We start from the raw sequence: 72089 nt of genomic DNA, 5'->3' as shown, positions 1-72089 counted from the left end.
TCGTCGAGCTAGCCTCTTAGATCGTAGCGAGGTTAGGGCGTGGATCAGTAGGGGGAGATCTTCGTGCGCACCCCAGTGTTCGAACCTTAAGGGTTTTGCCGGAACCCAAGATCCGACAGTAGCCCCTCACCCCTTGGTCTCGTCCTGGAGATCCGGACTATCGGATTGTGGGTTCTGGCAAAACCCTTGAGGTTCGAACACTGGGGTGCGCACGAAGATCTCTTCCCCTCTAGTTCATGTTGGGGAACGTAGTAATTTCAAAAAAAATCCTACACACACGCAAGATCATGGTGATGCATAGCAACGAGAGGGGAGAGTGTTGTCCACGTACCCTCGTAGACCAAAAGCGGAAGCGTTAACACAACGCGGTTGATGTAGTCGTACGTCTTTATGATCCGACCGATCAAGTACCGAACGCACGGCACCTCCGAGTTCAGCACACGTTCAGCTCGATGACATCCCTCGAACTCTGATCCAGCTGAGTGTTGAGGGAGAGTTTTGTCAGCACGACGGCGTGGTGACGATGATGATGTTCAACCGACGCAGGGCTTCGCCTAAGCACCGCTACGATATTATCGAGGTGTAATATGGTGGAGGGGGGCACCGCACACGCCTAAAAGATCGTAGATCAATTGTGTGTTTAGAGGTGCCCCCCTGCCCCCGTATATAAAGGAGCAAGGGGGAGGCCGCCGGCCTAGGAGGAGAGGTGCGCCAGGAGGAGTCCTACTCCTACCGGGAGTAGGACTCCCCACTTTTCCATGTTGGACTAGGAGTGGAAGGGGGAAGAGGTGGAGGGGAGGAAGGAAGGGGGGGCGCCGCCCACCTCTCCTTGTCCTATTCGGACTGGGGGGGAAGGGGCACGCGGCCCTGCCCTAGCCACCTCTCCTCTCTTCCACCTAGGCCCACTAAGGCCCATTAAGTTACCGGGGGGTTCCGGTAACCTCCTGGTACTCCGGAAAAATTCCGATTTCACCCGGAACACTTCCGATGTCCAAACATAGGCTTCCAATATATCAATCTTTATGTCTCGACCATTTCGAGACTCCTCGTCATGTTCGTGATCACATCCGGGACTCCGAACAACCTTCGGTACATCAAAACATATAAACTCATAATATAACTGTCATCGTAACGTTAAGCATGCGGACCCTACGGGTTCGAGAACTATGTAGACATGACCGAGACACCTCTCCGGTCAATAACCAATAGCGGAACCTGGATGCTCATATTGGTTCCCACATATTCTACGAAGATCTTTATCGGTCAGACCGCATAACAACATACGTTGTTCCCTTTGTCATCGGTATGTTACTTGCCCGAGATTCGATCGTCGGTATCTTGATACCTAATTCAATCTCGTTACCGGCAAGTCTCTTTACTCTTTCCGTAATACATCATCCCGCAACTAACTCATTAGTCACAATGCTTGCAAGGGTTATAGTGATGTGTATTACTGAGTGGGCCTAGAGATACCTCTCCGACAATCGGAGTGACAAATCCTAATCTCGAAATACGCCAACCCAACAAGTACCTTTGGAGACACCTGTAGAGCACCTTTATAATCACCCAGTTACGTTGTGACGTTTGGTAGCACACAAAGTGTTCCTCCGGTAAACGGGAGTTGCATAATCTCATAGTCATAGGAACATATATAAGTCATGAAGAAAGCAATAGCAACATACTAAACGATCGAGTGCTAAGCTAACGGAATGGGTCAAGTCAATCACATCATTCTCCCAATGATGTGATCCCGTTAATCAAATGATAACTCATGTCTATGGCTAGGAAACATAACCATCTTTCATCAACGAGCTAGTCAAGTAGAGGCATACTAGTGACACTATGTTTGTCTATGTATTCACACATGTATTATGTTTCCGGTTAATACAATTCTAGCATGAATAATAAACATTTATCATGATATAAGGAAATAAATAATAACTTTATTATTGCCTCTAGGGCATATTTCCTTCAGTTCACACACTTGTCGCGATCTCAAAGCTCAGCACGTCGAACTCGGAGGACAAGGGACACAGGGTTTATACTGTTTCGGGCCACCGATGTGGTGTAATACCCTACTCTAGTGTGGTGTGGTGGATTGCCTCTTGGGCTGAGGATGAACAAGTACAAGGGAAGAACAGCCTCCTGAGGAGAAGTGTCCTTGAGCTCGGTAAGCTTGGGTGGTTGAGGATGATCTGAATGGCCCTAGATCAGTTGCCTCCTACTATGGTGGCTAGTCCCATTTATAGAGGCCCTGGCCCTCTTCCCAAATGAAGGCGGGAAGGGATCCAACAACGGCCAAATTTGAAGTGAGACAACTAGTACAAGTTATCCTGACTAAAGGTGGTCTTCGCCTGCCAAAGTCCCTGGTGGTGACGCCGTCCTGGGCTCCACGGTGACCTCCGTCCTGCCGTCCTGCTGGTCTTGGTCTTGTTGCACCGATATGGAAACCTTTGCGAGATGCCTCGGAACTCCTTGCCTGCGCTTGCCTCTTTAGCACCAATGAGGAAACGAGTATGCTGCACACTCTGGCGCCCGCCTGGCACCCGCCTGGCCTTGGTCGTCATGGCTTGCGTCACAGGAACCTCGCGAGGTGCCCCTCGCCTTGATCTCTCTGCCCCTCGCGAGGAGACCTAGTGTGGTCGCCCCCGAGGAGGTCTTGCATCGTCCGTCTCGCAAGGCTTGGCCCCTCGCAATGGTCTTGAATGCTCGCTGATGAAGATGGGCCGTACAGGGCCGCTGGTGGAGCTGTTGGGGAACGTAGCAGAAATTCAAAATTTTCTACGCATCACCAAGATCAATCTATGGAGTAATCTAGCAACGAGGGGAAGGGGAGTGCATCTACATACCCTTGTAGATCACGATGCGGAAGCGTTGCAAGAATGTGGATGAAGGAGTCGTACTCGTAGCGATTCAGATCGCGGTTGATTCCGATCTAAGCGCCGAACCAAGGCGCCTCCGCGTTCAACACACATGCAGCCCGGTGACGTCTCCCACGCCTTGATCCAGCAAGGAGATAGGGAGAGGTTGGGGAAGACTCCATCCAGCAGCAGCACGACGGCGTGGTGGTGATGGAGGAGCGTGGCAATCCTTCAGGGCTTTGCCAAGCACCGCGGGAGAGGAGGAGGAAGAGGGATAGGGCTGCGCCAAGAGAGAGAGGTTCTCGTGTGTATGGCAGCCCCAAAACCTCAAGTATATATAGGGGAGGGGGAGGGCCTGCGCCCCCATCTAGGGTTTCCCCCACAAAGGGTGCGGCCAGCCCTAGATGGGACTTGGGGGGCAGCCAAAGGGGGGGAGAGAGGGGGCGCCCCACTAGATGGGCCTTAGGCCCATCTGAGCCTAGGGTTTCCCCCTTCCCCCCCTTCCTATGCCCTGGGCCCCTTGTGGGGGGCGCACCAGCCCACCTGGGGCTGGTCCCCTCCCACACTTGGCCCACGCAGCCCTTTGGGGCTGGTGGCCCCACTTGGTGGACCCCCAGGACCCTCCCGGTGGTCCCGGTACGTTACCGATAGCACCCGAAACTTTTCCGGTGACCAAAACAGGACTTCCATATATAAATCTTTACCTCTGGACCATTCCGGAACTCCTCGTGATGTCCGGGATCTCATCCGGGACTCCGAACAACATTCGGTAACCACGTATATCTATTCCCTATAACCCTAGCGTCATCGAACCATAAGTGTGTAGACCCTACGGGTACGGGAACCATGCAGACATGACCGAGACGTTCTCCGGCCAATAACCAACAGTGGGATCTGGATACCCATCTTGGCTCCCACATGTTCCACGATGATCTCATCGGATGAACCACGATGTCGGGGATTCAATCAATCCCGTATACAATTCCCTTTGTCTATCGGTATGTTACTTGCCCGAGATTCGATCGTCGGTATCCCGATACCTTGTTCAATCTCGTTACCGGCAAGTCTCTTTACTCGTTCCGTAACTCACATCATCCCGTGATCAACTCCTTGGTCACATTGTGCACATTATGATGATGTCCTACCGAGTGGGCCCAGAGATACCTCTCCATTTACAAGGAGTGACAAATCCCAGTCTCGATTCGTGCCAACCCAACAGACACTTTCGGAGATACCTGTAGTGCACCTTTATAGCCACCCAGTTAGGTTGTGACGTTTGGTACACCCGAAGCATTCCTACGGTATCCGGGAGTTGCACAATCTCATGGTCTAAGGAAATGATACTTGACATTAGAAAAGCTCTGAGAAAACGAACTACACGATCTTGTGCTAGGCTTAGGATTGGGTCTTGTCCATCACATCATTCTCCTAATGATGTGATCCCGTTATCAACGACATCCAATGTCCATGGTCAGGAAACCGTAACCATCTATTGATCAACGAGCTAGTCAACTAGAGGCTTACTAGGGACATGGTGTTGTCTATGTATCCACACATGTATCTGAGATTCCTATCAATACAATTCTAGCATGGATAATAAACGATTATCATGAACAAGGAAATATAATAATAACCAATTTATTATTGCCTCTAGGGCATATTTTCAACAGTCTCCCACTTGCACTAGAGTCAATAATCTAGTTCACATCACCATGTGATTAACACTCACAGGTCACATCACGATGTGACCAACATCCAAAGAGTTTACTAGAGTCAACAATCTAGTTCACATCACTATGTGATTAACACTCAATGAGTTCTGATTTGATCGTGTTATGCTTGTGAGAGAGGTTATTAGTCAACGGGTCTGAACCTTTCAGATCCGTGTGGGCTTTACGAATATCTATGTCATCTTGTGGATGCTACCACGCGCTACTTGGAGCCATTTCAAATAACTGCTCTACTATACGAATCCGGTTTACAACTCAGAGTCATCCGGATTAGTGTCAAAGTTCGCATCGACGTAACCCTTTACGAGGAACTCCTTTTCACCTCCATAATCAAGAAAATTCCTTAGTCCACTAGATACTAAGGATAAGTTCGACCGCTGTCATGTGATCCATTCCCGGATCACTATTGTACCCCTTGACCAACTCATGGCAAGGCACACTTCATGTGCGGTACACAGCAAAGCATACTGTAGAGCCTACGTCTAAAGCATAGGGGACGACCTTCGTCCTTTCTCTCTCTTCTGCTGTGGTCAGGTCTTGAGTCTTACTCAATACTCACACCTTGTAACACAGCCAAGAACTCCTTCTTTGCTGATCTATTTTGAACTCTTTCAAAATTATGTCAAGGTGTGCGTTCTTTGAAAGTATCATCAGGCGTCTTGATCTATCTCTATAGATCTTGATGCCCAATATGTAAGCAGCTTTATCCAGGTCTTCCTTTGAAAAACTCCTTTCAAACAACCCTTTATGCTTTCCAGAATTTTTTTTACATCATTTCAGATCAACAATATGTCATTCACATATACTTATCAGAAATGTTGTAGTGCTCCCACTCACTTCTTTGGAAATACAAGTTTCTCATAAACTTTGTATAAACCCAAAATCTTTGATCATCTCATCAAAGCGTACATTCCAACTCCGAGATGCTTACTCCAGTCCTTAGAAGGATTGCTGGAGCTTTGCACACTTGTTAGCATCTTTCAGGATTGACAAAAACCTTCTGGTTGTATCACATACAACCTTTCCTTAAGAAAATCTTCGAGGAAAGAATGTTTTGACATCCTATCTGCAAGACTGCTAATACAATTCCAACAGACTCTTAGCATCGCTACGAGTGAGAAAGTCTCATCGTAGTCAACTCCTTGAACTTGTCGGAAAACATCTTAACGACAAGCTGAGCTTTCTTAATGGTGACACTTACCATTATTGTCTGTCTTCCTTTTAAAATCCATCTGCACCCAACAGCCTTACGACCATCAAGTACATGGATCCTCTCTCGGATTTTATGGCCTCAAGCCATTCGTCGGAATATGGGCCCACCATCGCTTCTCCATAGCTCGTAGGTTCATTGTTGTCTAGCAACATGACTTCCAAGACAGGATCACGTACCACTCTGAAGTAGTATGCATCCTCGTCGTCCTACGAGGTTTGGTAGTGACTTGATCCGAAGTTTCATGATCACTATCATGAGCTTCCACTTCAATTGGTGTAGGTGCCACAGGAACAACTTGCTGTGCCCTACTACACACTAGTTGAAGTGACGGTTCAATAACCTTATCAAGTCTCCACCATCCTCCCACTCAATTCTTTCGAGAGAAACTTTTCCTCGAGAAAGGAACGTTTCTAGAAACAATCACTTTGCTTCTGGATCTGAAATAGGAGGTATACCCAACTGTTTTGGGTATGAAGATGCATTTATCCGCTTTGGGTTCGAGCTTATCAGCTTGAAACTTTTTCACATAAGCATCGCAGCCCCAAACTTTTAAGAAACGACAACTTAGGTTTCTCTAAACGGTGTCGTCTCAACGGAATTGCGTGGTGCCCTATTTAAAGTGAATGCGGTTGTCTCTAATGCCTAACCCATAAACGATAGTGGTAATTCGATAAGAGACATCATGGTATGCACCACATCCAATAGGGTGTAGTTATGATGTTCGGACACACCATCACACTATGGTGTTCCAGGTGGTATTAATTGTGAAACACTTTCCACAATGTCTTAATTGTGTGCCAAACTCGTAACTCAGATATCTCTATGATCATATCATAGACATTTTATCCTCTTGTCACGACGATCTTCAACTTCACTCTGAAATTACTTGAACCTTTCAATAATTCAGACTTGTGTTTCATTAAGTAAATACACTCAGCATCTACTCAAATCGTCTGTGAAGTAAGAACATAATGATATCCACTGCATGCCTCAGCACTCATTGGACTGCACACATCAAATGTATTACTTCCAACAAGTTGCTCTCTTGTTCCATCTTACTGAAAACGAGGCCTTTCAGTCATCTTGCCCATGTGGTATGATTTGCATGTCTCAAGTGATTCAAAATCAAGTGAGTCCAAACGATCCATCTTCATGGAGTTTCTTCATGCATATATACCAATAGACATGGTTCGCATGTCTCAATCTTTTAAAAAATGAGTGAGTCCAAAGATCCATCTACATGGAGCTTCTTCATGTGTTTTATACCAATATGACTCAAGTGGCAGTGCCACAAGCATGTGGTACTATCATTACTATCTTATATCTTTTGGCATGAACATGTGTATCACTACGATCGAGATTCATTTTAGGTGCAAGACCATTGAAGGTATTATTCAAATAAACAGAGTAACCATTATTCTCCTTAAATGAATAACCGTATTGCGATAAACATAATCCAATCATGTTTATGCTCAACACCAAATAACAATTATTTAGGTTTAACACCAATCTTGATGGTAGAGAGAGCATGCGATGCTTGATCACATCAACCTTGGAAACACTTCCAACACATATCGTCATCTCTCCTTTAGCTAGTCTCTGTATATTCCGCAGCTTTTATTTCGAGTTACTAACACTTAGCAACCAAACCGGTATCTAATACCCTGGTGCTGCTAGGAGTACTAGTAAAGTACACATTCATATAATGTATATCCAATATACTTCTGTCGACCGTGCCTGCCTTCTCATCTACCAAGTATCTAGGGTAGTTCTGCTTCAGTGACCGTTCCCCTCATTACAGAAGCACTTAGTCTCGGGTTTGGGTTCAACCTTGGCTTTCTTCACTAGATCTGCAACTGATTTGCTGTTTCATGAAGTATCCCTTCTTGCCCGTGCCCTTCTTGAAACTAGTGGTTTTACTAACCATCAACAATTGATGCTCCTGCTTGATTTCTACTTTCGCGGTGTCAAACGTCGCGAGTTGCTCAAGGATCATCTATCCCTGATATGTTATTGTTCATCACGAAGCTCTAATAGCTTGGTGGGAGTGACTATGGAGAACCATCACTATCTCATCTGGAAGATTAATTCCCACTCGATTCAAGCGATTGTGGTACTCAGACAATCTGAGCACATGCTCACCGATTGAGCTTTTCTCCCTTAGTCTGCAGGCATAAGAAACTTGTCAAAGGTCTCATACCTCTTGACGTGGGCACTAGTCTGAAATTCCAATTTCAGTCTTCGGAACATCTCATATGTTCTGTGACGTTTCAAAAACGTCTTTGGCGCCACAATTCTAAACCGTTAGCATTACGCACTGAACTATCACGTAGTCATCAAAACGTGTATGTCAGATGTTTCGCAACATCTACAGACGACGCTGAGGTTCAGCACACCGAGCGGTGCATTAAGGACATAAGCCTTCTATGCAGCAATGACGACAATCCTTAGTTTACGGACCCAGTCCGCATAATTGCTACTATCAACTTTCAACTAAATTTTCTCTAGGAACATATCTTAAATAGTAGAACTAAAGCGCAAGCTATGACATAATTTGCAAAGACCTTTTGACTATGTTCATGATAATGAATTTCATCTGATTAATGAACTCCCACTCAGATAGACATCCCTCTAGTCATCTAAGTGATACATGATCCGAGTCAAACTAGGCCGTGTCCGATCATCACGTGAGACGGACTAGTCATCATCGGTGAACATCTCCATGTTGATCGTATCTACTATACGACTCATGTTCGACCTTTCGGTCTCTTGTGTTCCGAGGCCATGTCTGTACATGCTAGGCTCGTCAAGTCAACCTAAGTGTTTCGCATGTGTTCCGAGGCCATGTCTGTACATGCTAGGTTCGTCAACACCCGCTGTATTCGAACGTTAGAATCTATCACACCCGATCATCACGTGGTGCTTCGAAACAACGAACCTTCGCAACGGTGCACAGTTAGGGGGAACACGTCTCTTGAAGTTTTAGTGTGGGATCATCTTATTTATGCTACCGTTGTTCTAAGCAAATAAGATGTAAACATGACAAACATCACATGCAAATCATAAAGTGACGTGATATGGCCAATATCATCTTGCGCCTTTGATCTCCATCTTTGAGGCGCGGCATGATCACCTTCGTCACCGGCATGACACCATGATCTCCATCATCATGATCTCCATCATTGTGTCTTCATGAAGTTGTCTCGCCAACTATTTCTTCTACTACTATGGCTAACGGTTAGCAATAAAGTAAAGTAATTACATGGCGTTTTCATTGACACGCAGGTCATATAATAAATTAAGACAACTCCTATGGCTCCTGCCGGTTGTCATACTCATCGACATGCAAGTCGTGATTCCTATTACAAGAACATGATCAATCTCATACATCACATCCTTTTAGCCATATCACATCACATAGCATACCCTGCAAAAACAAGTTAGACGTCCTCTAATTGTTGTTGCATGTTTTACGTGGCTGCTATGGGATTCTAGCAAGAACGTTTCTTACCTACGCAAAAGCCACAACGTGATATGCCAATTTCTATTTACCCTTCATAAGGACCCTTTTCATCGAATCTGATCCGACTAAAGTGGGAGAGACAGACACCCGCTAGCCACCTTATGCAACTAGTGCATGTCAGTCGGTGGAACCTGTCTCACGTAAGTGTACGTGTAAGGTCGGTCCGGGCCGCTTCATCCCAAGATGCCGCCGAATCAAGATAAGACTAGTAACGGCAAGTAAATTGACAAAATTGACGCCCACAACTACTTTGTGTTCTACTCGTGCATAGAAACTACGCATAGACCTTGCTCATGATGCCACTGTTGGGGAACGTAGCAAAAATTCAAAATTTTCTACGCATCACCAAGATCAATCTATGGAGTAATCTAGCAACGAGGGGAAGGGGAGTACATCTACATACCCTTGTAGATCGCGATGCGGAAGCGTTGCAAGAATGCGGATGAAGGAGTCGTACTCGTAACGATTCAGATCGCGGTTGATTCCGATCTAAGCGCCGAACCACGGCGCCTCCGCGTTCAACACACGTGCAGCCCGGTGACGTCTCCCACGCCTTGATCCAGCAAGGAGATAGGGAGAGGTTGGGGAAGACTCCATCCAGCAGCAGCACGACGGCGTGGTGGTGATGGAGGAGCGTGGCAATCCTGCAGGGCTTCGCCTAGCACCGCGGGAGAGGAGGAGGAAGAGGGATAGGGCTGCGCCAAGAGAGAGAGGTTCTCGTGTGTATGGCAGCCCCAAAACCTCAAGTATATATAGGGGAGGGGGAGGGGCTGCGCCCCCATCTAGGGTTTCCCCCACAAGGGGTGCGGCCAGCCCTAGATGGGACTTGGGGGCGGCCAAAGGGGGGGAGAGAGGGGGCGCCCCACTAGATGGGCCTTAGGCCCATCTAAGCCTAGGGTTTCCCCCTTCCCCCCCCTTCCTATGCCCTGGGCCCTGTGTGGGGGGCGCACCAGCCCACCTGGGGCTGGTCCCCTCCCACACTTGGCCCACGCAGCCCTTTGGGGCCGGTGGCCCCACTTGGTGGACCCCCAGGACCCTCCCGGTGGTCCCGGTACGTTACCGATAGCACCCGAAACTTTTCCGGTGACCAAAACAGGACTTCCCATATATAAATCTTTACCTCCGGACCATTCCGGAACTCCTCGTGATGTCCGGGATCTCATCCGGGACTCAGAACAACATTCGGTAACCATGTATATCTATTCCCTATAACCCTAGCGTCATCGAACCTTAAGTGTGTAGACCCTACGGATTCGGGAACCATGCAGACATGACCGAGACGTTCTCCGGCCAATAACCAACAGCGGGATCTGGATACCCATGTTGGCTCCCACATGTTCCACGATGATCTCATCGGATGAACCACGATGTTGGGGATTCAATCAATCCCGTATACAATTCCCTTTGTCTATCGGTATGTTACTTGCCCGAGATTCGATCGTCGGTATCCCGATACCTTGTTCAATCTCGTTACCGGCAAGTCTCTTTACTCGTTCCGTAACTCACATCATCCCGTGATCAACTCCTTGGTCACATTGTGCACATTATGATGATGTCCTACCGAGTGGGCCCAGAGATACCTCTCCGTTTACAAGGAGTGACAAATCCCAGTCTCGATTCGTGCCAACCCAACAGACACTTTCGGAGATACCTGTAGTGCACCTTTATAGCCACCCAGTTACGTTGTGACGTTTGGTACACCCAAAGCATTCCTACGGTATCCGGGAGTTGCACAATCTCATGGTCTAAGGAAATGATACTTGACATTAGAAAAGCTCTGAGCAAACGAACTACACGATCTTGTGCTAGGCTTAGGATTGGGTCTTGTCCATCACATCATTCTCCTAATGATGTGATCCCGTTATCAACGACATCCAATGTCCATGGTCAGGAAACCGTAACCATCTATTGATCAATGAGCTAGTCAACTAGAGGCTTACTAGGGACATGGTGTTGTCTATGTATCCACACATGTATCTGAGTTTCCTATCAATACAATTCTAGCATGGATAATAAACGATTATCATGAACAAGGAAATATAATAATAACCAATTTATTATTGCCTCTAGGGCATATTTCCAACAGGAGCCACGCCGTGGGCTGCAGGCAGGCAAGTCTGGGGACCCCCGTTCCCAGGACGCCAACAGTAGCCTCCGGTCCCAAGGCACGCTCGAACTTAGCTTCGGGGCGAAGCCAAGGGGCAAGTGCGGAGCGCCGCGGGACGCAATAGCCTCCGGCCTCGGTTGATGCATGGTGATTGATGGGACATGGGCGTCTCCGCTTCCCCATGCTGCCTCAGCATCTGCCCATTTGACAAAAGGCTCGCGCGGGCTGTGTTCTCCTTCATTGATTTCCTCCATCTTGCTCCAGATCCCCTTTCTCGCTCCTTGCCTCCAGAGACTCCACATCTGCCCAAATCTTCCTCCAAGCCTGCCAGCAATGGCGCCCAAGAAAGCTCGGGCCGTTTCCTCATCCTCTTGGTACGAGTCGGCGCTTGATGCGCCGAACGTTTCGGAGAAGAACCTTGCCGCCGTGCTCCGGGTTGGAGGAGGATTTGGGCAGTCGCGGCGCTTGAGGAGGTCGTGGGCGGAATCGGCCCCTTGGTGGAGGGAGAAGCTCGCACACTTTCCTCGGCCGCGCTGACGCGCGTCTTCAGCCACCTCCATCTTCACGACACCGTCGCCAATCTTGACGAGCTGCTGGACCCTGTGGATGACAAGCGCTACGCAGCTGCCGCCAAAGCCGTGAAGGGCCAGGTGGAGGCTTTGCTGAAGAAGTTCCGCGCCTTCGACCATGCGCCCTCGGCAGGTGGCGCTGCTGAACCTGCAACTCCAGTGGGTGGCACAGGTGAGGGCAACATCACCGTCGAAGAGGAACCTCTTGCAAGTAGCGATGGTGTCCAGGGATGATGGGATGACTTGCTGGCGACTCCTTTCCCTGCTTGGCTCCTGCAATACATACCATGCCTCGTGGAGCCGTTAAACTCGTGTTTGATATTTGAAGAACAATGTGTCTTGTAATATTTGCTTAAGATTTTGCGATTTCCTTCCTGTTTGCTGGATGTTCTACGTCGGAAGAGCCCGACCCCGCGCATACCTCAGCCGCCGTTGGGTCGTCCGGATCACCTGGACGAGACCAATGGGTGAGGGGCTACGTGGCCAGTTAGGCTCCTAAGTCGCGATGCTCACGAGTCCCCCTTGACGCGCAAACAGCTTACAAAAAGGAGATGCAGGAGTAGGCCAAGTGTTCTGCGTCGGCAGGGCCCGACCCCGTTGTAGGATCAAAAGTATGTCTAGAGGGGGGGTGATTAGACTACTTGACCAAATAAAAATCTATCCTTTTCCCAATTTTAAGTCTTGGCCGATTCTAGCAACTTTGCACAAGTCAAGCAATCAACCTACACATGCAATTCTAAGAGTGTAGCAGTGGAATGTAAAACAATTGCACATGAAGGTAAAGGGAGGAGTTTGAGGGAGCAAACACAACGTAGACACGAAGATTTTTTATCTGTGGTTCCGATAGGTGGTGCTATCGTACATCCACGTTGATGGTTACTTCAACCCACGAAGGGTAACAGTTGTGCGAGTCCACGGAGGGCTCCACCCACGAAGGGTCCACGAAGAAGCAACCTTGTCTATCCCACCATGGTCGTCGCCCACGAAGGACTTCCCTCACTAGGGTAGATCTTCACGAAGTAGGCGATTTCCTTGCCCGTACAAACTCCTTGCTTCAACTCCACAATCTTAACGGAGGCTCCCAAGTGACACCTAACCAATCTAGGAGACACCACTCTCCAAAAGGTAGTAGATGGTGTGTTGATGATGAACTCCTTACTCTTGTGCTTCAAGATGATAGAATCCCCAACACTCAAATCTCTCTCATAGGATTGGATTTGGTGGAAAGATGATTTGAGTGAAAAGCAACTTGGGGAAGGCTAGAGATCAAGATTTATGTGGTTGGAATGGAATATCTTGAACACAACACAAGTGTATGTGGTTGTCACATCCCTAGTTCTGGTTTGCTCTAGGCTAGCTAGTCATGTTGCATCATGTTTAAATTTCTCAGAAACTTGAAATGGGGGATGATAAACCCTAGCAGCAAATGAAATTCAACTAGGTTCAAACTTAAATCTTTGCAATGATCCCAAAATGCCCATTAGAAATGTTCATCATTTCTGAATTGGTACAGCACCTCTCACAAAAATGATGCACATATTTCTAGGCCATTCTGGATTTTTGAATTAAATCTTATTGTATTTGACTTTGGGCATTTAAGTACTATAAATAATTTAAATGCTCAAATAATGTTAGAACTATTTTTGGGCCACTGAAATAATTCAGCAAGTGTCCATGAATATTTTCAGGATTTTAGGAAATGCCATGGTATTTTTCCTAAGCTCAAACTATAGCAAAAAACTAGAAAACAGAAGCAAATAAAAGAAGAGAGAGAGAGAGACCCACCTGACTTACCTGGCAGCCCACCTGGCCCAGCTCCTCCAGCTGGCCCAGCCCGCTGGCCTGAAGCGGCTGTCTTCAACCTCTGCCAGTAGGCAGAGGCGTGTCGACCGCGCGCGCGCCCGAGCTCCACCTCCTGCTTGCCACCGAGGCACCCCCGACGCGTCTGGAGACGCCCCGCAGCCCCTTCGCTCCTCTCCCTCACTCTCTGCTCTCTCCCTCGCCCTCTAGTCCCTTCCCCGAGCGTGACCGAACGCAGCCGTCGCCGCCGACGAGCTCCACCGTGGCCACAACCGTCCCCGCGCCTCTCCGTGCTATCCCCGTCGTCCGCCTCGACGCCGTGAAGTTTCCCCCTCAACAAGCGCAAGCCCGGACGCCCTCAAGCGCCGAGCACGCCGTCTTCTTCAACCTCGGTCCGCCGAGATCGACACCGCCGTTCCGCCTGCACCGGACCTCCCCCGAGCCTGCTGAGCACTCTAACGGCCTCGCTGTGAGCACCTCGTCGTTCCCCTCTCCTCTCTTCCTCGTTTGCGTGCCATAGCCGCACTAACCACTGGACCCGAGAGCTCATCACCGCCGTAGTTCCTCACCGCCGTGGCCAGGGCCACCTCAGCTCGCGCCTGAGTGCGTCACCGTGTTCGCTGCACTCCCGGGAGCATGGAGCACCCTTCGGTTTCTCCTCTAGTGCACCGTAGCATCGACCCCTTCCACGTCCAAACTCCGGCCACCGCGGATGCGCTCGCCGTTGTCGATTCCGGCGACCACGCGGTCTCCCGTGCGGCTAGCTAGATGCGGGCGAGCTCGGGCTACCTTTTGGTGGCCTTCGCGCGTCCAGACGCCGCCTGTAGCGCAGCCCCGGCGAGCTTCCGCCATAGCTTTGGTCGCCGCCGGTGGAACTCCGGCGAGGACCGACGTGGCGCAGTCATCAGCGCTAATCCCCGCCAGCTCAGCCGCCCTTTAGCCACTGACAATGGGCCCCGCAGCAGGTCAAAGTGCTAGTCAACGCGGGTTAGCACCGGTGTCACTGACGTGTGGACCCCACACGTCAGGTTTGACCCTGGTCAGCGCTGCTGACCTGCTGACACAGGCATGACGCAGTGCTGACGCAATTAATCCTTTTCTGGATTTAAAATAATACAAGAAATTCCAGAAAATACTACAACTTCAAAAATTCATACAAATTCAACCATAACTCCAAATGAAAAGATTTATATATGAAAAATGATCAGAAAAATCCAATCTATCCATCTGTACTGGTTTCATGCATGTTAGAGCAACATAACCACGCTGTTTAGATGAAACAAGATAATGCACTTCTATGACTCTATAAAATGGGTTTGTATTTGAATCTTTGGTTCAAATGGACTCATCTCAATCTGTTCTAGCTTGCATTAGCCCAAAACACATTCATATTGCCATGTCATGATCATGCATCATATTGTGCATTGCATTGATTGTATTTGTTCTCTGTTGCCGGTATTTGTCCCCTCTCGGTAGACAATGTTCCGGCGTTGTGATCGTTGACACCAATGAAGACTCAATGCTATCTTCAGAAGTGCCAGGCAAGCAAAACCCCCCCTGTTCATTCTGATACAATCCCACTCTCTCGCTCCTGCTCTCTTTTACTGCATTAGGACAACAGCGTTTCAACTGTTACATGCTGCGGTAGTTGAACCCCTTTCCTCTGCATGACCTGTCATTGCCACAGTAAATAGATGATACCCACTAGCATGAGTAGGAGTTGTCTGAGCCCTGATGTGCCTACTCATTCATGCTTGTTTGTCATGCCTGCTATTGCTTAGATCTGTGTCAGGTCTGATTCATCGGGGATGAATTGAAGGTGGTGAACATGTCCTACTGTGTGAGAGCTAAGGGTGTGAACACGATTTGGTAAAGGTAGCGGTGAGAGGCCATGTAGGAGTACATGGTGGGTTGTCTCATTGAAACCGTCCTCAGGAACTGAGTTCTGTGTTTGTGATCCATGAACAGTTACTACCACACATTGGGCTCCGGGCGCTCCAAGCTCTCTCGACTTATTAATCAACCTGATCTCTGTCCAGGAGTTGCAACTAGTTTCTGGTGTTTGTAGGTAGTGTTAGTAGTCTACCAAGTGGCACCCGGTACAGGTGGGCTTGGGACAGACTAGGCACCGTGGCACGGTGTACCAAGCGTAGATCCATATGTCGAGGTGGGCTTGGGAACCCTGCACACATCGTTTGGGGCCGTGAGTGACACCCCGGCGGGATCTCCTTGCGGATGGAACCCGAATAGGCGATAAACCTGGACGAGAGACTTGTGTGGTTAGTCAGGTCGTGGCCGAGGTACACGATGTGTACATGGTGGTAAGTGGCGAGAGCGTGTGTGAAGAAGTACACCCCTGCAGGGTTAATATGATCTATTCGAATAGCCGTGTCCGCGGTAAAGGACTTCTGGGTTGCCTATAACAGTTCATAGACAAGTGAAAGTGGATACTCTAAAATGCGCAAGATAAGCGTGAGTGCTATGGATGGCGTTCTCGTAGGGAGACGGGAGTGGATCCATAGTGGTGTATTGATATGGTGAATATGTGGACTCGTGTGCGCCACCTCAAAAGAGTTATTTGCAGTCGTAGTTCAGGATAGCCACCGAGTCAAAGCTGGCTTGCAGCAGTTAAACTCCACCACCCCCTTTGTTGATACCGATGCATCTGTAGATAGTTCTGATGTAAGTCTTGCTGGGTACATTTGTACTCACGTTTGCTTATTTTATGTATTGCAGAGAGACGTCAGTCTCGCTAGTAGTTCCGTGTGGACTTCGACGTTTAGCTTGTTACCTCAGCTACGATCTTGTGCCCTCGGCAGGGTCTTGTAGATAGTCAGGCTTTGCAGCCTTTTTCTTTTGTAGATGTCTGTACTCAGACATGTTGAGCTTCCGCATGTGCTTTGACTTGTATGCTCTGAATGTTGGGTCATGAGACCCTTGTTTGTAATATCTCGCTCTTCGGAGCCTAATGAATAAATACTCTGAGTCGTAGAGTCTTGTTGTGATGCCATGTTGTATTTGCACATATCGAGCATATTGTGTGTATGATTGAAATGCTTGGTATGTGTGGGATCCGACAACCTAGTTGTTTATCCTTGGTAGCCTCTCTTATGGGGAAATGTAGTCTTGTGCTTCCATGAGCCATAGTAGTCCGCTACAGCCTGGTTCATCGGAGTCCTGCTAGCCCAGCACTACTGCTCCGGAACACTTGACTGGCCGGCATGTGATTCACTTCGTTCCTGTGTCTGTCCCTTCGGGGAAATGTCACGCGGTGACATCCGGAGTCCTGCCTAGCCTGCTACAGCCCGGGTTCCCGGAGTCCTGTTAGCCCAGTGCTACAGCCCGGATTCACACGCTGCTGACCGACATGCTCGATGTTGATTCATTTATGCCTGTCCCCATAAGTTAGTGCCACTTTGGGTTCACGACTAGTCATGTGGGCCCGGGTTCTCTGTCATATGGATGCTAGCGACACTGTCATATACGTGAGCCAAAAGGCGCAAACGGTCCCGGGCCATGGTAAGGCGACACCCGTGGGAATACCGTGCGTGAGGCCGCAAAGTGATATGAGGTGTTACCGGCTAGATCGATGTGACTTGGAATCGGGGTCTTGACAGCTTTGGTATCAGTGCCTGACTGCCTGTAGGATTACCAAGCCAAACTGGTCGAAGTTGAGTCTAGAAATGCTTTAGTTATATAAGGGAATTGATTGTGGAAGGGAACGTAAGGCTCTTTTACTCCTTTACCTTATGCCCTCTAATCTGAGTCATTCTCTTCTCACTCTACGGGGATTAAGAACTAGGCTTCTCATCTTTCTACCAGGATCACGTGTTACTAATCTGTAGACTCGTAGGATTGTTGGTCTGAAGCCTCAGTTCAGTTTCTACTACTTCCATGTGTTGACAGTTGATCTCGGAACCTTGATATTGTGATTCCGAATGGTTATGCCACCATTTTTGCAGGATGTCTCAAATCCTTTGAGCAATTACAGCCGTTATGTTGTCCGAGTCATCCCAGGCTTCCAAATAATCTAATGCATTTGCAAATCCCTTCTTTCCGTTCTCGATGTTCCTTTGGGCCAGATTAACCACACTAATCGTTGAGTTGAGGTACTCTGTTACCTCGACATATATGTTGGAGCTATTATTATGACCCTAGGTGTCATAGAGGACCACCCAGTAATCTAGCAATGCTTTGTAACACAAGTGTGATGATTCTGGCCATTATTCTCAAAAGCATCCCGTGATGCCATTTAGCTGGTAGGCATTCTATTTCTGGGTTCTTGAACCCGAGATTCACTCTAATCATTCATGTTGGTAGTGTTTGCTAGTTCCTTTAGGATATTAGTAACCTTTGCGATAGTCCTCGAGGTCCGTGGTATTTCATTCTTCCAATACCATGAACCATCATGGCAGAAGTTTTTTTTGAACCAAAAGATCACAACCAGGGCGCTCTTGAGGAGTACTCCATTCATATTGTGACTCTGCCAGTCCTTCCTCCTCTGCATGGATTATCTGGAAGAAATATGTGGAACTTGTTGACATACTAAATCTATGCATTCGCAACTCAGAAAACCATATGTCCCTTTGAGTTGTCTCTCTTTAGTTATTTTCTGGCCCTCGTCTATCAATTGATAGTCAGGAGTAATTGTGCATTGGTGTTATCGATGCCTATTATTCTTGTGGTCCGTCAAGCCATTCTATTCCGGAATACTAGGAGAAACAAACTCCGGTACCTCATCCATATCTAGGATTGGATCAAAGCAATTGTATTCCGCAGACCAAAATGCCAATCCAGCTTTTGCTCTGCTCTACCTTGGAGCGTTACCATCTTTATGTCAAGAGTGTCATGAGAATTGCACCACCTCTTAGGAATTCTTGACGCAGTGATACTTCTCGCCATCATTATTCATTCCTCGGTCCCGTGTTGTCACAACCGGAATACCGACAAGTGAACCGTGATGTGTGAAATCAATACTCTGAGCAACTCGTTGCTTGGTAGTTAATGGCAATACTCTCATTCTAAGCGTGCTGGTTATTGAATCATCATCCTAAGATTGATCGTGCTACCTAGTCCTTATTTTTGGTGCACTCTTCGATCAATGAGTTAGGATTTTGTCAAACCCTTACTCTCTTGATCACATCGTCTTGCCCTGAAAAGCAAGATTGATCTCGAGCTTAGCAACGTACCGGTGGTTCGTGATTTTCCGAATATCTTCTCGGAAGTGTTACTAGGTTATTCCCTGACTGTTATGTTGAGCTCGTGGTCATGTTGGTTTTCTTATAAACCACCCCTTCTCCAAGAATCTGTGTTGGATACCCCTGAGCTAGTTGGTTAAGCTGAACAACAACTTGGAGAGTTGGAAGATAAAAGCTTGCCTAACTTAGTTCATTCCAAAGGGATATCTTGTGTTTGTGTGTTTGTTGTAGAAAGATGATTTCTTCATCGATTGGTCCTTGTGATCAGTTGTTGAACCTATCGTCTTGCCCAAACCTTGATTTGGGTATGGGCTATTATCAAATCAAAATCAGAACCAACGATGTTCGTAATGTTGTCTTACTCGTGGTTGATTCCTCGAGCATACACCATTACATCTTTTGGTCTGACCAATGCTATCATCATGTTCACATGATGATGGAAGTCCAGTGATATGGAAATTCCGATGAGTTGCTGTTGAGCCCATCAGCAGCATTTTGTCTCCTCCATGATTCGTGTTGAACATCAAGCTAGTGTTGGAAACTTTTGTAAGCATTATCTTCATGTCCCGTTTATGAAATACATGTTTGGTGTAAGAAGTGACTTTCTCCAAGTTCACGTGCATTAGGTGCAAGTTGCCGCAGTGAATTTGAGAAAGTTAGTTTTGCTTCCTCTGGAATCGTCCCAAGCCAGTCATGCATGTGCAAAGTATACCATGGTTTGGTAGATTAATTACCTCCACTCCACATGTATTCCCTAGCACACCAAGCCACTGATCGATTTGCTCAAGGATAATAAGTTCTAAGTGCTAGTCCTAAAGGTACCAGACGGATTTGTACAAGATTCCGTTATCCTCGATGATGGTTCCCAACCAGAACTCGGTAGTGTTTTATTATAAGACTACTATGTGGTCATGCTTGTCTAGGACAACGTGTTCACAAGTTTGTAGCAGAACCAGCTCATGTTTTGGAGCTTGCTATCGTAGTTCATTCCCCGAGAATCTCGCAACATCATCTCGTCGGTTTGTGTTGCAAACTTTCTTTTCCAGACACGTTGTCTGAATTATCCTGTTACCAACCAGATTTGAATCTCAGGCAGATATGATGGTTGGAACTTCTTCCAAGAACTATGATATAGGTTCCAGTGAAGTGGAAGCACCTAGCTGGAAGCACCATTATTGTAGTATCTTGATTAAGCCGTTTGGTCACTTCCCATGAGGATTTCATATGACTTATCCCACAAGTTGTTCCTTATGGATTCTTGTGCCTCCGAAGTCCGACCTTTACTTGATGGCCATGTTGATGTTTTTTTAGCATAACCGTGGTAGCTAGAACATCAGGGAGAACATTAGAAGCGGAGTGCTAAATGTCTCTCGGTCGATCATCCAGATTTGCTTCTTTGGCATTGCTAAGGAAAAATCTGAGAAAGTGTTGTCCTCCTTTGCACCTGCATCCTCCATCACCGTTCATCATGGTAGTATGATGTGTTGCCAGGATCCTTGGCACGGATATTGGTAAAACCTTGATGAATATGGAAATGCTCAAGTTCTTGAAAGCACGCTCAGTCACTAGGTTATATCCTTGGTATCAACTGGAATGTGCCTTCCATTTGCCGAGTTGTTCTATAACCATAGTTTCCTTCCCAAATTGAGTGTGCCATTCTTTTGAATTCTTTCAAACGATCATTTGTAAACTGCCTTAGGCTGGTATGAAGAGTTTTAATGATCTCTGAATCAAAAGTAATTCTTTTTGCCACTTAAGGGATATTTCTACGAGCCACCTTCCCTAAGGTGCCCCGTTATGGAATCGTGGCAACTATCTCCTTGATACTTTGAAACCATGCACCATCCTACCCAAGCGTGGAGTTGTTGCCTACCAAATTGAACCCTCGTCATTGCTACCTTTCCTCGTTCCAGATGTGTGTTTTGTGTGTCAGCTCAAGAGGTGTTTCAATGTCTCACTCCATGAGTTGATCGTGAGTTGCTCGATCTTTAAGAAGATTGATTCCTATAGAGTTTCTTCTGCCGTCATCATGTTGGATGAAGATCCTGAAAGCAAAGACGACAAGATCAATTTGAAGCAATGAGTCAACATCTTCGATGAGGGTATTGGATCGTGAAGATTATGTTAGCTTTTGTGTCCCCTCTTCCTCTTACCCTACGCTTGAATCTCGGGATGAGATTCTTGTTTAGTGGGGGTGAGTTGTCACATCCCTAGTTCTGGTTTGCTCTAGGCTAGCTAGTCATGTTGCATCATGTTTAAATTTCTCAGAAACTTGAAATGGGGGATGATAAACCCTAGCAGCAAATGAAATTCAACTAGGTTCAAACTTAAGTCTTTTCAATGATCCCAAAATGCCCTTTAGAAATGTTCATCATTTCTGAATTGGTCCAGCACCTCTGACAAAAATGATGCACATATTTCTAGGCCATTCTGGATTTTTGAATTAAATATTATTGTATTTGACTTTGGGCATTTAAGTACTATAAATAATTTAAATGCTCAAATAATGTTGGAACTATTTTTGGGCCACTGAAATAATTCAGCAAGTGTCCATGAATATTTTCAGGATTTTAGGAAATGCCTTGGTATTTTTCCTAAGCTCAAACTATAGCAAAAAACTAGAAAACAGAAGCAAATAAAAGAAGAGAGAGAGAGAGACCCACCTGACTTACCTGGTAGCCCACCTGGCCCAGCTCCTCCAGCTGGCCCAGCCCGCTGGCCTGAAGCGGCTGTCTTCAACCTCTGCCAGTAGGCAGAGGCGTGTCAACAGCGCGCGCGCCTGAGCTCCACCTCCTGCTTGCCACCGAGGCGCCCCCGACGCGTCTGGAGATGCCCCGCAACCCCTTCGCTCCTCTCCCTCACTCTCTGCTCTCTCCCTCGCCCTCTAGTCCCTTCCCCGAGCGCGACCGAACGCAGCCGTCGCCGCCGACGAGCTCCACCGTGGCCACAGCCGTCGTCGCGCCTCTCCGTGCTATCCCGCCCGTCCGCTTCGACGCCGTGAAGTTTCCCCCTCAACAAGCGCAAGCCCGGACGCCCCAAACACCGAGCATGCCGTCTTCTTCAACCTCGGTCCGCCGAGATCGACACTGCCGTTCCGCCTGCACCGGACCTCCCCCGAGCCTGCTGAGCACTCTAACGGCCTCGCTGTGAGCACCTCGTCGTTCCCCTCTCCTCTCTTCCTCGTTTGCGTGCCATAGCCGCACTAACCACCGGACCCGAGAGCTCATCACCGCCGTAGTTCCTCACCGCCGTGGCCAGGGCCACCCCAGCTCGCGCCTGAGTACGTCACCGTGTTCGCTGCACTCCCAGGAGCACGGAGCACCCTTCGGTTTCTCCTCTAGTGCACCGTAGCATCGACCCCTTCCACGTCCGAACTCCGGCCACCGTGGATGCGCTCGCCGTCGTCGATTCCGGCGACCACGCGGTCTCCCGTGCGGCTAGCTAGATGCGGGTGAGCTCGGGCTACCTTTTGGTGGCCTTCGCGCGTCCAGACGCCGCCTGTAGCGCAGCCCCGGCGAGCTTCCGCCATAGCTTTGGTCGCCGCCGGTGGAAATCCGGCGAGGACCGACGTGGCACGGTCATTAACGCTAATCCCCAACAGCTCAGCCGCCCTTTAGCCACTGACAATGGGCCCCGCAGCAGGTCAAAGTGCTAGTCAACGCGGGTTAGCACCGGTGTCACTGACGTGTGGACCCCACACGTCAGGTTTGACCCTGGTCATCGCTGCTGACCTGCTGACACAGGCATGACGTAGTGCTGACGCAATTAATCCTTTTTTGGATTTAAAATAATAAAGGAAATTCCAGAAAATACTACAACTTCAAAAATTCATAGAAATTCAACCATAACTCCAAATGAAAAGATTTATATATGAAAAATGATCAGAAAAATCCAATCTATCCATCTGTACTGGTTTCATGCATGTTAGAGAAACCTACCATGTTGTTTAGATGAAACAAGATAATGCACTTCTATGACTCTATAAAATGGGTTTGTATTTGAATCTTTAGTTCAAATGGACTCATCTCAATCTGTTCTAGCTTGGATTAGCCCAAAACACATTCATATTGCCATGTCATGATCATGCATCATATTGTGCATTGCATTGATTGTATTTCTTCTCTGTTGCCGATATTTGTCCCCTCTCGGTAGACGATGTTCCGGCGTTGTGATCGTTGACACCAATGAAGACTCAATGCTATCTTCAGAAGTGCCAGGCAAGCAAAACCCCCCCTGTTCATTCCAATACAATCCCACTCTCTCGCTCCTGCTCTCTTTTACTGCAGTAGGACAACAGTGTTTCAACTGTTACATGCTGCGGTAGTTGAACCCCTTTCCTCTGCATGACCTGTCATTGCCACAGTAAATAGATGAAACCCACTAGCATGAGTAGGAGTTGTCTGAGCCCTGATGTGCCTACTCATTCATGCTTGTTTGTCATCCCTGCTATTGCTTAGAGCTGTGTCAGGTCTGATTCATCGGGGATGAATTGAAGGTGGTGAACATGTCCTACTGTGTGAGAGCTAAGGGTGTGAACACGATTTGGTAAAGGTAGCGGTGAGAGGCCATGTAGGAGTACATGGTGGGTTGTCTCATTGAAACCGTCCTCAGGAACTGAGTTCTGTGTTTGTGATCCATGAACAGTTACTACCACACATTGGGCTCCGGTCGCTCCAAGCTCTCTCGACTTATTAATCAACCTGATCTCTGTCCAGGAGTTGCAACTAGTTTCTGGTGTTTGTAGGTAGTATTAGTAGTCTACCAAGTGGCACCCGGTACAGGTGGGCTTGGGATAGACTAGGCACCGTGGCACGGTGTACCAAGCGTAGATCCATCCGTCGAGGTGGGCTTGGGAACCCTGCACACATCGTTTGGGGCCGTGAGCGACACCCCGGTCGGATCTCCTTGCGGATGGAACCCGAATAGGCGATAAACCTGGACGAGAGACTTGTGTGGTTAGTCAGGTCGTGGCCGACTCCCTCGCCAGGCTTCCGCTTGATGGTTGCCGAGGTACACGACGTGTACATGGTGGTAAGTGGCGAGAGCATGTGTGAAGAAGTACACCCCTGCAGGGTTAATATGATCTATTCGAATAGCCGTGTCTGCGGTAAAAGACTTCTGGGTTGCCTATAACAGTTCATAGACAAGTGAAAGTGGATACTCTAAAATGCGCAAGATACACGTGAGTGCTATGGATGGCGTTCTCGTAGGGAGACGGAAGCGGATCCATAGTGGTGTATTGATATGGTGAATATGTGGACTCGTGTGCGCCACCTCAAAAGAGTTACTTGCCGTCGTAGTTCAGGATAGCCACCGAGTCAAAGCTGGCTTGCTGCAGTTAAACTCCACCACCCCCTTTGTTGATACCGATGCATCTGTAGATAGTTCTGATGTAAGTCTTGCTGGGTACATTTGTACTCACGTTTGCTTATTTTATGTTTTGCAGAGAGACGTCAGTCTCGCTAGTAGTTCAGTGTGGACTTCGACGTTTAGCTTGTTACCTCAGCTACGATCTTGTGCCCTCGGCAGGGTCTTGTAGATAGTCAGGCTTTGCAGCCTTTTTCTTTTGTAGATGTCTGTACTCAGACATGTTGAGCTTCCGCATGTGCTTTGACTTGTATGCTCCGAATGTTGGGTCATGAGACCCTTGTTTGTAATATCTCGCTCTTCGGAGCCGAATGAATAAATACTTTGAGTCGTGGAGTCTTGTTGTGATGCCATGTTGTATTTGCACATATCGAGCATATTGTGTGTATGATTGAAATGCTTGGTATGTGTGGGATCCGACAACCTAGTTGTTTATCCTTGGTAGCCTCTCTTATGGGGAAATGTAGTCTTGTGCTTCCATGAGCCATAGTAGTCCGCTACAGCCCGGTTCACCGGAGTCCTGCTAGCCCAGCACTACTGCTCCGGAACACTTGACTGGCCGGCAAGTGATTCACTTCGTTCATGTGTCTGTCCCTTCGGGGAAATGTCACGCGGTGACATCCGGAGTCCTGCCTAGCCTGCTACAGCCCGGGTTCCCGGAGTCCTGTTAGCCCAGTGCTACAGCCCGGATTCACACACTGCTGACCGACATGCTCGATGTTGATTCATGTATGCCTGTCCCCGTAAGTTAGTGCCACTTTGGGTTCACGACTAGTCATGTCGGCCCGGGTTCGCTGTCATATGGATGCTAGCGACACTATCATATACGTGAGCCAAAAGGCGCAAACGGTCCCGGGCCATGGTAAGGCGACACCCGTGGGAATACCGTGCGTGAGGCCGCAAAGTGATATGAGGTGTTGCCGGCTAGATCGATGTGACTTGGAATCGGGGTCCTGACAGTGGTTCTCTCTCAGAAAATGTATGTTGGAAGTGTAGGCATGTTCTGATGGCTCTCTCCACGAATGAAGAGTGGGTGGAGGGGTATATATAGTCTCCACACAAAATCTAACTGTTACACACAAATCACCAAACTCGGTGGGACCGAATAATGAAACTCGGTCAGACCGATTTAGTTCAAAATGTGAACGTTAGGGTTTTCGGTGGGACCGACATGTCAACTCGGTGGGACCGATTTCTTTAGGGTTAGGGCATCACGTAATCTCGGTGAGACTGATTACACAAACTCAGTGGGACCGATTTTAGGATTTGCTTTTGAATGCAAATGCACAATCAATTAGGATCATGGGTTACTCTTCCATGTCACATACATCTTGGTGGAGCGCTCAAAATGATATAAATTAAAAAAACATGCACTCATCACCAAGCAAAGTGAGTGATCATATAAGAGATATAAGAGATAGTATCATCCAAGCAAGCTTTAAGGTAGCATATGATCAAACACATGATCAAACAAGTATCTCACACAAGGACATAAAGTATAAGCCAAGCACACAAAAGTTCAACCAAAAGCAAGAGAGACAAAGAGGCAAAACACTCTCTCTCGAAGCCTATGATCTACACATATTTCTCCCCCTTTGGCAACAAGTTACCAAAATGCTCAAATATGCATAATGCTATGCGTCTCTCGGGCTTAGTCTTTAGGAGGTGGTGTAGAGAGAACTCCAAGGAAGAAGGCATCAGTTGATGGTGTTGGAGCTGGTGGAGTGGCTGATGGAGGTGGCACTGAAGCTGTGGCTGCTGGTGCTGATGTGGTGGCTCTAGTGTCAGCCATGGGTACTGGAGCAGACCTCTGACCTCTAGGCACTCGCTGAAAAGCATCAGTAGTTGCCTTCCCTTTCCTCTCTTCTGCTTCTTCCTGGAGCTGCTCAACTGTAGTTTGTATCTCAGTAACCTTCAGATCAAGATCATAAAATTTTGTCTCTATGATCCTCTCCAAACTCTCCTGATTCTGAGTCAGGGTGGCCAATCCCTTCTCAATCCTCAAAGTAGCTTGAATCAGATATCCAAGCTGATCTTGTTTGCTCTTTAGGAAAACTTGAGATGCTTCCTCAACACTAGGCATCTTGGCCGCTTTCTCTGCTTTAGCTTTTGCTCTCTTCTCTTGTGCTTGAGCTGATGAAGGTTCATTCTCATTCATGACAACTTCATTATCTTCAAACTCAGGGAGCAAGGGTAAATGCTCTTTGTCCAACAAGTATGTTCCTGTGCCCACCTTAGCATTGATAAGCTCCTGAATATGTGGATCATACCCACAACTCCTCTTTTGACCAGCAGCTGTCCTCTTGATTGTCTCTACAATCAGGCTCATGACTTTAAACTTTTGACCCACAACTCCTCTTTTGAGGAACATGTTGATGGAATATCCTCTGATCATCTTGTGATCTCCTGACTTTGGTAGCAATGTGTGCCTTAGAATGGTGTTGATGCTAGGAAAACCAGACAAAAATAATGTACAGACCCAAGCTTGTGTGTCTCCAAAGCTTTAACAGGGATCTCTTCTTACATGTTCGCCATACTGTTGTGGTCTTTCTTCTTCGTTGCATACACATCTAAGTCATCTTCATGTTCCTCTGGGGCATTGATCAGCTTGGCCCATTCTTCAACAGTGGATTGGTGCCTAGTACCTTCAGACATCCAAATGATCTTCCCATCTGGGTAAAAGTGAGCAGTGGAGTAAAACTGCATGATCAATTCATCATTCCATTTTGTGAGCTTCTGCCCAACAAATTTGTCAACTCCACATGCTTTGAAGCTGTCATAATCTCCTGGGAAGTGATCTTCATTCTCCTTGATGTATTCCCAATCAACCCATCTGATGTCACAGACAATTGGCTTCTTGTCGAGCAGAATGGTCTGATAAAAGTCTTGTTGTCCCTTTGTATGAAACCTGTAGTCAACTACAGTCCTCCACCTCACAGCATAGGGATCATACTGTCTCCACAATCTCAGTCCAGCATCTTTTCTTATATGCATGTCCTCAGCTACTGGATGAGCATCATTGTGGTCTGGAATCTTGGGTTTCAGCTTTCTCAAAACAAGAGACCCATCGTCCTCTTCTTCAGCTTGAGGCACTGGTGCCTTGTTCTTCTCTCCTATTGCAACCCTCCTTGGTTTTGACATTGGGATTCTTCAGGCAGGTGCCTTCTTGTTCAAGCCTGGCTTTGTTGCAGCAGCTGTGCCATACACCTTCTTCAGCACTTTCTTCCTTGAGGTGGCTTCATTCTCAACAGCCACATAGTCCTCATCCTCAGAGTCTAAGGTTCTCTTCTTCCTTGCTCTAGTGGTTGCCTTGGGCAAGTTACTAGGTGTGCTCCTGCTGCCCTCATCATAGCTACTTGAGGGATCTGAACCCTCACTCAATTGCACTTGTTCCTCTGATCTGTTATGACTGTCACTCTGGTCAGACATCTTGGCAAACTCACTGATAGCACACCCTGCGAATAGATGTGGATGAGATAGATTGGATGAGCATCACAAAGTTCAGAGTTTTTGCAAAACTGATGACTCAAAAACTTAGTTTTAGTTCTCCACAGAAAGCATTTCAGAGCTACCGATTTGATAAACACGGTGATACCGAAGCAATTTTTGGAGCCTAAACATGTGAACTCGGTCAGACCGAGTCACTGCTCGGTGGCACCGAGACTGCTAGGGTTTCACAGAGAATCGTACTCGGTCACACCGATGTGCAGTTTTCGGTCAGACCGAAAACGCATGTTCAATGGCCTAAGCCAAATCGGTGAGACCGATTTCTACAGCTCTGTCGGTCCGAGATGAGTTCGGTGGAGACCTAACCCTAAATTTTCAGATCATATTTAACCTAAGGGATGTTTTCAATGATAGATCGTTTGCATGCGTGGTAAAGATCATGGCAAAGCAATGTGCTATGAATCAGAGTTAAAGGAATATCACATAGAGTCGAACCCATACCCTAGTTCGGCGGAGGTTCGCTACGGCGACAACGGCGGAGCATATTTCCGTTGACGGCGATGGAAACCAGCGGCAGGAGGTTGCTGGCAGCGAGGAGATGATCTGGAGACCCGAGGAGGCAGGGCAGGACACACGCCCGGGCGAAGGGTTTTGGAGGAATTTCCAAAATTCAACCCGTCGGTATATATATCCCGACCCTGTCGGTGTGACCGAGTGGAACTACTCGGTGGCACCGAGATGCAGAATCGCAAGCGGTTACTGCAACTCGGTGTGACCAAAAAGTTCAAATCGGTTGCACCGACATGAAAAACCTAGATCAACTTAGTGAACTCGGTGTGACCGAAGTGGATGACTCGGTCATACCGAAATGCACAAAGAGGTTTTGGAGGTTTTAAGTCTATGATGAATTGGGGACTCAGAGTGCTCCTCACAAAGAGTGGTTCGAATCTGACTTGATCAAACTTTGTGATGTAGCATGAATAGAGTTTGAGACGAGAAAAGCATAGATAGATAGAGAGAGTGCTTAGGCATTCTTGTCCATCCATTTGGCAAAAGAAAAAGAGCCAAACAATCAAGGAAACAAATGGATGTCCTCGAATGAGTAAAATCTGCATTCAACTTGCTCACATAATGAAATTGCAAAAGAAATATGTGACAAAGCATGCACAACAACTCTAGCACCTATCAAGTAATTGGCAATGACTAGGTCATCTATATATGAGTATATTGACTTAAGAGTCAAATGAGAACATTTGATCATAGGTCATACTCATCGTTTAAGAACAAGTGGGGTTGCCACTTTTACATAAATCATTGTTGTGTTCACATCATTAGAGTTGCTTTAGTTCAATTGATTAGAGTAAAGCTCCCCCCTAGATGTGATATCCCCCCTAAGAGGGATGAACTAACCTTGGGTTTTGTCGATGATGACTTCATGTAGGTGTTGAAGATGTGGACGCTAAATATTCATGTAGATCATTTGGAGCAATCCATTTGAATGAGTTGCACTTTCAATACCTACACGGGTTAGTCCCATAAGGAACCAACAAGGATATCCATAGACATAGAGTGATGTACACATAGGATGATGTCCATGAGAGCATTAGGTTACCTTGTCCCATGTCTTACCAACAAGAGGGTTTGTGACTCCTTGAACTAGTGCATGATGTGGAAGTTGTTTGCACATGTCCTTGCCAAAATTATATGAGTGAAATATGTTGGCGGAGTCACCCTCAAGAACTCTCTAGTCCTTCTTCTTCGAGATCCGCACCATCTTGATGGGAATCCTTGGAGTTGTAGTCGTACTTGATGAAGTAGAACTTGATGTAGTCTTGGGAACCCACTTGACGAAGGCCTTAGGAGCTTCTTCAAGTGCATCAATTTCCTCTTGAAGCTTGTCCTTGCCTCTTTGCTTGTGGTCTTGTGGTGGAAGATCATCTTGAGCTTGTGTCCCTTGGAAGGAAGTAGGATCATACTTCTCTCGTTGAGGGACAAACTTCGTCTTGGGGTATTGACCTTCCTCCCACTCAACTCCATTGGCATTGAACTTTCATTCAAAACCAACACCTTGATTCTTCCGGTGTCTTCCTTGCTTGAGTACAATTTCCTCAAATTGCTTACTTCCGGCAAGGCTTTTGTAAACACCTTTCTCTATAATTCCCTTCAATAAGCTATTTTCTTGCTCAAGTGTAACTTGGCTAAGAGGATCGTTAGTCGAATCAAGAGTACTACTAGAATCAACAATATTTGATTTAGCATGATCATTGTTACTACTAGATGAAGAATCTTTCTTACTCTTATTGCTAGATTTTACTTGTGGCATGTAAGTAGACAAGAGTAAACGCTTGGCAATGTAAGAAGAACTTTTCTTGCGAAGATCATCACTGATTGCCTTTAAGAACTCACGCTCTTGCTCAAGGTTGAGCTTTTCAAAGCATAGCCTCTCATGAGTCTTTAAAAGTTCTCGATGATCTTCCAAGGTAGTTTCATGAGCTAACTTAAGAGTGTTTAGTTCTTTAGTTAGACGCTCAATCTTCTTCTTATCATCGTAATTCGTTTTATCTTGATTGGTATGATTAATAGCAAGTTCATCATAGTTTTCATCACTAGAGTTGTCAACAAGTAAATCATCATCTCCTAGCAAATCATCTTCATCACTATTGAAATCAACATACTCGGGGTGTGGTAACTTTGCGCCTTTAGCCATGAAGCATCTTCCAATTCCTTCATTTGGTAATTCAAATATGTCATAGGAGTTGGTTGACACAAGTGCTGGACCGACAACACCTTCATCTTGAGTATATTCGGAGTCGGAGTAATAACTTCTTTCGGAGTGATTGTCGGAGTCGGAGCCGGATACTCATTCACCAACATGATCTTGATGTCTTTGTTTTATGTAGCTCTTTGATGATTTGTCCTTCCTTTCCGAATCCTTGCTTCTTCGAGAGGTTCTTCGTTCATAAAGATCATCTCTACTCCTTCTCTCTCTTGGTGGAGATTCTTCTCTTCTACTTCTTCTTTCGGGAGAATCTTCTCTTCCTTTGTAGGGAGCCACACACTCATTTGAGAAGTGTCTGGGTCTTCCACAATTGTAGCAATTATGTTCACGACTTGAAGATCTTTTGTCATTGTAGGACCTTGACTTGGAACTTCTCTCCTTTCTTCTACTCTTGTAGAACTTGTTGAAGTTCTTCACCATTAGGCTCAATTCTTCATTGAAGGCTTGTTTCTCACTTGAAGATGTGGGAGCATCACATGAGGCTTTATAAGCACCACTTGACTTGTTGTGAAACTCTTCCTTATCCTTGAGTGACATCTCATGAGAAACAATTCTTCCAATGACTTACGTAGGCTTGAGATCTTTGTAATTGGGCATCATTTGGATCAATGTGCACACGGTATCATATTTTCCATCGAAGGCTCTTAGGATCTTCTTGATGATGAATCTATCGGTCATTTCTTCACTTCCTAAGCCGGCAATCTCATTTGTGATGAGCAAGCCTAGAGTACATTTCGGCGACACCTTCACCATCCTTCATTTTGAACTTGTCAAGCTGACTTTGAAGCACATCCAATTTGGATTCCTTGACGGAGTCGGTACCCTCGTGCATATTAATCAAAGTATCCCAAATTTCCTTTGCATTCTCAAGACGGCTGATTGTGTTGAATTCTTCGGGGCACAATCCGTTGAAGAGGATATCACAAGCTTGAGCATTGTATTGCAGCATCTTCAACTCTTCCTCGGTAGCTTCACGGTTCGGTTCCCTTCCATCAAAGAATTCACCTTGCAAGCCAATACACACAATGGCCCAAACAGCGATGTTATGTCCACGAATATGCATTTCATCTTATGCTTGAAACTAGCAAAATTAGTACCATCAAAGTAAGGACCTCTACGGTGGTTATTTCCCTCGCTAGACGCCATACTCTCCTAGGTTGTGAAACCAAGACTATGATCACCAAAAGCTATGGAAATCAAGGCAAATGGAGACTGTAGCTCTGATACCACTTATAGGATCGAAAGTATGTCTAGAGGGGGGTGATTAGACTACTTGACCAAATAAAAATCTAGCCTTTTCCCAATTTTAAGTCTTGGCCGATTTTAGCAACTTTGCACAAGTCAAGCAATCAACCTACACATGCAATTCTAAGAGTATGGTAGCGGAATGTAAAACAATTGCACATGAAGGTAAAGGGAGGATTTTGAGGGAGAAAACGCAATGTAGACACGGATATTTTTTATCTATGGTTCCGATAGGTGGTGCTATCGTACATCCACGTTGATGGAGACTTCAACCCACGAAGGGTAACGGTTGCGCGAGTCCATGGAGGGCTCCACCCACGAAGGGTCCACGAAGAAGCAACCTTGTCTATCCCAACATGGTCGTCGCCCACGAAGGACTTGCCTCACTAGGGTAGATCTTCATGAAGTAGGCGATCTCCTTGCCCGTACAAACTCCTTGGTTCAACTCCACAATCTTGACAGAGGCTCCCAAGTGACACCTAACCAATCTAGGAGACACCACTCTCCAAAAGGTAATAGATGGTGTGTTGATGATGAACTCCTTGCTCTTGTGCTTCAAGATGATAGTCTCCCCAACACTCAACTCTCTCTCATAGGATTGGATTTGGTGGAAAGATGATTTGAGTGGAAAGCAACTTGGGGAAGGCTAGAGATCAAGATTTATGTGGTTGGAATAGAATATCTTGACCCCAACACAAGTGTAGGTGGTTCTCTCTCAGAAAATGTATGTTGGAAGTGTAGGCATGTTCTGATGGCTCTCTGCACGAATGAAGAGTGGGTGGAGGGGTATATATAGCCTCCACATAAAATCTAACCGTTACACACAAATCACAAAACTCGATGGGACCGAATAATGAAACTCGGTCAGACCGATTTAGTTCAAAATGTGAACATTAGGGTTTTCGGTGGGACCGACATGTCAACTCGGTGGGACCGATTTCATTAGGGTTAGGGCATAACGTAGTCTTGGTGAGACCGATTACACAAGGAGACCTCAACTCCGCACTCCAGGCGGCCCGCACACTGCCAAACACCGCGGGACACGGGCGGTGCGGACCGACGCCTTCCACCCTCATACCGCGGCGCGCGTGGGCCGCCTCAAGGGCCTCAAGCTACACAGCAGCGACGGCGCCACACACCCAACGGGAACAAGCGGACATGCGAGCCACACTCATAGTAGCACGGGAGCTGCTGCGGTGCCGGCTGGCAAAGAGCGGCCGTGATGCATTGCTGGAGCGCGTCGCTGAGCTGTTGGGCGCTGCATCCAGGGGTACGCTGTAACACCCCGCATGTAACTTGCCATATTTGTAACTCCGACTCTTGCCATTTCCGGCTATGTGATATGTTTTTCCCTCCATTGTCGGTTTTTGTCTTTCGTTTTGTATTTTTGTCATGTCATGCATTTTCATATCATGTCATCATGTGCATTGCATTCACATACGTGTTCGTCTCATGCATCCGAGCATTTTCCACGTTGTCCGTTTTCCAATCCGGCGCTCCAATCTCCTCCGGTGCACCCTTCTAGTTTTCTTTCGTGTGCGTGTGTCAAACTTTCTCGGAATGGACCGCGGCTTGTCAAGTGGTCTTATTATACCACCCGGAGACTACCGGTCAAGTTTCGTTCCATTCGGAGGTCGTTTGGTACTCCATCAGTTAACCGGGCCTCCGCAATGTCCATTTGAGTATCCAGCAAAAAACCCCTCCAAAACCAGCCCAAAGCCCACCAAACTCTCTTCCATGCTCTAGGTCGTTCGATCACGATCGTGTGGGCGAAAACCGCACCTCATTTGGAGTCTCCTAGCTCCCTCTACCTATTTATATGTGGGCATCCCGAAAACGAAATCGCAGTCTCCCGTAACCCTAAATCCCCTCTCCGCGGGCGGACGCGTCCAGCGCCCGCCGGACAACCCGCGCCGCCGCCCGTAGCCAGTGGCGTAGCGCCACGTGTCCCACCGCCTCCTCCCTCCGCCGCGGCCCGCTCGGCCCACGGGAGGCCCTCCCAGCATGCCGCAGCCGCGCGCCTGGCCCGCCGCCGCCGCCGCGCGCCTGTCCCGCCCGCCGCCGCCGGCTCGGCCCCGCTTCGCCCCGCCGCCGCGCCGCGGTCCCCGCCGCCGACGCCGCCGGCCCCGCCGTCCTCTCCTCCTCCGCCGCCGACGCCGCCGGCCCCGCCGTCCTCTCCTCCTCCGGCGACCGGCGCCGCCGGCCCCGCCGCCTCCTCCCTCCGGCCTCGCCTCCGGCAGCCCGCGCCGGCGCCGCTCCCTCCTCCGCCGGCGAGCAGCGCCCGACCTCCGCGAGCCCGCGCCCGAGCCGGCCCCGATCCGATCTGGGTCAACGGAGAAGGTTGACCCGAGCCCCCCCTTTTTTCTTCCAAGTCTGAGAATATTATCAGTATCTTGCTCTGTTCGTTTCGCGATAACTTTGTGCATGTAGCACCGATTCGCGCGTATAATATGTCAATTTGTTCATCTAATGATGCTCTTCATTTTGTTCAATTGCACCATTTTCATTAGAGGTCATCTTGATGCCCAAATCTTCGTTGGAAGAGGGCTAGTTGCTGTTAATCTCTGGTTCTTATCAGAACTTGGAGATTTGTCATTTTTGTATCATTTACTCTGTGCATCTTTTGAGCATGAGCTCTACATGTGTTTTGAAGTATGCCATGCCATCTTTCCAGTGGTATAGTCCATGTATATTTGTGATCTTTGTGGTGACTAGCACAAGCATGCAAAGTAGGCCCCGTAATATTTCTGATTTCAGGGACTTAGTGATTTCTCTAAGTCTTTGTCTGCTGTAATTTTGTTGCCATGTAAACTTGATGCTACAGAGAGATCCATGCTTATTTTGGAGATCCATTCCTGCAATTGTTTGCAATTTTAGAGTACTATAGCATGACTCAATCTTGCTCTACTTTTGCTATAAAATATTTCTGGCAGATTCTTATGACATGCATTTTTGCCAAGCCTATTGTAGTTGATCCATACATGCTATGCAATTGGTCTTGCCATGGATAGCTTCATAAACATGCCATCTTGCTGTAGGTATGCTTGGTTTGTCATGCGTTGCTCTGTAGTAAGTGCATCAAGCTGACAAAGTGGCCTACATATTAATATTTATGCCATGCTCTGTTTTCTGCTAAGTCTGAAACCTGATAACGAAACTTGCTATGTTTACATGCTTGCCATCATTTCTTCTGGTCCTTTTTGGCTTATGGTCAGTAAGGGACTTTTGTCATGTGCATTTAGTAGAACACTACCATGCCTTGTCTTGCTATGTTAAGTTCCTGCAGCATGTTGATTCCGTGCTCTAAACATTGCTACCTGATGCTGATTTCTGCCATGTCCAGTTTTTCACTAAGTCTGTGAACCTGTAATCTTTTGCACTTTTGCCATGCTTGTTTTTGCTTGATATGTTGTGAACTAGCCGTAGCTCAGTGTTCATCTTTTGTCAAGCATCTCCTGTAGATTACTGACATGTGCTTTGTTGCTATGTGGGGGTGCTGTAGCCTTGTTACTTGTTGTATTTTAAGTGCTATCTTGCTGTTTATCGCAGATTAGTGTCATTCTTGTTTTGCTTGCCATTTGCAAACCGTGCATCCGATTCCGGTGATCTTTATATCGATTTTGACCGAAATCATCTCATCTTTCCAGTGGCATGCTTGGTTTGCCAAGTTACTGCCATGTTCATCATTTTCCTTCCGGAGCACGCATATGCATCGCATATCATAACCTGCATATCATACATGTCTTGCATCATGTTGCTTGCGCATTCCTCGTTGTTGATTGTGGTTCCATTTGTTTGTATTCTTGTCTTGGGTAGAGCCGGGAGACGAGTTCGTGAACGAGGAACCTGTCGAGTACACTTACGAGGATCAAGCTTTCGACAACTCTGAGAACCTTGCAGGCAAGATGACCACCCCTCGAAATCACTTCTATCTTTGCTATGCTAGTTGTTCGCTCTATTGCCATGCTCCGCTACCTATCACTTGCTATATCATGTCTCCTATTTTAGCCATGTCAGCCCCTAACCATCCTTTCCTAGCAAACCGTTGTTTGGCTAAGTTACTGCTTTTGCTCAGCCCCTCTTATAGCGTTGCTAGTTGCAGGTGAAGTTGAAGGTTGTTCCATGTCGGAACATGGATAAGTTGGGATATCACAATATCTCTTATTTAATTACTGCATCTATATATTTGGTAAAGGGTGGAAGGCTCGGCCTTATGCCTGGTGTTTTGTTCCACTCTTGTCGCCCTAGTTACTGTTATACCGGGATTATGTTCCTTGAGTTTGCGTTCCTTACACGGTCGGGTGATTTTTGGGACCCCCTTGACAGTTCGCCTTGAATAAAACTCCTCCAGCATGGCCCAACCTTGGTTTTTACCAGTTGCTACCTAAGCCTTTTTCCCCCGGGTTTTCGCGAGCCCGAGGGTCATCTTATTTTAACCCCCCCCCCGGGCCAGTGCTCCTTCGAGTGTTGGTCCGAACTGAGCAGACTGCGGGGCCACCTCCTGGAAACTCGAGGTCTGGTTTTACTCGTAGGATGCCTCATCCGGTGTGCCCTAAGAACGAGATATGTGCAGCTCCTATCGGGATTTGTCGGCACATTCGGGTGGCTTCGCTGGTCTTGTTTTACCATTGTCGAGATGTCTTGTAAACCGGGATTCCGAGACTGATCGGGCCTTTCCGGGAGAAGGTTTATCCTTTGTTGACCGTGAGAGCTTATGATGGGCTAAGTTGGGACACCCCTGCAGGGTAATATCTTTCGAAAGCCGTGCCCGCGGTTATGAGGCAGATGGGAATTTGTTAATGTCCGGTTTTAGATAACCTGTCACTTGACCCAATTAAAATACACCAAGTGCGTGTGTAGCCGTGATGGTCTCTTCTCGGCGGAGTCCGGGAAGTGAACATGGTCTGTGTTATGTTTGACGTAAGTAGGTGTTCAGGACCTCTTCTTGGTCATTGCTAGATGACGTCCGTTCCTTTGCTTCTCTTCTCGCTCTCATTTGCGTAAGTTAGCCACCATACATGTTTTTGCCGCTGCAGCTCCACCTCTTTGTACCTCTTGTCCTACAAGCTTAAATAGTCTTGATCTCGCGGGCGTGAGATTGCTGAGTCCCCGTGACTCACAGATACTTCCAAAAACCAGTTGCAGGTGCCGACGATGCCAGTGCAGATGATGGCGTCGATCTCAAGTGGGAGTTCGACGAGGAACGTGGTCCTTACTATGTGTCTTTTCCTGATGATCAGTAGTGGTGCCCAGTTGGGACGATCGGGGATCTAGCATTTGGGGTTGTCTTATTTTCGTCTGGATGTTGACCGTAGTCGGTCTATATGTTCGTATTTTGGATGATGTATGAATGATATTTATGTATTGTGTGAAGTGGCGATTGTAAGCCAACTCTTTATCCCATTCTTGTTCATTACATGGGATTGTGTGAAGATGACCCTTCTTGCGACAAAACCACTATGCGGTTATGCCTCTAAGTCGTGCCTCGACACGTGGGAGATATAGCCGCATCGTGGGCGTTACATGCGCCGCCTTACTGCTCCTTACCTACATCTCAAGTTGTGGTCAGATCGCACGGCGGGCCTCGTCGCACCTGCGTACTCCCAGGTGCACCAGGAGGGATGTCAGGACCGGATTTTCGGGATATTAATTTCCCAGAAAACGGCCTTTGTACTTTACCAAGTCTGTCAGGACCGGATTTTTGGGATATTAATTTCCCAGAAAACGGCCTTTGTACTCACCAGCCCCAGGATTACTGTTAGCTGATGAGGCACCAACTTGATACAAGAATTCCAAGCAAAGTACAAAATATGTAGTACAAGACCATTGTGGCCTAGGAGTACAACACTTGGTTTCTAGTGGTTGATGGCGGAAGAGGTTTGTGGTACATCTGCGTCTATGGGACTCCATTTCCCACAAGAACAGCTGACCAGGATAACTCCTATCTTCGCGAGGCTGCTATCGTCATTGCGTAGGTTCCGGGGCTGTCATCGCGATGCTTATCTCCATGCGCGAAATCTGGCCAAGACAATAGCTAGGGACAAGCCAGTGAGTATGTTTGAATGTACTCGCAAACATTATGAACACGGGTATAATATAACAAGGGATAATTATGCTGCGAAATATTTAAGATCATAACAGCTATCATGAAATAAGGGAAAATCCGTAAATGCACGCATGCGGGCAAAATATGAACATGCAATACGGGGTAGTAATAGAATGCACTGATCGAGTATCTGAAATGACTCCTCGAAAGGGTGCAAATCAATTAGTAATGCCGCAGTCGGGCGTCTGAGCGACACCATATAAAGGGCTTATAAAGGATAATTAAATAACAAGCATGCCGCAGTCGGGCGTCTGAGCGACACCACATAAAGGGCTTATAAAGAATAATTAAATAACAAGCTTGCCGCAGTCGGGCGTCTAAGCGACACCACATAAAGGGTGTATAAAGAAAAATGAAATAACAAGCATGCCGCAGTCGGGCGTCTGAGCGACACCACATAAAGGGCTTATAAAGAATAATTAAATAACATGCATGCCGCAGTCGGTCGTCTGAGCGACACCACAGAGAGGGCTTATATAAGAATAATCACAGTGAATATCCAGGAGGTAGAACCGTCCCAAGGATATTCAATAATTCAAATAATGTAAATGGTTAGTCCATAATAATGATAAACATAATCCTCATATGTCACAGGTCATAAACAATATCTAGTCTAGCCATTTCTCCATCCAAAGGCCGTCACTAACATAATCATAATCCCATGATCTAGTCTAGCCGTTTCTCCATCCGAAAACCGTCACTAGACCCATCTCAGACTGAAGTCCTTACCCATGAACATGGCTATCCAAATAGATATGACCTCTGCAGAGGGTGTACTCCTTACCCGCGAGTAACAGATTTATTTAGTCCATCGGGACTAATTCCGCCTACGGCCTTTTAATTGAAAACACGCCTGACCTGCACACACCAGCTTAACTTACCGGTGTCTGGAATCACCCACAACACCTGTCAAGCCAAACTCTAAGTGGGGAGGCTACAACCTCGACGTAGCATGGGATCAAATTTATATCGCGCGCTCTAAGGGGTGCCCCCCTCTCGGTCCCAACCGGAAACACCCATGCCCCCGGACCAGGTGGCATGCCTACCGGATGCATCCGGTATCTTCCACCATGGCCTCTCTGTATGGTGTGTGCTTTGGTAAGGGGTTGACAACTTACTGAACCATACCCTACCTGCGGCAGGGACAAGTGGTAGTACAAAACAAGTAGGGGAAATTACTAATCAAGACTCGACCTACGGCCGACTCAGGAGGTCCAAGTATTCTCCGAATAATTAGCATAACCCAAATATTTCCATTACAGATAAACTCACCACTCATCAAGCCTCACCATGCCATACCGGACATACTCATCTCAACGAGGAACTAGGGACAAGCTCGTGTCTACCCAAGACCACGACTTTCCCGGCTTCCTTCCGGTATGCATGGAAAGCTCACGAGGATGATCACTAACACCAGTATATCCATTTCTAACAGCAAAGCATCTCCAATATGCACTAATGCATGTGACTTTACCGTTACATAAAAATAACGTATGCTCCAAGTCAAAGTGGTGTTGTAACCGTATCAAAACACCTCACGAAAATATTATGCCAGAGTTCAGAATTCTTGCCTTCAAGAGTATGCAAGGGGTGCACTCTTTGGAAAGCTTTCCTTTCTCTCCATTTCCTATTTTGAAAAATATTCAAATAACAAATATTTCAAACACAGTGCAAAAAGTTGTCCCAATTATTTTTGAAATAGATCTTATAATAAACTAGATGAAATTTGAGAGAGGTAGGAAAAAGAATCAACTCATTTGGAGTTTTATTTTAAAAGATGTAGCCAGTCAAAGTTCTTTTTTAAAATAAAACAAAAAAAGGAAACGTTTCGATACAGAATACGCTTTCGAAGCATAGGAGACGTACTCCGGGGTTTTACGCGACCACTTGAACTCGCGGAGGCGGGGCTGGGTCACTGACAGTGGGTCCAGGGGGCCCACTGGTCAGGTTTGACTATTCCCCCTCTCCCTCCTCTTCTCTGTCCGAACGGGAGAGGGACTCCGGCGATCGCCGTCGACGAACGGCGGCTCCTCGAGGGCACCTGAGGGCAGGGATGGACCCGCCAGACCGGGGCGGTCCTCTCGGTGGTCGTTGGGTCGACGGTGGTGGGAGGAGTTGGCTGCGATCTCCGCGGCGAAGGGGGCTACGGGAGTGAAGTGGGTTTTGGGCTCCGGTGGTTTCCGATCGAGGCTGAGGCGCTAGGCAGCTCCGCAAGAGCAAGGGGAAGTGAGTGGTGGCGCTGGATGGGCGAGGGAGTGCCCGCTTGCGACGAATGGCACCGGAAGGCAGCGGCGGCCGAATCGGCCGGAGTTGGGGGCGATGGCCTCTTCCGGTCAATCCACGGCTAGGGGAGCACTAGGGGGGAGGCCTGAGGTCGCCTGAGCGCTCGGAGGCCTCGGGATCTCCTTTTATAGGCGTTCGAGGCTGATCCCGCGGCGGCCGTGGATAAGAACGCCGGCGACCGTCGCTCTGTAGCCGCAGGGCGACGTGGCGGCGACGAGCGCGTGCCGACGGGCTCCAGGATAAGCTTGAGCTGTTCACTGGGGCAGCTGGCACGCGCGGGTGGCTTGGGCGGCGCCGTCCATGGCAGGAGCTCACTGCCGACGTCGGCGTGCCACCAAAGGCCCTGACGGCGGCGCTGTAGGGCGCCAGGGGCGGCTTGGCTGGTACTGGCGAGTGGGCGAGGCTAGTGCGCGGCTCTGCAGGCGAGCAAGGGCCAGGGGCGGGACGCGGCGAGGGCGGCAGTGCGACGCGGCGACTCGGTGCGCGCGCATGCAAAACGTGCGCTCTGGGCGCGCCCAGAGCACGCACGGGATGTGTTCGACGAAATGCCAGGGCAGCCCAGAGTGCGAGAGGGAAGCTGGCAATTAACAGGACTAGGTTGGGAGTAGCTAGGGTCTTAGTGGACAAGGTTGCTGGGTCAGTGGATCAAATCCATAATGCAAACTAGAAACTCATGTCAAACTGACTGTGCACACCAAGTGTTCGACAGAATTCTAAGTGCATCTAGGCAACTCTTGGAGTGGCCAAAAACTCCAGATCAGGGTCTCTCTAGATGTAGGTGATGATGGCAAGATCATTTGGGCAAAACCAGAAACTTGCTAGTGCAAGTTTTGCAAAACTCCAGTTTTGGACAGAAAGAAAAAGGTCTCATTGCATGCACTTAAAATCCTCCAATTGGTCCACTCTCCTGGACTTAAGGGTTTTGTAGGGAGGGCTACAAGCAGGAAAAAGCTCATGGGCACTAGAGTAAAATAAAACAGGGTTGCAGTACAAATCACCAAAGTGGACCAGAATAAAAAAGAGGTTGATTCACTCAAATTTTTCAAAGAACAACACTGGGTTTTTGCATGAAGTTGAATTATATGCATCTACTGACATCTCCAAACACTTGGAAGGATTTTTAAAGGAATATTTAAATAGGTTGCAGTGCAAAAATGCCTACTGGACCAGATTTGAAAAGTTGATGTAGAGCTCAAAATCTCAAATAACCAAAAGATATTTTTGCATAAAAGTGATGTGGAAACATCACATGACATCCCCAAATTTTGGTGGAAATTTTAAAGGCATTTGCCAAATGGTTGTAGTGCAAAACAGGCTCCAAATTCATGAAAGATCATTTTAAAAGAGTAAAGCTCAAGAAAAAGCAAACCTTGCAATCAAATCCACTGATAAAGAATTGTTCCAAAGAGAGAGTATACAAGTCCAATAATACGTTACGAAAGTTTTCCACTTGAGGTAAAAACCCACAATATCCAAAGGTAAATCTAGACAAATGGAAAAGTTTTAATTTCCTGGCAAAATTTTAATTAAAAAAAAACAAGGTCAAAATTTTGGGGTGTCACAACACTACCCCCCTTAAGCAAAATCTCGTCCTCGGGAGTTGTTAAAAGCTGTTTTGAACAAACATTGCTCTTACCAATAGAAAAAATCATTCTACTGTGCAATAAAAATGTGGCTACAGTGAGCGGGCAATTAGTGGTGCAAAACCACAGTGTGGTATACTGGCGTTGCGTGGAAAAATCCATGGTCGGGGAAAACGAGATATTTCTACGTCGGATACAGTAAATTTAGAATAAATTCTAAATTACTGAAATACGCTGGTCGCAACCGAGAGCACAGTGCTCTCTCTGACTGACAGGTGGGCCCGGGGCCCACTGTCGGCCTCTTCTTCTACCTCTGGTTCTCTCCTCTCTCTCGTGTGCTCTCCCGCGCTTCCTCCACCGGCGACGCCTAGCGCGCAGGGCATCTAGGCCGTACTGCGGTAGTGCGCGGCGTGCTAGCTGCCGGTGCAGTGTGCACTCCCCTCGCGGGCCAGTGCACTGTCGGCACTGCTCGCGGACTCACCTCCGAACACCGACGATCGAGCAACGAGTGGCGCTGGTGGACCTCGCCCACCGTACACCGATCTCGAGCTATAAAATGATCGCGGTGCTGCTCTCTTCTTCCTCACACCTGGCCTCGCTTCCACTTCTCCTTCCTTCTCCTCCATCGCTGTTAGCAGGAGCTCGAGCCGAGGCTCTAATGGCGGAGGGGATGCCGGACTGGTACGTTGTGGCACCCCAAGATTTTGACCTTGATTTATTGATTTAAAATTTTGCCAGAATAATAAAACTTTTCCATTTGTCTTGACTTACCCTTTTGATTTTTGTGGATTTTTACCCCAAGTGGAAACTTTCCTAAGGATTATTGGACTTGAATACTCTCTATAATAAAACAATTCTTTATCAGTGGATTTGAATTTGCAAGATTTGTTTTCATAGAGCTTTGTTCTTTTAAAATGATTTCTTTTGAATTTGGAACCTGTTTTGCACTGTAACCATTTGATAAATGCTTTTAAAATTCCCACCAAAATTTGGGGATGTCATGTGATGTTTCCACATCACTTTTATGCAAAAATATCTCTTGGCCATTGGAGATTTTGAGCTCTACACCAACTTTTCCAATCTGGTCCAGTGGGCACTTTTGCACTACAACCTATTTAATTATTTCTTTAAAAAAATTTCCAAGTGTTTGGAGATATCAGTAGATGCATACAATTCATCTTCATGCAAAAACCCAGTGATGTTCTTTGAAAAATTTGAGTGAATCAACCTCTTTTTCATTCTGGTCCAGTTTGGTGATTTGTACTGCAACCCTATTTTATTTTGCTCTAGTGCCCATGAGATTTTTCCCACTTGTAGCCCTCCCTTCAAAACCCTTAAGTCCAGGAGAGTGGACTCATTGGAGGATTTTAAGTGCATGCAATAAACCCTTTTTCTTTCTGTCCAAAACTGGAGTTTTGCAAAACTTGCACTAACAAGTTTCTGGTTTTGCCCACGTGATCTTGTCACCATCTTCTGCATCTAAAGAGACCCTGATCTGGAGATTTTGGCCACTCCAAGAGTTGCCTAAGTTCACTTGGCATTCTATCGAACACTTGGTGTGCACAGTCAGTTTTGGGCATGTTTCCTAGTTTGCACTGTGATCTTGCTCCAATGACCTAGCAACCTTGTCCACTAATCTCCTAGCTATCTCTACCCTAGTCCTGTTAATTGCCAGCCCCACCCTCTCGCGCTAGACCGCCCTGGCATATTGTCGAGCAGGTTCCGTGCGTGCTCTGGGCGCGCCCAGAGCGCACGTTTTGCACGCGCGCGCACTGAGCCGCCGCGCCGCACTGCCGCACTCGACGCGACCCGTCCCTGGCCCCTGCTCACCTGCTGAACCGCGCAGTAGCTCGCCCACTCTCCACGCCACCCCCTGACGCCCCACAGTGCCGTTGGCAGAGCGTTTGGCGGCACACCGGCGTCAGCAGCGAGCCTCTGCCATGGACGGCGCCGCCCAAACCACACCAGCGCGCCAGCTGCCCCCATGAACAGCTCGGTCTTATCCCGAAGCTCGTCGGCGCGTGCTCGTCGCCGCCACGTCACCCTGCAGCTACAGCACGGCTGTTGCCGGCGATCTTATCCTCAGCCACCGCGGGACCAGCCCCGAGCGCCTATTTAAGGGATCCCCGAGCTCGTTCAAGACCTCAGGCGACCTCAAGACTTCACCCTGTAGCTCCCCGAGCAGTGGATTGGCCGGGAGAAGCCAACTTCCCCAACTCCGGCTGGTTCGGCCGCCGCAAAGCTCCGGTGAAATATGTCGCAGCCAGCCACTCCCCCACCCAAGCAACGCCACCAATAGCTTCCCCTTGTCCTTGTGGAGCTGCCCAGCAACTCAACCTCGATCGGAGACCACCAGAGCCCAAAACCCACTTCTCACCCGTAGCCCCCTCCGCCGCGGAGCTCGCCGCCGGCAACTCCTTCCACCTCCGTCGACCCAGCGACCACCAAGAGGACCGCCTCGGTCTGGCCGGTCCATCCCTGCCCCCAGATGCCCTCGAAGATCTGTCGTTCATCGCCGGCGATCGCCGGAGTCCCGCTCCCATCGGGCAGAGAAGAGGAGCGAGAGAGGAGAACGGTCAAACCTGACCAGTGGGCCCTCTGGACCCACTGTCAGTGACCCGCGCGCCGTCTTCTCTGTTTAAGCGATAGTGCAAAGTTCCAAGTACGTCTCCCCTGCTGCGAAAGCGTATGTCTCCCGAAACGTTTTCTTTTCTGGCTTTTTTTTTTAAAACAGAAGTTTGACTGATCTTTGACCAGCTATAACTTTTAAAATAAAACTCCTACTGAGTTGATTCCTTTTCCTACCTCTCTCAAATTTCATCTAGTTTATTTTAAGATTTATTTGAAAAATATTTGAGACAACTTTTTGTACTGTGTTTGAAGTATTTGTTATTTGAATATAATTTTTTTTCAAAATAGGGATAATGGAGAGGAGAGAAAGCTTTCAAAAAGTGCATCCTTTGCATACTCTTGAAGGCAAGCATTTCTGAACTCTGGCACAATATTTTTGTGTGGTGTTTTGATATGGTTACAACACCACTTGACTTGGAGCATACGTTATTTTTATGCAACGATAAGTCACACGCATGAGCGCATTCTGGAGATTACCTTGCTGTTATTAATGGATATGTTGGTGATAGTGATCATCCTCGTGAGCCCCTCATGCATACCGGAAGGAAGTCGGGAAAGCCGTGGTCTTGGGTAGACACGAGCTCGTCACTAGTTCCTCGTCGGGACGAGTGTGTCCGATATGGCATGATGAGTTTTGATGAGCAGTGATTCTGCCTGTTAGTGGAAATATTTTAGTTGTGTCAATCTTTTGGTGAATACTTGGACCACCTGAGTCGGTCTTAGGTCGAGTCCTGATCAGTAACTTCCCTATTTATTGGTAATACCACTTGTCCCTGTCATGGACGGGGTATGGTTCAGTAAGTTGTCAACCCCTTACCAAAGCACACACCGTACAAAGAGGCCATGGTGGAAGATACCGGAGGCCTTCGGTAGGCATGCCACTTGGTCCGGGGGCATGGGTGTTTCCGGTTGGGACCGAGAGGGGGGCACCCCTTAGAGCACGCGAATATAAATTTGATCCCATGCTACGTCAAGGTTGTAGCCTCCCCACTTAGAGTTTTGCTTGGCAGGTGTCGTGGGTGATTCCAGACACCGGTGAGTTAAGCTGGTGTGTGCAGGTCGGGCGTGTTTTCAATTAAAAGGCCGTAGGCGGAATTAGTCCCGATGGGCTAAATAAATCCGTTACTCGTGGGTAAAGAGTACACCCTCTGCAGAGGTCATATCTTTTTGGATAGACATGTTCATGAGTAAGGACCACAGTCTGAGTGGAATCTGGTAACGGTATTCGGATGGAGAACGAATTAGCTAGAACTCAGTGACGGTCTTCGGATGGAGAAACGGCTAGACTAGATTTTTTTTATGACCTGTGACATCTAAGGATCAAGTTTTAATATTATTATTATGGACTAACCATTTACATTATGTATTTTATTGAGTATCCCTGGGATGGTTCTACCTCCTGGATATTCACTGTGATTATTCTTATATAAGCCCTTTATGTGGTGTCGCTCAGACGCCAGACTGTGGCATGTTTGATATTTATTTATCATTTATAAGCCCTTTATGTGGTGTCGCTCAGACGCCCGACTGTGGCATGTTTGATATTTATTTATCAATTATAAGCCCTTTATGTGGTGTCGCTCAGACGCCCGACTGCGGCATTGTCATTTTATTTGCAACTTTTCGGGGAGTCTTTTCAGACACTCGCTCAGTGCATTCCATTTTTACTCCCGTATTGCATACTCATGTTTTAATCGCACACATGCGTCACAGATTTTTGTTTACTTCATGGCAGACTTATCATCATAAATTTTTTGGAGTATGATTATCTCTTGTTATATTATACCCGTGTTCTTAATGTTTGCGAGTACATTCAAACGTACTCACTGGCTTGTCCCTGGCTATTGTCTTGGCCAGATTTCGCGCATGGAGATAAGCATCACGGTGACAGCCCCGGAACCTATGCAGTGTCGATAGCAGCCTCGCGAAGATAGGAGTTACCCTGGTCAGCTGTTCTTGTGGGAAATGGAGTCCCATAGACGCAGATGTTCCACAAACCGCTTCCGCCATCAACCACTAGAAACCATGTGTTGTACTCCTAGGCCACAATGGTCTTGTACTACATATTTTGTACTTTGCTTGGAATTCTTGTATCAAGTTGGTGCCTCATCAGCTAACAGTAATCCTGGGGCTGGTGAGCACAAAGGCCGTTTTTCTGGGAAATTATTATCCCGAAAATCCGGTCGTGACATACTTGGTATCAGAGCCAGGCTGACCATTGGCTAATCCTATCTTAGTCAGGTCAATAAACTTAGGTTAACCAAACCACCAGACTTTAGCCTAACCCCGGCCAAGCTTCCCGCGTAAGGTAGCCCCAATGTGACCCGACGCCTTTCGGCGGACGGTGCCCAACCTATCAGCCTAGCCCGTCGATCACGCACCAGTGACCGACACCCAACCCGTCTCTATCGCAAGCGTGCGGAGGAAGAATCCGTCCCCTTTCCCTATATAAAGGGCACGCTAGCCTCAACACAGCACAGCACAGCCTCTTTCCCCAAACCAAGCCACGATGCCTGGCACCATTGTTCACAATGAGACCACAGCAACCAACCTTGGAGGTTTTGTGACCGTGCTCGCAAACCTCACCTGCCGTGCCTATGCATTAGAAGAGCCTCCTGAATATGTTGTGTACCAGGGACCCATGTACGGTGAGAGCCGTCAGTACTGGGCCACTGTGCACATCTACGGTAGGGGTCTGTCGCCAGAACGCCCCTACAGGTTCACTGGAAGGACAACTTCCTTTGAGCCACAAGCCATCCAACTGGCAGCCCGAGAAGCTATAGTTGAGCTCCGGCACTTGTCGCCCAGAGTTAACTGTCGCTCGTTCTACTACTACCCCAGTCGTGACGGGTATGGTAGGCCGCCCCAGGTTGCCAACGGAGATCACGAGACGGATCCTGCACTATTGCATCTGGTGCGCTATGTAAGCGCACTAGAGCAACTGTTCGATCAGGTCACCCTCGATCTGATCGCAGCTCGTGGAGAACTGGTTCGCCGAGCCCCGGCGAGGAGAGAAGCGGAGCCCGACGCCAACAACCCAGTCGTGCTATTCGGACACCCGATCGATCCTTTGAGGTCTGCCCCAGCCATCAACCAGAGTACGTTGGTGTCACTAGAAGCGCTTCGTCGCCTTTTGGGAACCCATTCCAACAGGATTGTGGCCAACAACCCCCGCGATGGTCACAACCACAACCTGACCCTGCAGCCCCTCAACCTCAGCCGGCAAATCCTGATGGCGAAACCCGTGGAGAAACCTCGGCCCCCGCCAGGCCAGCCCACTTAGATATTAACGAAGTAGACTAGGTCGCTCGAGTTGTATCGAGCCTTAGTTTTCCTACGCTTTGTAATGGTGTGATCTTGTATCGCTTTTATTAAATGCTGTCTGCTTGAGCGCCCCTGTTTTGGAGTAGTAGCTATGCATTTGTACGTTGGCGTACAGTTGCATTTTTTTTTCAGGCGCAGCTACCAAGACCAACCCCGACGGCACCCACAGTAATGCGTCACATTTATGTGATATGTATGTCTGTGGCTTTGACCCGAGAACAGGATCGACAACCAGTTACCCTTCACCCCGGTGGATAACCCAGCCCCAATGCTATATAAAGGCCACTTCATGACCTTGCCGAGTACCCCTCACCATTGTGCGCAGCTCTCACAGCCATTCCTTTGCCATGCCGACCCCCAGTATTTATCTGAGAACCCCAGACGCAACCCCGGGTAGTTTTGTTAAATTACTGTGGGACTTTACCTGCAGTACCATGAGTGCCACCTATCCACCCCAGTACAAGTTGCTCAAATCGAGGATCACCCCTTCCACCTTGAAGTATTGGGCAGTGGTGCACATCCCTCCCGCATACCCAAACCAAGACCCAACGAAAGTCTCCTTCGTGGGGAAATCCATGCCGACTCCGCATATGGCCATAGAAGCTGTTGCGTACGAGGCGCTCGCTCGTCTTCGATTCGCGGTGCCCTATGCCAGCGAGCGAGGATATTATTATTTTCCGAGTCGTGCAGCACCTGGAGAAGTTGCATCTTTTCCCGGTGGACGAATTGAGAGAGATCCAGTACTGGCCAACCTTGCCCAGTACGTTATCGCTCAGGAGCGTTTGACTCAGCGGGTAATGGGTTATCTCCAGAGCCTCGCTGATTTAAATCCTCGGATCGCTATTCGCAGACCACTGAGGCCTGACCAAGAAGGGCGCATTCATCGACTGGTCAACCCGCTTCCCCCGATAGAAGAGGAGTGTGCCCCAGTACCAGAGGCGTTTTCTCAGGACCCTGTCTTTTTGCCGTTTTCCTTGTAAACGTCACCGCTGTATTTATTATCCCAGTATTTATTTATGTGTTGTAGCATGTTCGTGGTTCCCAAATTTTGTGCGATGGATCCGATTTTCTTTAGTTCCAGTTATGTGAGCAGTTTTACTGCTGTTAGTTTTGTTTTAGTAAATTTTCTCGCACAACATATTTTTTGATGAGTTTTCTTTCCCCGAGTCACTGCTGCGTATATATTTTCACGACATAGATTTTTATTCACGCAGCACCGTAACAGCAGACTCACAGCTACAACCACTCGACCTCGTGCACTAATTACAAACCCTCGTGCACAGTGTTGCGCCTAACTAATCACACCTGAGTACGCCACAGTCTTAGTAAGAGAGATTTGTGAGTGATCATTCGGGCACGAGTTGCCCCAGCACACCGACAGCAGTTAGCCCTCGATGCCGCACCTAATCCACGTGATTGCCGCCGCCGGGAAGAGCTAACACTCGAGCGGCAGCATCACGACGATCATCCAGGATCATCACGCACAGGAGCACGGAGAACCCCAGCAGCACCGCCAAACCTCCACACACCAGGACCACATACCAGTCCGGCATCGCCTCCGCCATTAGGGCCTCGTCTCGAGCTCCTGCTAGCAGCAATGGAGGAGAAGGAAGAAGTAGAAGCGAGGCCATGTGTGAGGAAGATGAGAGGAACACCGCGATCATTTTATAGCTCGAGATCGGTGTACGGTGGGCAAGGTCCACCAGCGCCACTCGCCGCACGATCGCCGGTGTTCGGAGGCGAGTCCGCGAGCAGTGCCGACAGCTTACTGGCCCGCGAGGTGAGTGCACGCTGCCCCGGCAGCTAGCACGCCGCGCACTACCGCAGTACGGCCTAGATGCCCTACGAGCTAGGCATCGCCGGTGGAGGAAGCGCGGGAGAGCACGCGAGAGAGAAGAAAGAGCCGAAGGTAGAAGAAGAGGCCGACAGTGGGCCCTAGGTCCACCTGTCAGTCAGAGAGAGCACTGTGCTCTCGGGTGCGACCAGCATATTTTAGTAATTTAGGATTTATTCTAAATTACTGTATCCGCGTAGAAATATCTCGTTTTCCCCGACCTTGGATTTTTCCACGCTACGCCAGTCTACCACACTGTGGTTTTACCCCACTAATTGCCCTGTCACTGCAGCCGCTTTGTTTTTGCACAGTTGAAGGATTTCTTTTGGTAAATGCAATGTTTGTTCAAAACAGATTCTAACAAATCTCGACGACGAGATTTTTCTTATGGGGGGTAGTGTTGTGACACCCCAAGATTTTGAGCTTGATTTATTGATTTAAAATTTTGCCAGAATAATAAAACTTTTCCATTTGTTTTGACTTACCCTTTTGATTTTTGTGGATTTTTACCCCAAGTGGAAACTTTCCTAAGGATTATTGGACTTGAATACTCTCTATAATAAAACAATTCTTTATCAGTGGATTTGAATTTGCAAGATTTGTTTTCATAGAGCTTTGTTCTTTTAAAATGATTTCTTTTGAATTTGGAACCTGTTTTGCACTGTAACCATTTGATAAATGCTTTTAAAATTTCCACCAAAATTTGGGGATGTCACGTGATGTTTCCACATCACTTTTATGCAAAAATATCTCTTGGCCATTGGAGATTTTGAGCACTACACCAACTTTTCCAATCTGGTCCAGTAGGCACTTTTGCACTACAACCTATTTAAATATTTCTTTAAAAAAATTTCCAAGTGTTTGGAGATATCAGTATATGCATACAATTCATCTTCATGCAAAAACCCAGTGATGTTCTTTGAAAAATTTGAGTGAATCAACCTCTTTTTCATTCTGGTCCAGTTTGGTGATTTGTACTGCAACCCTATTTTATTTTGCTCTAGTGCCCATGAGCTTTTTCCTACTTGTAGCCCTCCCTTCAAAACCCTTAAGTCCAGGAGAGTGGAGTCATTGGAGGATTTTAAGTGCATGCAATAAACCCTTTTTCTTTCTGTCCAAAACTGGAGTTTTGCAAAACTTGCACTAACAAGTTTTTGGTTTTGCCCAAGTGATCTTGCCACCATCTTCTGCATCTAAAGAGACCCTGATCTGGAGATTTTGGCCACTCCAAGAGTTGCCTAAGTGCACTTGGCATTCTATCGAACACTTGGTGTGCACAGTCAGTTTTGGGCATGTTTCCTAGTTTGCACTGTGATCTTGCTCCAATGACCTAGCAACCTTGTCCACTAATATCCTAGCTATCTCTACCCTAGTCCTGTTAATTGCCAGCCCCACCCTCGCGCGCTAGACCACCCTGGCATATCGTCGAGCAGGTTCCGTGCGTGCTCTAGGCGCGCCCAGAGCGCACGTTTTGGACGCACACGCACTGAGCCGCCGCGCCGCACTGCCACACTCGACGCGACCCGTCCCTGGCCCCTGCTCAGCTGCTGAACCGCGCACTAGCTCGCCCACTCTCCACGCCACCCCCTGACGCCCCACAGCGCCGCTGGCAGAGCGTTTGGTGGCACACCGGCGTCGGCAGCGAGCCTCTGCCATGGACGGCGCCGCCCAAACCACACCAGCGCGCCAGCTGCCCCCATGAACAGCTCGGTCTTATCCCGAAGCTCGTCAGCGCGTGCTCGTCGCCGCCACGTCGCCCTGCAGCTACAGCATGGCTGTCGCTAGTGATCTTATCCTCAGCCACCGCGGGACCAGCCCCGAACGCCTATTTAAGGGATCCCCGAGCTCGTTCAAGACCTCAGGCGACCTCAAGACTTCACCCTGTAGCTCCCCGAGCAGTGGATTGGCCGGGAGAAGCCACCTTCCCCAACTCCGGCTGGTTCGGCCGCCGCAAAGCTCCGGTGAAATACGTCGCAGCCAGCCACTCCCCCGCCCAAGCAACGCCACCAATAGCTTCCCCTTGTCCTTGCGGAGCTGCCCAGCAACTCAACCTCGATCGGAGACCACCGGAGCCCAAAAACCACTTCTCACCCGTAGCCCCCTCCGCCGCGGAGCTCGCCGCCAGCGACTCCTTCCACCTCCGTCGACCCAGCGACCACCAAGAGGACCGCCTCGGTCTGGCCGGTCCATCCCTGCCCCCGGATGCCCTCGAAGAGCCGTCGTTCGTCGCCGGCGATCGCCGGAGTCCCGCTCCCATCGGGCAAAGAAGAGGAGGGAGAGAGGAGAACGGTCAAACCTGACCAGTGGGCCCTCTGGACCCACTGTCAGTGACCCGCGCGCCGTCTTCTCTGTTTAAGCGATAGCGCAAAGTTCCAAGTACGTCTCCCCTGCTGCGAAAGCGTATTTCTCCTGAAACGTTTTCTTTTCTGGCTTTTTTTTAAACAGAAGTTTGACTGATCTTTGACCAGCTATAACTTTTAAAATAAAACTCCTAATGAGTTGATTCCTTTTCCTACCTCTCTCAAATTTCATCTAGTTTATTTTAAGATTTATTTGAAAAATATTTGAGACAACTTTTTGTACTGTGTTTGAAGTATTTGTTATTTGAATATAATTTTTTTTCAAAATAGGGATAATGGAGAGGAGAGAAAGCTTTCAAAAAGTGCATCCTTTGCATACTCTTGAAGGCAAGCATTTCTGAACTCTGGCACAATATATTTGTGTGGTGTTTTGATACGGTTACAACACCACTTGACTTGGAGCATACGTTATTTTTATGCAACGATAAGTCACACGCATGAGCGCATTCTGGAGATTACCTTGCTGTTATTAATGGATATGTTGGTGATAGTGATCATCCTCGTGAGCCCCTCATGCATACCAGAAGGAAGTCGGGAAAGCCGTGGTCTTGGGTAGACACGAGCTCGTCCCTAGTTCCTCGTCGGGACGAGTGTGTCCGATATGGCATGATGAGTTTAGATGAGCAGTGATTCTGCCTGTTAGTGGAAATATTTTAGTTGTGTAAATCTTTTGGTGAATACTTGGACCACCTGAGTCGGTCGTAGGTCGAGTCTTGATCAGTAACTTCCCTATTTGTTGGTACTACCACTTGTCCCTGTCACGGACGGGGTATGGTTCAGTAAGTTGTCAACCCCTTACCAAAGCACACACCGTACAGAGAGGCCATGGTGGAAGATACCGGAGGCCTTCGGTAGGCATGCCACTTGGTCCGGGGGCACGGGTGTTTCCGGTTGGGACCGAGAGGGGGGCACCCCTTAGAGCACGCGAATATAAATTTGATCCCATGCTACATCGAGGTTGTAGCCTACCCACTTAGAGTTTTGCTTGGCAGGTGTCGTGGGTGATTCCAGACACCGGTGAGTTAAGCTGGTGTGTGCAGGTCGGGCGTGTTTTCAATTAAAAGGCCGTAGGCGGAATTAGTCCCGATGGGCTAAATAAATCCGTTACTCGTGGGTAAAGAGTACACCCTCTGTAGAGGTCATATCTTTTTGGATAGCCATGTTCATGAGTAAGGACCACAGTCTGAGTGGAATCTGGTAACGGTATTCGGATGGAGAACGAATTAGCTAGAACTGAGTGACGGTCTTCGGATGGAGAAACGGCTAGACTAGATTTTGTTTATGACCTGTGACATCTAAGGATCGTGTTTTAATATTATTATTATGGACTAACCATTTACATTATGTATTTTATTGAGTATCCCTGGGATGGTTCTACCTCCTGGATATTCACTGTGATTATTCTTATGTAAGCCCTTTATGTGGTGTCGCTCAGACGCCCGACTGTGGCATGTTTGATATTTATTTATCATTTATAAGCCCTTTATGTGGTGTCGCTCAGACGCCCGACTGTGGCATGTTTGATATTTATTTATCAATTATAAGCCCTTTATGTGGTGTCGCTCAGACGCCCGACTGCGGCATTGTCATTTTATTTGCAACTTTTCGAGGAGTCTTTTCAGACACTCGCTCAGTGCATTCCATTTTTACTCCCGTATTGCATACTCATGTTTTAACCGCACGCATGCGTCATAGATTTTCGTTTACTTCATGGCAGATTATCTCTTGTTATATTATACCCGTGTTCTTAATGTTTGCGAGTACATTCAAACGTACTCACTGGCTTGTCCCTGGCTATTGTCTTGGCCAGATTTCGCGCATGGAGATAAGCATCACGGTGACAGCCCCAGAACCTATGCAGTGTCGATAGCAACCTCGCGAAGATAGGAGTTACCCTGGTCAGCTGTTCTTGGGGGAAATGGAGTCCCATAGACGCCGATGTTCCACAAACCGCTTCCGCCATCAACCACTAGAAACCATGTGTTGTACTCCTAGGCCACAATGGTCTTGTACTACATATTTTGTACTTTGCTTGGAATTCTTGTATCAAGTTGGTGCCTCATCAGTTAACAGTAATCCTGGGGCTGGTGAGCACAAAGGCCGTTTTTCTGGGAAATTATTATCCCGAAAATCCGGTCGTGACATACTTGGTATCAGAGCCAGGCTGACCATTGGCTAATCCTATCTTAGTCAGGTCAATAAACTTAGGTTAACCAAACCACCAGACTTTAGCCTAACCCCTGCCAAGCTTCCCGCGTAAGGTAGCCCCAATGTGACCCGACGCCTTTCGGCGGACGGTGCCCAACCTATCAGCCTAGCCCGTCGATCACGCACCAGTGACCGACACCCAACCCGTCTCTATCGCAAGCGTGTGGAGGAAGAATCCGTCCCCTTTCCCTATATAAAGGGCACGCTAGCCTCAACACAGCACAGCACAGCCTCTTTCCCCAAACCAAGCCACGATGCCTGGCACCATTGTTCACAATGAGACCACAGCAACCAACCTTCGAGGTTTTGTGACCGTGCTCGCAAACCTCACCCGCCGTGCCTATGCATTAGAAGAGCCTCCTGAATATGTTGTGTACCAGGGACCCATGTACGAGGTTTGGCGATGTTGCTGGGGCTCTCCGTGCTCTTGTGCGCGATGATCCTGGATGATCGTCGTGATGCTGCCGCTCGAGTGTTAGCTCTTCGCGGCGGCGGCGATCATGAGGATTAGGTGCGGCATTGAGTGCTAACTGCTGTCGGTGTGCTGAGGCAACTCGCGCCTGAATGATTACTCACAAATCTCTCTTACTGGGACTGTGGTGTCCTCGAGTGTGTTCAGTTAGGCACAAAAAAGTGTACGAGGATTTGTAATTAGCGCACGAGGTCGAGTGGTAGTAGTTGTGAGTCTGCTGTCAGGGTGCTGTGCGAATAAAATCTATGTCGTGAAGATGTATACGCTGCAGCAACTCGGGGAAAGAAATCTCATTACAAAATTTATCGCGAATGAAAATTAGTTTAAACAAAATCAACAGCTGAAAAACTGCTCACATAATTGAAACCAAAAATTTGATCTGTCGCACAAATTTTTGGTTACCACGTACAAGTTACAGCACAAAATAAATATGGGGATAATAAACACAGCGGTGACGTTTACAATGAAAACGGCAAAAGGACCGGGTCCTGAGAAAACGCCTCTGGTACTGGGGCACACTCCTCTTCCATCGGGGGAAGCGGGTTGACCAGTCGATGAATGCGCCTCTCCTGGTCAGGCCTCAGTGGTCTGCCAATAGCGATCCGAGGATTTAAATCAGCGAGGCTCTGGAGATAACCCATTACCCGCTGAGTCAAACGCTCCTGAGCGATAACGTATTGGGCAAGGTTGGCCAGTACTGGATCTCTCTCAATTCGTCCACCGAGAAAAGATGCAACTTCTCCGGGTGCTGCACGACTCGGAAAATAATAGTATCCTCATTCGCTGGCATAGGGTACCGTGAATCAAAGACGAGCGAGCGCCTCGTACGCAGCAACTTCTATGGCCATATGCGGAGTCGGCATGGATTTCCCCACGAAGGAAACTTCCGTTGGGTCTTGGTTTGGGTTTGAGGGAGGGATGTGCACCACTGCCCAATATTTCGAGGTGGATGGGGTGATCCTCGATTTGAGCAACTCGTACTGGGGTGGATGGATGGCAGTCATGGTACTGCAGGTAAAGTCCCACAATAATTTAACAAAACTACCCGGGGTTGCGTCTGGGGTTCTCAGATAAATACTGGGGGTCGGCGTGGCAAAGAAATGGCTGTGAGTGTTGCGCACAAGGTGAGGGGTACTCGGCAAGGTCACGAGGTGGCCTTTTATATAGCATTGGGGCTGGGTTATCTACCGTGGTGAAGGGTAATTGGTTGTCGATCCTGTTCTTGGGTCAAAGCCACAGATATACATATCTCATAAAAGTGACGCATTACTGTGGGTGCCGTCGGGGTTCGTCTTGGTAGCTGCGCCCGAATTTTAAAAAAAGCAACTGTACGCCAATGTACATATGCATAGCTACTACTCCAAAAATAGGGGCGCACAAGCAGACATCATTTAATAATAGCGATACAGGACCACACAGTTACAAGGCATAGGAAAACTAAGGCTCGAAACTACTCAAGCGACTTAGTCTACTTCGTTAATGTCTAAGTGGGCTGGCCTGGCGGATGCTGAGGTTTCTCCACGGGTTTCACCGTCGGGATTAGCCGGAGGAGGTTGAGGGGCTGCAGGTTCGGGGTAGCGATGATGACCATCACGGGGGTTGCTGGCCACAATCCCGTTGGAACGGGTTCCCAAAAGGCGACGGAGTGCTTCTGGGGACACCAAAGCACTCTGGTTGATGGCTGGGGCAGACCTCAAGGGATCGATCAGGTCTTCGAACAGCACGACTGGGTTGTCGGCGTCGGGCTCCACCTCTCCTCTCGCCGGGGCTCGGCGAACTAGTTCTCCACGAGCAGCGATCAGATCAAGGGTGATTTGATCGAACAGTTGCTCTAGTGCGCTTACATAGCGCACCAAATGCAACAGTGCAGGATCTGTCTCGTGATCCCCGTTGGCAACCTGGGGCGGCCTACCATACCCGTCACGACTGGGGTAGTAGTAGAACGAGCGACAGTTAACTCTGGGCGACAAGTGCCGGAGTTGAACTATAGCTTCTCAAGCTGCTAGCTGGATGGCTTGTGGCTCAAAGGGAGTTGTCCTCCCAGTGAACCTGTAGGGGCGTTCTGGCGACAGACCCCTACCATAGATGTGCACAGTGGCCCAGTACTGACGGCTCTCGCCATACATGGGTCCTTGGTACACAACATATTCAAGAGGCTCTTCTAATGCGTAGGCACGGCGGGTGAGGTTTGCGAGCACGGTCACAAAACCTCCAAGGTTGGTTGCTGTGGTCTCATTGTGAACAATGGGGCCAGGCATCGTGGCTTGGTTTGGGGAAAGAGGCTGTGCTGTGCTGTGTAGAGGCTAGCGTGCCCTTTTTATAGGAAAAGGGGATGGAGTCTTCCTTTGCACGCTTGCGAATGAGACGTGTTAGGTGTTGGTCACTAGCGCGTGATCGACGGGCTAGGCTGATAGGTTGGGCATCGTCTGCCAAAAGGCGTCGGGTCACTGTGGGGCTATCTTACGCGAGAAGCTTGGCCAGGGTTTGGTTAAGGTCTGGTGGTTTGGTTAACCTAGGTTTATTGACCTGGCTAAGATAGGATTAGCCAATGGTCAGCCTGGCTCTGATACCAAGTCTGTCAGGACCGGATTTTCGGGATATTAATTTCCTAGAAAACGGCCTTTGTACTTTACCAAGTCTGTCAGGACCGGATTTTCGGGATATTAATTTCCCAGAAAACGGCCTTTGTACTCACCAGCCCCAGGATTACTGTTAGCTAATGAGGCACCAACTTGATACAAGAATCTGAAGCAAAGTACAAAATATGTAGTACAAGACCATTGTGGCCTAGGAGTACAACACTTGGTTTCTAGTGGTTGATGGCGGAAGCGGTTTGTGGTACATCTGCGTCTATGGGACTCCATTTCCCACAAGAACATCTGACCAGGATAACTCCTATCTTCGCGAGGCTGCTATCGTCATTGCGTAGGTTCCGGGGCTGTCATCGCGATGCTTATCTCCATGCGCGAAATCTGGCCAAGACAATAGCCAGGGACAAGCCAGTGAGTACGTTTGAATGTAGTCGCAAACATTATGAACACGGGTATAATATAACAAGGGATAATGATGCTCCGAAACATTTAAGATCATAACGTCTATCACGAAATAAGGGAAAATCCGTAAATGCACGCATGCGGCAAAAATATGAACATGCAATACGGGGTAGTAATAGAATGCACTGATCGAGTATCTGAAATGACTCCTCGAAAGGGTGCAAATCAATTAGTAATGCCGCAGTCGGGCGTCTGAGCGACACCACATAAAGGGCTTATAAAGGATAATTAAATAACAAGCATGCCGCAGTCGGGAGTCTGACCGACACCACATAAAGGGCTTATAAAGAATAATTAAATAACAAGCATGCCGCAGTCGGGCGTCTGAGCGAAACCACATAAAGGGCTTATAAAGAAAAATTAAATAACAAGCATGCCGCAGTCAGGCGTCTGAGCGACACCACATAAAGGGCTTATAAAGAATAATTAAATAACATGCATGCCGCAGTCGGGCGTCTGAGCGACACCACATAGAGTGCTTATATAAGAATAATCACAGTGAATATCCAGCAGGTAGAACCGTCCCAAGGATATTCAATAATTCAAATAATGTAAATGGTTAGTCCATAATAATGATAAACATAATCCTCATATGTCACAGGTCATAAACAATATCTAGTCTAGCCATTTCTCCGTCCGAAGGCCGTCACTAACATAATCATAATCCCGTGATCTAGTCTAGCCGTTTCTCCATCCGAAAACCGTCACTAGACCCATCTCAGACTGAAGTCCTTACCCATGAACATGGCTATCCAAATAGATATGACCTCTGCAGAGGGTGTACTCCTTACCCACGAGTGACGGATTTATTTAGTCCATCGGGACTAATTCCGCCTATGGCCTTTTAATTGAAAACACGCCTGACCTCCACACACCAGCTTAACTTACCGGTGTCTGGAATCACCCACAACACCTGTCAAGCCAAATTCTAAGTGGGGAGGCTACAACCTCGACGTAGCATGGGATCAAATTTATATCGCGCGCTCTAAGGGGTGTCCCCCTCTCGGTCCCAACCGGAAACACCCATGCGCCCGGACCAGGTGGCATGCCTACCGGATGCATCCAGTATCTTCCACCATGGCCTCTCTGTACGGTGTGTGCTTTGGTAAGGGGTTGACAACTTACTGAACCATACCCTACCTGCGGCAGGGACAAGTGGTAGTACAAAACAAGTAGGGGAAATTACTAATCAAGACTCGACCTACGGCCGACTCAAGAGGTCCAAGTATTCTCCGAATAATTAGCATAACTCAAATATTTCCATTACAGATAAACTCGCCACTCATCAAGCCTCACCATTCCATACCGGACATACTCGTCTGAACGAGGAACTAGGGACAAGCTCGTGTCTACCCAAGACCACGACTTTCCCGGCTTCCTTCCGGTATGCATGGAAAGCTCACGAGGATGATCACTAACACCAGTATATCCATTTCTAACAGCAAAGCATCTCCAATATGCACTCATGCGTGTGACTTTACCGTTACATAAAAATAACGTATGCTCCAAGTCAAAGTGGTGTTGTAACCGTATCAAAACACCTCACGAAAATATTATGCCAGAGTTCAGAATGCTTGCCTTCAAGAGTATGCAAGGGGTGCACTCTTTGGAAAGCTTTCCTTTCTCTCCATTTCCTATTTTGAAAAATATTCAAATAACAAATATTTCAAACACAGTGAAAAAAGTTGTCCCAATTATTTTTGAAATAAATCTTAAAATAAACTAGATGAAATTTGAGAGAGGTAGGAAAAAGAATCAACTCATTTGGAGTTTTTTTTAAAAGATGTAGCCAGTCAAAGTTTGGTCAAAGTTCTGTTTTAAAATAAAACAGAAAAAGGAAACGTTTCGATACAGAATACGCTTTCGAAGCATAGGAGACGTACTCCAGGGTTATCCGCGACCACTTGAACTCGCGGAGGCGGGGCTGGGTCACTGACAGTGGGTCCAGGGGGCCCACTGGTCAGGTTTGACTATTCCCCCCTCTCCCTCCTCTTCTCTGTCCGAACGGGAGCGGGACTCCGGCGATCGCCGTCGACGAACGGCGGCTCCTCGAGGGCACCTGAGGGCAGGGATGGACCCGCCAGACCGGGGCGGTCCTCTCGGTGGTCGTTGGGTCGACGGTGGTGGGAGGAGTCGCCGGCGGCGAGCTCCGCGGCGAAGGGGGCTACGGGAGTGAAGTGGGTTTTGGGCTCCGGTGGTTTCCGATCGAGGCTGAGGCGCTGGGCAGCTCCGCAAGAGCAAGGGGAAGTGAGTGGTGGCGCTGGATGGGCGAGGGAGTGCCCTGTTGCGACGAATGGCACTGGAAGGCAGCGGCGGCCGAACCGGCCAGAGTTGGGGGAGATGGCCTCTTCCGGTCAATCCACGGCTAGGGGAGCACTAGGGGGGAGGCCTGAGGTCGCCTGAGCGGTCGGAGGGGCTCGGGGTCTCCTTTTATAGGCGTTCGAGGCTGATACCGCGGCGGCCGTGGATAAGAACGCCGGCGACCGTCGCTCTGTAGCCGCAGGGCGACGTGGCGGCGACGAGCGCGTGCCGACGGGCTCCAGGATAAGCTTGAGCTGTTCACAGGGGCAGCTGGCGCGCGCGGGTGGCTTGGGCGGCGCCGTCCATGGCAGGAGCTCACTGCCGACGCCGGCGTGCCGCCAAAGGCCCTGACGGCGGCGCTGTAGGGCGCCTGGGGCGGCTTGGCTGGTACTGGCGAGTGGGCGAGGCTAGTGCGCGGCTCTGCAGGCGAGCAAGGGCCAGGGGCGGGACGCGGCGAAGGCGGCAGTGCGACACGGTGACTCGGTGCGCGCGCGTGCAAAACATGCGCTCTGGGCGCGCCCAGAGCACGCACGGGATGTGTTCGACGAAATGCCAGGGCAGCCTAGAGTGCGAGAGGGAAGCTGGCAATTAACAGGACTAGGTTGGGAGTAGCTAGGGTCTTAGTGGACAAGGTTGCTGGGTCAGTGGATCAAATCCATAATGCAAACTAGAAACTCATGTCAAACTGACTGTGCACACCAAGTGTTCGACAGAATGCTAAGTGCATCTAGGCAACTCTTGGAGTGGCCAAAAACTCCAGATCAGGGTCTCTCTAGATGTAGGTGATGATGGCAAGATCATTTGGGCAAAACCAGAAACTTGCTAGTGCAAGTTTTGCAAAACTCCAGTTTTGGACAGAAAGAAAAAGGTCTCATTGCATGCACTTAAAATCCTCCAATGGGTCCACTCTCCTGGACTTAAGGGTTTTGTAGGGAGGGCTACAAGCAAGAAAAAGCTCATGGGCACTAGAGTAAAATAAAACAGGGTTGCAGTAGAAATCACCAAAGTGGACCAGAATGAAAAAGAGGTTGATTCACTCAAATTTTTCGAAGAACAACACTGGGTTTTTGAATGATGTTGAATTATATGCATCTACTGACATCTCCAAACACTTGGAAGGATTTTTTAAGGAATATTTAAATAGGTTGCAGTGCAAAAATGCCTACTGGACCAGATTTGAAAAGTTGATGTAGAGCTCAAAATCTCCAATAACCAAAAGATATTTTTGCATAAAAGTGATGTGGAAACATCACATGACATCCCCAAATTTTGGTGGAAATTTTAAAGGCATTTGCCAAATGGTTGTAGTGCAAAACAGGCTCCAAATTCATGAAAGATCATTTTAAAAGAGTAAAGCTCAAGAAAAAGCAAACCTTGCAATCAAATCCACTGATAAAGAATTGTTCCAAAGAGAGAGTATACAAGTCCAATAATACCTTAGGAAAGTTTTCCACTTGAGGTAAAAACCCACAATATCCAAAGGTAAATCTAGACAAATGGAAAAGTTTTAATTTCCTGGCAAAATTTTAATTAAAAAACAAGGTCAAAATTTTGGGGTGTCACAAGGGATCATCTGCACCAGCTCGGCCAACGGTGCCGAACATCCGGCCATGCCTGTGCTTCCCCCAGGTGGCGTAGGTACGAGTGTTGCTCCTCGCGGTCCCAATGGAGCGCCACCCTACGGCCACCAGGGGGCGCGCTGGGCTCGGGGGCGTGGGGCGCAGGGCGACTCGACGGGAGTTCAGGAGCGGCGGCTCCAGAAGCCTATGTGCCTCGCATGGTGGATCAAGAGTACACACCAGAGGATGGCCCCTGCTCGTTTCTTGAGTCGGGCTGGGAGGGATGCTGGAGGTCGAGGCCTTCCACGGGCCACCCAGGAGCCTCGCCGACCCCCCCGACGACAACAGTCGCAGGGTACCACCAATATCTCAGGAGCAAGCTTATGCTAAGCATGGGTCGCAGGTGAACCAGGCTACAGCGGCGGGCGGTGACCCTGGCGCGGCAGCCCCACTCCAACCAGGGGTAGCACTCTGGGGGCTGCACGGAGGGGTCTCGAGCCGGGCCCTCCCCCGTGCCACACGGAGCAAGGCGTAGCCCGGAAGTAGGTCCTCAGCCGGGGAGGCGCCGGCGAGCCCTCCTTCTGGCAGAGGGCCTGTGGTCGCCGAGGGCGCCGCTAGTGTCCCCTTTGCCCCTTGGCACCGACCTGGTTTCCAAACGCCCCAACGGTGGTCGAGGGTGGCGCAAGGCGGGGCCCTCGTCTGGCGATATGAAGCAAGGCTCACGCCTATGAAGGTCTCCGCCCGTGACACTCTCACGTAATAATGAGTGGTGCTAGACACGCCCCGGAGTCTCCGGAGAGCCGCCCTCAGGCCTCAGGGGCTCCCGCCCACGTCCTAGTGGAAGCACCATGCTCCGCGCTGGCCATCGACACTGTCCCCCAATGACTATGCTCACGGCATGTGAAAGCACTTAGCTCCGCGCTGGTGGGAAGACAAGAAGACTAGCTAGGTGTTGGACGCGGCCATTTGCTTTCAATCCCTTTTTCTGTAGCACGGTTTGCCGCCTTTTTGGATTTGAACTCGAAATTGTATTTTTGCTGGCAAGCATGGGGGCATCCTTTCTCGTTCGTGTTGGTTTTTCTGAGTTTTGTGGATTCCGTGCCTCGCCCTGAGGCCCGTGCCTACTAACCTTTCCCTTGCGAGCCCCTCGCGAGCGTGAGTTGGGCGCAGTATGCGCCTGCTGCGCGCACACCCTACCACGATCTGGCGCTCGCACCTCGCGAGGACCTCTCGGGTGGACTAGCAGGCTCCTCAGAAGCCGGAAACCATGCGGGCCCGTGAAGGACTCCCCTCGGGAGAAATACACATCGAGGACTACAAGACCGGTCCTAGGCTTGCCCGGACGGAGGTAAGTTACAACACCAAGCCCGCGGAAGAGCTTGTGGGCCCACAAAAGCACGATCAAGTCCGGCCTAAAGAATGAAATAGTAGTTTGATTACATGAGGGGCTCCCCCTCCCCAAAATGCTTTTACACCTTGAGGGGCCATGCCCAAGTTTTTGCACGCAGGTTCAAAGCAAGGAGCATGGGCTTAATCAGACATGTCGCTCGCAGCATCTTCCGAATCACTCCCGGACGTGCTGCCGGCGCTGTCGCTGGCATCGCCTTCGCCATCATCAACCACGCCGCCTTCGTCCGCCATGACCAGCACTGCGTCGTCCTCGGAAGCGAAGGCCCTGACCAGGGCATCCACATTATCGTCCACCCAGCGCGCCAGGTTGTCCTGGATAGCCCCCGGCACTGGGGCAATGGCGGCATCAAAATCGAAGTTGGGGTCGGTATTTTGAAGATGGCTGAAGACGCGGGAGAACACGCGCCCAAGGAGGCCTCAGCTCTTTTCGTCCACAAGCTCGCGAGCCCTCTTGGCCCGGTTCTCCAGGCGCGTCATGACGTCTGTGAAGAAGCGGAGATGGCTGGCATAGTCTTCTGCGTGGGGGTGAGGGGCATGTTCGTCGCAGATAGCACCCATCGCCTGATTGGCCCTCACCCTGAGAGCCCTGAGCATGGGGTTGTGCTTGCGCAGCAACGTCTGCCGGTGGAGCGCTTCCTCCCTGCTCTGCTGTGCAAAGGACTCGGCATTAGTAACCTGCCGCTGGAGCGGGAGCAGTTTGGCGCGGGCAAAGGCCAGCTCGGCATGGACGGAGATCAGGACCGTTGTAGCGGCCTTCTCGCGCTACTCTGCTTCATCCAAGCTTGACCCGAGGGCGGTGGTCCTGCCCTCAGCTTTAGCATCCACGAGCTTCAGCTTGAGGTCGTACCTGCTCACAAGATCCGCTCGAGCCTCCGCCACCCTGCGGTCGGCTTCCTCCTGGATCCAGGCTTCACACGCGCTGGCGGCCTCCTCCGACTGGGCGACCTGACGCTCCCTCGTCTCCAACCATTCAAGCTCGAGGCTGCGCTCTGTGGCCTCCAGCATCAGCGCCTCCTCGCGTTTCAAGAGCCCCCCCTCTTCGGAGGGTGCCCCCTTCATCGACGCCAAGGCAGCTCTGCTCGCCTCAACCTGCCCTTCTCAGGAGGCGTTCAGAGCGTGGAGCTCCCCTTCGTGCTTCTCTGCGGCCTCGCGGTGGTGGTCAGCTTCCCTGGCCTCCTCTATGTCCTGGGCACTGGCCTCGCGCGAGTTAGCAAGGGATGCCTCGGCCTTCGTGTAGGCGCGTTCGTGATGGAGACGCCCAAGGTCGACGGCTACCTTCAGCTGATGCCATTCGACCGCCAACCGAAGGCCTTCTGTTTCAAGGCGGGCGTCAACATCCACGAGCTCTTCCCCGAGCAGGCTCAGCGTGCCCATCGCCTCCCGGAAGAGCTCATGGCCGACTGCTCCGCGCTCGTGTGCAAGCTCGAACGCGCGGCCCGGTCCATCTTCCGCGCCAAGATGTGTTGGAGAAGTTCGAAGTGGCTCGCCCGCTCCCAGGAGGTGGCTGGGGGCTGGTGCTTTTTCGGCTGCCCTTCGGGCCTCGGCGGAGGCCCGCTGGCGGCAGAGCCTCATTGCTTGAAGGTGAGGCCAGAGCCGGTGTCGCCCAACATCGTGCAAGGACCAGCGGTGGGTTCCTCGGCACACTCTCCGCACCCGAGGCAGGACCACGAAGGAGGGACGACAAGAGCGTAGGATCAAGACGCCAGACTGGCGCGTCCGCCTCCCTGGCAGGCCTCGCGCCACGCACGACAGGTCGACATGAGGCGCCCAGGGTCAGCATGGAGCCTGAGGCATGCGGAGGCGGCTTCTCGGGAGACTTCATCGCCCTAGCAGGAGGGGCCCTAAGGAACTACGGTCAGGAGGAGAAGCGGCGCTCAAGAAATTGCAAAGATAAGCTACTCACTCGTCAATAGGGATGTACTTCCTCTGCTTCAATGGCCGGAAGGCATCACCGCTGCAGCTCGGAGACCCCTTCCTCTTGTAGAGCGCTTCGAAGTTAAGTCGGAGCCGGCCGAAGTCCTGGGTGCGGTCGCCAATGACGGGCGCGGGTGGTGTGGCTCCTGAGGAGGCGACCTCAGGGGTGCTGGACTGCATAGAGACCTTGGCCCCCGCCTCGTGGCGACTCGCCGGGTCCTCGGGGGCTTCAGCCTCAAGAGCATCAGAATCCGTAGTCCCCTTGGCCGCTTCCTCAGGACGGCTCTCTCGGTGCCCGGGGGACGACCCTTCAGGAGCCCCAAGCGGCGTCAGTTCCTCGGCGGCCGCGTCGCCCACAGCCGATGGTGGTCGCCCCCCTGTTCCCGGTTCCGGGGAGATCACCGCGCCGGCGGCGAGCAAGGGAGCCACAAAGACAGGGCTCTCGCGAGGCCCTTCATGGCCAACCGGGCATACATCCCATTCGTTGAAAGGGTCATCTGCTTCACGAACTCCACCTTGTTCGAGCAGCGGTATAGAAGACAACCGTCTTCCGGCAGGCTCGCTGGCATTGGGTCACCCGTCAGGAGCTCGTGAACCGTGCGCCTCAGGGGCAAGAGTCGGCACCTGAAGCCTCATGCGGTCCCTGTAGCCGGAGAAGTTCCACATCGGCTAGGAGTGACGCTGAAGCAGAGCAATGCGGAACCGGATTAACTCCTTCACCACCATAGGCACCGTCACACCGAGGCCCTTCAGCCTGGCCAGCCGATGCCAGACATGGGTGAGCCGCCGGTCAGTGAGCCTTGCATGCCCCTAGCCGGAGCTTGGGGCAGCTGGAACCCACAACAGCATTAGCAAGGGATTGCGCACACCAACATCCACATACACCCATCGCTTCCTAAAGCCTCCGACGACCGGCGAAAGTTCGAAGTCGATCCCTGAGCCGGCCGTCGCCATGATGGCCTGAAGGGATACACATACTGAGCGCTGCAGAGCATCTGTAAGGTGCAGCGAGAAGAAGTGGCGAAGCAAGGCCATGGAAGGGGTAATGCCGACCAGGGCTTCACAGACAAAGGCAAAAACAACTAGGAGGATGATGGATTGGGGATCGAGGTGCAACGCATTGTTCTGCTAATGCGAGAGCACCGCGTTGAAGAAATTGGAGAAGGGAGGAATCAGGCCTGCCCGGAGAGCATGAAGATGGATGGGGACCTCGGTGGCCGTCCTGTCAATTTCGGCACGGGAAGCGGGACATGCCACCATCGCCCCCCACTCATTGGAATCGGCGGTGAGCGCCGGGCGCACCTTGCCCATCGCCTCTTGGTTGAGCACCACCGACCGCTCGATGGCGGCCTCAAAGAGCGGCGGCGCGGGGGCCAAGGTACGGGACTCTTTCTTCCCCTTCTTCTTTTGGCTGCGCGCCATGGCGGCGGGGAGAGTTGGTGTCAGGTCAGACTGGGGGAGGGGATCCGCTGCTTTCCGGAAGGCGAAGGAGCTGCGGAGCACGCTGCAGATGAATGGAGGCAGAGTTGTGTGTGCAGCGGTGGCCGGATAGCCAGGTGGAAATAGAGGCGGCGTGGGCAAGTGGAGATGCCCACGTCCCGACAATCGCCATGCATCCATCAAGGCCGCAAGCTGTTGGGGCCCGCGACGCACCACACTTTCCCTTTGGCTTCGCCTCGAAGCCAAGTCCGCGCGCGCCTTGGGCCCGGGGGCTACTGTCAGTGTCCTGGGAACGGGGGTACCTAGACTTGTCTGCCTGCAGCCCAGGGCGTGGCTCCACCAACGGCCTAGTACGTCCCATCTTCATCAGCAATCAGTCAAGACCCTCGCGAGGGGCCAAGCCTCGCGAGGCGGACGAGACCAAGACCTCCCCTGGTGCGGCCTCGCTAGGCTAGCTCCCGAGGAGCAGAGATATCTATGCAAGGGGCACCTCGTGAGGAGCGCATGACGTGAGCCATGACGACCAAGGCTAAGCGGGTGCCAGCGGGCGCAGAATACCCGTTGCCTCTTTGGTGCTAAAGGGGCAAGCACAGGCGAGGAGTTTCGAGGCGTCAGGCGTTTAGTCGCCTTGGTCAAAGAGGGTCAACCCCGCCAGCGTTTAGTCACCGGCGACGCCAGACACGGCGCGGGCGCTCGGATTCCATCCTCCGGCGACCAAACGGGCAGCCGAGCGGCTCTACAGAACAAGCGCGCTGCAGCGCATCAAGAGGAGGTGGCGGCAGGTGCCGGGGTGCAGTGTAGCGACGACAGTGACAAGGTCAGCGGCGGCCGGAGTTCGGCCGCGATGGAGCTATGGCCTAGAGCTCGCAAACGCGAGGGGAAGGAGAGGGGTTCTGCACGGAGGATCACATCAAGTCTGGCAGTGACAACGGCGAGGTCCGGGAAGCGCTGTGGACCAAGAATCGGCGACGGTGATCGCCGGTGGCCGACGGCGAAGACGTTGATGAGGGCGACGCGGTGTCGCTCCCGGGCTTGCACTCGTCGAGTAGAAGGGCATCGAGGGACAGCGGATCTCCTGGAGACATTCAGGAGGTGAGGCAAAGGCTCTAGCTACGCGGGCGACGAACGGCAGCATCGAGCTCCGCTCGGGTGTGGCACGGGAGAGAGCTAGAGAAGGGGAAGTGCACGGGGCAGAGAAAGAGAGGCCAGGGGGGTTTGCGTGGCGCCCTTAGACGCGTCTAATAGCAAGCGGCAAGCAGGAGGTGGCCGGCGTGCCACGGGCACACGCCCTCTGACTACTGGCAGAGGTGGAAGAAGACCTCGGTGCCCCTGGTGGGCTGGGCCGATTCTCTCCTGGGCCAGGTTAGCAGGTAAGATTCTTCTCTGTTTTTTTTTCTGTTCTGTTTTCTTTTATTTATTTACTTACCACTGTTTAAATTCAAAGTAGAATTCAAACTCATGCCAAATCTTTCTCAAATATTTTATGTTGCAGAAATGGACCTAGCCACATGCCCTTAAATTATTTCAGGAGCATTTGAAGATATATTCTAGTTATATGAATATAAATTCAAATTCAAAATACAATATGATTTAAAATCAGTTCCCAAAATTATTCTTTAAAAATGTTCATTATTTTTGGTTTGGATCAAGACCATTGCCAAAAATATCAAACATCAATGAAGAGCATTTTGGGTTCATTGAACGCAATTTTTAGGGTTCTTGCCCTTCTTTTAATTTAATTTTCGAGGCTTTCAAATTTCCTTAGTTCAACTTTTAGAATTTAGACATGATGCATGGATGCAATGCCACTAACTACAAGCATTAATCTCGGGTTGTGACAACCGCAACCCATGAAGCCTTGCTGCAGCAGCCGTTCGCGTGCAGCCAGAGACCGCCTGGACCCGTGGCTGGCAGCTCGCCGGCAAAGAAGCGCGGGAGCTGAAGCCAGGTGCCGGCCGGGTTCTCTTACCACACGATGAACTCCGGCAGCACCTCCGCCGAGTAGAATCACGGCCGGGGAGGCCACGCGACCATGGCGCGCCTCCCTTCATCGACGGGGCTGCCACGATCTGGGCTACTCCCACCACGCGAAGAGGTGCCACCGCGGCTGCGAGGGGCCATGGCGGGGGCCGCGGTGTGCTTGCGGGGACGGCTGTGCCCCCTCTTAGGCGGCGGTGAGCCGGGCCCCTCCTGGAGGGCCTTCCCCTTTTCAACGCACGAGAACCTCTTCGCAGGCGCCATGGGTGTCGCTACTAGCAATGAGGCAAGGGAGAAGAAGCGGGTAGAGCAGGAAGAGATGAGCGACGGGGCCTCCACCCCCTCCTCATTTATAGCGGGAGAAGGCCAACTAGCGACAGCCACGATCATAGGTAATGATGATTTTTCTCTGCATGCAGCAGGTACTCGTCAAGTCGGGAAGTTGCCGAGGCAGCAAGGGGAAGCGGAGACGCCAACGTCCCATCAATCACCACGCGTCAACCGTGGCTGCAGGCTGTTGGGGCCCGCGGCGCTCCGCACTTGCCCTTTGGCTTCGCCTCGAAGCCAAGTCCGAGCGCGCCTCGGGCCCGAGGGCTACTATCGGCATCCTGGGAACGGGGGTCCCCAGACTTGCCTGCGTGCGGCCCACACCTTGGCTCCACCAGCCGTCCTGTACGGCCCATCTTCATCAGCAAGCACTCAAGACCCTTGCGAGGGGCCAAGCCTCGTGAGGCGGACGACGCAGGACCTCCTCGGGGGCGGCCTCACTAGGCTGGCTCACGAGGGGCAGAGAGATCAAGGAAAGGGGCACCTCGCGATGTTTCTGTGATGCAAGCCATGACGACGGGGGTTAGGCGGGCGGCAGCGCGCACAGTGTCCTCGCTTCCTCTTTGTTGCTAAAGAGGCATGTGCAGGCAAGGAGTCCCGAGGCATCAGGAAAAGGTTTCCATATCAGTGCAACGAGACCAAGACCAGCAGGACGGTACGACGGAGGTCACCGTGGAGCCTAGGACGGCATCACCACCAGAGCCTTTGGCAGGCGAAGACCACCTTTAGTTAGGATAACTTGTACTAGGTGACTCCCTTGAAATTTGGCCGTTGTGGCATCCCTTCCCACCAGCATTTGGGAAGAGGACCAGGGCCTTTATAAATAGGGCTAGCCACCATAGTAGGAGGCAACTGATCCTCGGCGATTCAGATCACCCTCATCCACACAAAACTCACCAAGCACAAGAGCACCTCTCCTCAAGAGGTTGTTCTTCCCTTGTAACTGTTCATCCTCAGCCCTAGAGGCAATCCACGACACCACACTAGAGTAGGGTATTACACCACATCGGTGGCCCGAACCAGTATAAACCTTGTGTCCCTTTGTTCTGCGAGTTCGACGCGCTGAGCCTTGAGATCATAGTGAGGGAGAGTGCTAGGGGGAGGGGAGATCTTCGTGTGCACCCAAGTGTTCGAACCTCAAGGGTTTTGCCGGAACCCGAGACCCTACATTATTATTCATTTCACTAAGCAATTCTCTTTGAGATTTAGCAACTTCTTCTAACTAGGTTTGAACCATAGAGGCATGTTTCCCTACACCTCTAACATCATTAGTGATTCTAAATAACAAGTTACTCAAGTGAGCAATCATATCAGAGTTGTATTTCAATTGTTTCATAACATTTGCATTGAAGTGATCTTGTTTTCTAATGTAATTATCAAACTCATAAAGGCATTGACTAGGATGTTTATTGTAAGGGATATCACTTTCATCAAACTTTAATAAAGAATTTACCTCTGTGTATCAAGTCCATGTATTTCTTCAATAGGAGGTAAAATTTTAACATCTTTAGCTTTAATGCCATTTTCCTTCATACATTTCTTTGCCTCATGCATATCTTCAGGACTGAGAAATAAGATAGCCCTCTTCTTCGGAGTGGGTTTAGGCGGTGGTTCAGGAAGAGTCCAATTATCATAATTCTGCAATATATTATTCAATAATTCCTCAACTTGTTCAACAGTTCGTTCCCTGAAAACACAACCAGCACAACGATGTAGGAATTTCCTAGAAGCATCGGTTAGTCCATTATAGAAGATATCAAGTATTTCATTTTTCTTAAGGGGATGATCCGGCAAAGCATTAAGCAATTGGAGATACCTCCCCCAAGCTTGTGGAAGACTCTCTTCTTCAATTTGCACAAAGTTAAATATTACTTGTAAGGCAGTTTGTTTCTTATGACCAGGAAAATGTTTTTTAGAAGTGATAGATCATATCCTGGGGACTACGCACATAACCAGGAGCAAGAGTATTGTACCATATCTTAGCATCACTTTTTAATGAGAATGGAAAAACTTGAGAATATAGTAGTAGCATATTTTCTCATCATGAGAAAATAGGGTGGCTATATCATTCAACTTAGTAAGGTGTGCCACTACAGTTTCAGTTTCATAGCCATGGAAAGGATCAGATTCAACCAAAGTAATTAACTTAGGGTTGACAGAGAATTCACACTCCTTATCAGTAACAAAGATAGGTGAAGTAGCAAACTTAGGTTCACATTTCATTCGAGCAATCAAAGATTTTTCTTACAGTTTGCATAGTAATTTCTTAAGATCATCTCTATCAATACAAGCAAGAAAGTCTCTAGCTATATCCTCATCCATGTCATAACCCTCATGTATCTTAGGCATTCCAAATCAAGGAGAGCTAGGTATAATAGGTGTACCAAGAATTTCAGTTTTAGGAGCTTCATTAGTTTCAACATTCTCAATATCTTTAGCTCTAGCAAGTTGTTCATCGAGAAATTCACCCAGTCGCACAGTATCATCAAGCAAGGTACTAGCATCATCATTATCATCATTCATAGCAGAAGTAGCATCATCAATAACTTGCGACATATCAGGATTAATAGCATGTGGTTGTCGGTGTTCTTGGAACCGGGGTACCCAGACTTGCCTGCCTACGGCCCACGGCGTGGCTCCTTCGACGGCCTGGTACGACCCATCAACCAAGCTATCAAGACAAGACCCTCGCGAGGGGCCAAGCCTCGTGAGGCGGATGTCGGTGTCAAAACTGGCAGATCTCGGGTAGGGGGTCCCGAACTATGCGTCTGAGGATCAATGGTAATGTGACGCCCCGAGACCGACGCTTCAGACGTCATTTTTTTTAAAACTTGCATCCGCTCGTAGTTGCCGTGTTCCCCCTTGCCTCGTTGACCGTTCTGAGATCAACCGGGTTTTCGATTCCTTCTTGTCAAACCACTACCTCTCTGCCTGCCACCGACCACCTTCGCATCCATGTCCGATCTGCCATGAACCCGAACCGCTCAGTCGTGATCGATGTGTCCGGATCATCCTCAAACGTCCCTAGAACGTCTCCATTTTCTTATTTGGACTCCCTAACCTATCTATTCTCGACCGCCCGGTTACGATCGGACGGACCAAATTAGCCCCTAACCAAAAACCTACGTGCTATTTATAACAGTCTAAACCCTAGCCCCTACCTGTCCAATCCATCCATTCCATTCCATCGTGCAGCAGCCGCCGCCAGTTCACCAAATCCCCCTCGGGATCCAAGCCCGCAGCCAGCCTCTCTCCTTCCCTTGTTTTCAGCATCAGACCAACCGAAGCCGAACCCGATCCAGATCCTCTCCCGCCTCCGACCATCTCCCTGGATTTGCGCCGCCGACTAACCACAGCCGCCACCTCCTCTGCTCCTAAGGCCCCGAGCTCCTCCTCTTGATCCAGAGCCCAACCGCTCGACACCCTCAACCACAAGCTCGATCAGGAGAGGATCTCCCGATCGTGCGT

Source organism: Aegilops tauschii, chromosome 5, assembly GCF_002575655.3.
Source record: "Aegilops tauschii subsp. strangulata cultivar AL8/78 chromosome 5, Aet v6.0, whole genome shotgun sequence".
NCBI classification, from domain to species: domain Eukaryota; kingdom Viridiplantae; phylum Streptophyta; class Magnoliopsida; order Poales; family Poaceae; genus Aegilops; species Aegilops tauschii.
The sequence above is the reverse complement of the archived record's forward strand: the minus strand, read 5'-3'. Positions refer to the sequence as shown.